Raw genomic sequence first — 70,847 nt, forward strand, 5'->3', positions numbered from 1 at the left:
TGGAACTCTGTTTAAGTGTTTGAATATGTATAGCCTTTTGTAAATATGTATTAGGCTGATGCAATACCCAGGTGGGCAGGGGGTAGTCTCTGCCCTCACCGATTCGGGTGGACTGGCACTGGCTCCATCCCCCTCTGATCTAGGGGGGCCAGTGCAGTCGCTGTTGTTACAGATGAGCAGTGTGGTGGTTGGCTCTCACAATTAAAGGATGAACAGTGTGTGTATGTTAAGATAAGTTTTGTGGATGTATAATGATGTTATTGTAATATATCCTCCCATAGTCCTCTTTCCCCTCCCCCTTGCATTGTTGTCACGACATGGCTCAGGCAGTCGGGGCATTTGGGGAGGGCCAGCTTGTTCCTACACCTGACCTCCAGTGCAGATGTAAGAAAGGAGTCTCCAGCAATGGACGGCAGAGAAGGAGTTCAGCGACAAGACTCTGGGAGTGTGATAATTGATAAAAAATTCGTGTTAATCAAAAAAGCATTGGGGTTTGTATAAACCAGTATACTAAGCTCTGAAGTGAAGCATGGACACTAGATAAAGGAAATTATATGATAAAATCATTCTGTTTAAAATCACCTTGTTATGTTATATTATGTTACATTATGTTATGTTTTCCAAATAAGTTGTATCGGCTAACAGCTTGCAAAATCAGACTTCCCAATAGCCCTTCCTGCCTTTGTCTGATCAATGCTGCTTATCTCAAGGACCAGACTTCCAGAACTTCTCTGGTGGTTATCTACAAAGATGTTTATTCAACCACCACTGCTTATGGCAACAAAAAACCAAAAATTATTGATTTCAATGAGAACACAGTATAAAAAGAGGCTGCAAACCAAGGTTGGGTGGAGCGTGGAGTGGGCGGTGACCCCTCGTGTTCCCCAGCGCGCTGCTTGCTCTTTCTATATCAAATAAAGCAATCTAAATTTTGCTGAAAATCGAGACTTTTGTCTCTCATTTATAACAATTTGGTGCCGATACCCGGGACGTCCTTGGAGCCCTGAGAGGCGCTGCGATTTCGGGGAGGCGCCCCACTGCTGTGGCCCCGGTTCGTCAGTGATTCTTGGGACCCATCGACGTCCCGCACCATAGAGACTGAGCAAGGAAAATCTCCCCGGAAGACCGCGGCAAAATCACCTGGAATTCTCGTGCACGAAGAGCCAGACAGGAGCATCGGACTGTGAGTATCTGTGTGGTTTGGTGGGGATGACTGTGTGCTTGCCTGAATGAGACGTGGCCTTTGCTGCGAAGCGAGAGTGGAGTCCTTCTATCCGCGTTTCCAGCATCCCGCGAGGGACCTGGCCGGTGACCGGACGAAGCGAGTGAGCACAAAGGGAGAGACTGCTTTTCTTGTCCTAGCCCAGGTAGAGGCTGGGTCCTTCCCATCCTAGTCCAGGCAAAGGCAGGACCCGGGAAGGGGGAAGGGGGAGGAAAAGAAAAGCAGATGGCAACACACCAGTCACGGAGGGAGAAGGGAAAAGCTGCTTTTCCCATCCCAGCCCAGGTAGAGGCGGGTTCCAGTCCATCCTGACCCAAGGAGAGGCAGCGGCTCGGGCGGAACACATCGGGGGGCACAAACACCTCAAGACAGTCCCTTGAGTGTGTTGATTTGAAAGTAAAACCAGTGAGAGACTCCAAGTCAGTAATACAATTTAATAGGAGAAAAGAGAAAAAAATAAAATACATGCAATAATATAAAAGAAACAACCACCAACACAGTCAGAAATACAACCTGACACCCTGTCAGTCAGGGTGTTGGTAGCAGTCCGTATAAATGGTGGCTGCAGTCCTCCTGGATGACAGATGTGGTTCTGTTGAAGCAGTGCTCCTGTAGAAGGTGCAGTTTTCCTCCGAAGATCCAGCAATGATGTGGAAAAAGGTCCGACTTTCCTCTGGGATCCAGTAGAAAGGTCTGCCCTCGGGTCCCAAACCCCAGTTTTTTATCTAGGTAGGAAAGGCTTGGCTCCTGCCCCTGGTTGGGGCATCTCCCAATGGGGTGATGTAATCTTATCAGTCACACAATAGGACTTAATGGCCCATTAACGGAATATATCTTCTGGAGGAAGGATGGGTTGTGAAAAGATAACGATGATCATCCCCCCATCTTATCAGATGGCACATCAGCAGAGGATATCTCCCACAGAGATAAGGATCACCACCCCTCCCACATTTTAACAGATGGTGATAGAATACACATTTTTGCATTGTACCCCAGGACATAATCCACCCCTTATTCTATTACCATCTACATCACACCCAAACCAATACCCTCTTACAGATATATAATACAAAATGAAACCTTACATACAGTTCTCACTAAAAATTAGGTCTCTTTGCGGTACACAACGGGTTTCCCCATCTTTCTGCATTACCCACCAGGTGCAACCAGGTCCTTGAGCAAAAACAATCCCACGGATTGGTTTGCCTTTGCCTGTGGTGGGATTAATCCAAACAGTCTTTCCTAAAATACCTTTCATGTGTACCACTGGGACCTTGTCCCCATCCACTGTGTGCAGGGGTTCAGAGTGGGCAGGACCGGCTCGATTGATGGACCCTCGGGTGTTAACCATCCAGGTGGCTTTGGCCAAGTTCATTTCCCAATTTCTGAAGGTTCCACCACCAAGTGCTTTCAAAGTAGTCTTAAGGAGTCCATTACACCGTTCAACTTTCCCGCCAGCTGGCGCATGGTAAGGAATATGATATATCCATTCAATGCCATGTTCTTTGGCCCACGTGTTGATAAGGCCGTTCTTGAAATGGGTTCCGTTGTCTGATTCAATTCTCTCAGGGGTACCATGCCTCCAAAGGACTTGTTTTTCTAGGCCCAAGATGGTGTTCCGGGCAGTGGCATGAGGCACAGGGTAGGTCTCTAACCATCCTGTGGTTGCTTCCACCATGGTCAGTACGTAGCGTTTGCCCTGGCGGGTTTGGGGAAGGGTGATGTAGTCAATTTGCCAGGCTTCCCCATACCTGTACTTTGACCATCGTCCACCGTACCACAGAGGCTTTACCCGCTTGGCCTGTTTGATTGCGGCACAGGTCTCGCAGTCGTGGATGACCTGTGAGATGCTGTCCATGGTAAGGTCCACCCCTCGGTCACGGGCCCATCGGTATGTCGCATCTCTCCCCTGATGACCAGAGGCATCATGGGCCCAACGAGCTAGGAATGATTCTCCCTTGTGCTGCCAGTCTAGATCCACCTGTGATACTTTCACTTTGGCAGCTCGGTCCACCTGCTCGTTGTTGTGATGTTCTTCATTAGCCCGGCTTGTGGGTACATGTGCATCCACGTGTCGAACCTTTATGGTCAATTTCTCTACTCGGGCAGCAATGTCCTGCCAAATCTCAGCTGCCCATATGGGTTTCCCTCTGCGTTGCCAGTTGGCCTTTTTCCAGCGATCCAGCCAGCCCCACAGAGCATTAGCTACCATCCATGAGTCAGTGTAGAGATAGAGCCTTGGCCACTTCTCTCGTTCAGCAATATCCAAAGCCAACTGGATAGCTTTTAGCTCTGCGACCTGACTCGATCCACCTTGTCCCTCGGTAGCTTGTGCAACTTGTCGTGTGGGGCTCCATACTGCAGCTTTCCATTTCTGGTTAGTGCCTACAATTCGGCAGGAACCATCAGTGAAGAGGGCATATCGTTTTTCAGTCTCTGGTAGCTCATTATATGGTGGGGCTTCCTCAGCACGTGCCACTTGCTCCTCTTCTTCTTCAGAAGACAATCCAAAAGTCTCACTTTCAGGCCAGTTTGTAATTATTTCCAGAATCCCAGGGCGATTTGGATTCCCAATATGGGCGCGCTGAGTGATGAGGGCAATCCACTTGCTCCATGTGGTGTCAGTGGCATGATGTGTGGAAGGCACCTTTCCCTTGAACATCCAGCCCAGCACTGGTAGTCGGGGTGCCAGGAGGAGTTGTGTTTCTGTGCCAATCACCTCTGAGGCAGCTTGAACTCCTTCATAGGCGGCCAAGATCTCCTTCTCTGTGGGAGTGTAGTTGGCTTCAGATCCTTTGTAGCTTCTGCTCCAGAATCCCAGTGGTCGACCCCGAGTCTCACCAGGCACCTTCTGCCACAGGCTCCAAGACAAACCATGGTTCCCGGCTGCAGAGTAGAGCACGTTCTTCACATCTGGTCCCGTCCTGACTGGGCCAAGGGCTACTGTATGAGCAATCTCTTGCTTGATCTGGGCGAAGGCTTGCTGCTGCTCAGGGCCCCAGTGGAAATCATTCTTCTTGCGGGTAACCAGGTAGAGAGGGCTCACAATCTGACTGTACTCAGGAATGTGCATTCTCCAAAAGCCTATGGCACCTAGGAAGCTTGTGTTTCCTTCTTGTTGGTAGGTGGAGACATAGCAGTGATCTTATTAATTACCTCTGTTGGGATCTGACGACGTCCATCTTGCCACTTGACTCCTAGAAACTGAATTTCCTGAGCTGGTCCCTTAACTTTACTTCGCTTAATGGCAAAACCAGCTTTCAGCAGAATCTGGATAATCTTCTCTCCTTTCTCGAAGACTTCCCCTGCTGTGCTGCCCCATACAATGATGTCATCGATATACTGTAGATGTTCGGGGGCCTCACCCTTCTCCAGTGCAGCCTGGATCAGCCCATGACAGATGGTGGGACTGTGCTTCCACCCCTGGGGCAGACGATTCCAGGTGTACTGCACACCCCTCCAGGTGAAAGCAAACTGAGGCCTGCATTCTGCTGCCAGAGGAATGGAGAAAAATGCATTGGCGATATCGATAGTGGTGTACCACTTTGCTGCCTTGGACTCCAGTTCGTACTGCAGTTCCAGCATGTCTGGCACAGCAGCGCTCAGCGGTGGAGTCACCTCATTCAATGCACGATAGTCTACAGTCAGTCTCCATTCTCCTTCAGATTTATGCACAGGCCAGATGGGGCTGTTGAAGGGTGAGTGGGTTTTGCTGACCACCCCTTGGCTCTCCAGTTTACGGATCATTTCATGGATGGGAATCACTGAGTCTCTGTCAGTACGGTATTGCCGGCGGTGTACTGTTGTTCTGGCAATTGGTACCTGTTGCCCTTCAACTCTCAGTAGTCCCACAGCAGAGGGGTCATCTGCAAGACCAGGCAAGGTGCTCAGTTTTCTAATGCCGTCTGTCTCTACAGCAGCTATCCCGAAAGCCCAGCGATATCCTTTTGGGTCTTTGAAGTATCCATTTCTAAGATAGTCTATGCCAAGGATGCATGGGGCCTCTGGGCCAGTCACGATGGGGTGTTTCTGCCACCTGTTCCCAGTTAAACTCACTTCGGCCTCCACTACAGTCAGCTGCTGGGATCCTCCTGTTACCCCAGAAATAGAGATGGATTCTTCTCCTACATACTTTGATGGCATCAGAGTACACTGGGCGCCGGTGTCAACCAAAGCCTTATGTTTTTGTGGGTCGGATGTGCCAGGCCATCGGATCCACACAGTCCAATAGATCCGATTATCCCTCTCCTCTACCTGGCTAGAGGCAGGGCTTCTCTATTCCTGATCCTGGTACACGTTGCTCTCTCCCTGTAAATAGGTTCTTGAGGTTCCTTCAAGAGGATCAGTCATATCATCATTCTGATACTGTCTGGAGTTCTGTACACGAGAGACTGGAGCAGCATTGACTCTAGATGAACTTCTTGGGGTAGGTGTCTCTCTTTTCAGCTCACGTACCCGGGCTGCTAAGGAGGAGGTGGGTTTTCCATCCCACTTCCTCATGTCTTCTCCATGCTCCTGAAGGAAAAACCAGAGGTTACCTCGTGGAGTGTGTCCTCTCTCCCTGCCTGAGGAACGCCGGCTCCTAATGGCAGAAACTCTTGTTGGTTCAGGAGAGATCTGGTAGTTGTTTTCCTTAAGTTCTTTTTTTAGTTTCTGATGGCCCTCTTCAATCAGGCTTCGGACTTGCTCCACCAGCCGTGTTTCCACGGATGAGACATGGGTACAAAATGGGGCTGTGACAGTGTCCTCATAAATTCTTAGTTTATTGGCCAAGACGCCTACCATGTCCTCACCTTCCCTCCACTGCAGCGTTGCCAGGTAACGGGAATACATCTCTGGTCCAAGTCGTGCAAATCTCAACCACATCTGTGACGTGCACCGGACACAGTCTGGGCTCTTAGGAAATCTCTCATCTTCTGAGAAAATGATCTCCAGCACAGCCAATTCCCTCAGGCATCATATACCTTGTTCTATTGTGCTCCATTTTCCTTGGTGCACCTGAAGATCTTCTTTACAAAGGTATCTGTCCTTCACACTTGTCAGCAGTCGCCGCCAGAGGCTGAGAGTTTCTTGGGTTCTCCCAATCCCCTGGTCAATGACCACATCCCGGGACAGAGATCCCAGTTGCCTGGCCTCACATCCATCCAGAATGGTGTCATTGGCTGCAGCGTCCCAGATGCGGAGCAGCCAGGTCAAGATGGACTCATTTGTCTGGCGGGTGAATTCCCACCGCAGGTCACGCAGCTCACCCAGGGATAGAGAGCGAGTGATGATTTCTGGCTCTGTCACTTCTGCTGGGTGCGAAGGTCCTGCCACGTCCTCGTCAGTCACTATGCGAACTGATTTGCTCTTTGATTTCTTCTTCTGAACGGGCGCAACTGCTACTGGTCTAGGCTGTTCTGGCTCAGTGATGGTTTGTGTGGAGATGCTGATGGTGCTTCTGTCTTTTTTCTCCTCTGTGGCAGACTGCATAGACACGGACACTGTTGCTTTGCTTTTGGCTTTTTCCTCCTTTGTGGCAGTCTGCATAGACACGGGCACTGTTGCTTTTTGTTTGGTTCTTCTCCTCTTTGTGACATTCTGTGCAGTCGTGGACGAAGTTGATTTGTTTCTTTTTTCCTCTTCCTCAAGAATACGCATCAATACGCCATGTAGTGTTCTGTTTCTAAGCATGTTGTAGGCTGTAAAGGCTGTGCAGAGGAGACAAAGCAGAACTAACAACAATATTATGCTGTCCTTAGCATCCAGCGGGAACTCAACATTTCCAAAAACTACTGTATCCGGCCGGAAAGATTGGAAAAAATCATCCTTTACCCCTCCCCCCAAGGGCTGGGTGTGATTGTTAAAACCCCAGATGTAGCAACCTAGACTAGGACAAGCAAACAAAGTCGAGTATATATTCCGGATTATGTTCATTGCCTCAGAGGTTATCATGCAGTAGACATAATAGGCCAGTAAAGCAATTTTTATACCATATCCTGGTCTACACAGGAGCATTACAGCTGGCAGATAGTTCCCCATGTGTGGAAAAATATAGAGAGCAAGATATAAAACCCATGTAAGCATGTTGAGAATCATGGTGAAAACAAAATTGTAATACTGACTTTCCTCAGTACCCTTCGTGCCCCATGTTGGGCGCCAATTAATGTGTTGGTTTGAAAGTAAAACCAGTGCGAGACTCCAAGTCAGTAATACAATTTAATAGGAGAAAAGAGAAAAAAAGATAAAATACATGCAATAATATAAAAGAAACAACCACCAACACAGTCAGAAATACAACCTGACACCCTGTCAGTCAGGGTGTTGGTAGCAGTCCGTATAAATGGTAGCTGCAGTCCTCCTGGATGACAGATGTGGTTCTGTTGAAGCAGTGCTCCTGTAGAAGGTGCAGTTTTCCTCCGAAGATCCAGCAATGATGTGGAAAAAGGTCCGACTTTCCTCTGGGATCCAGTAGAAAGGTCTGCCCTCGGGTCCCAAACCCCAGTTTTTTATCTAGGTAGGAAAGGCTTGGCTCCTGCCCCTGGTTGGGGCATCTCCCAATGGGGTGATGTAATCTTATCAGTCACACAATAGGACTTAATGGCCCATTAACGGAATATATCTTCTGGAGGAAGGATGGGTTGTGAAAAGATAACGATGATCATCCCCCCATCTTATCAGATGGCACATCAGCAGAGGATATCTCCCACAGAGATAAGGATCACCACCCCTCCCACATTTTAACAGATGGTGATAGAATACACATTTTTGCATTGTACCCCAGGACATGGTGACACCTGGCCACCATTGCCCGTGAGCACCGGGCCATGGCCCAGCACCTGCGTGACCATGCCCAGTGGGTGGCGAAGGCCAGGGCCAGTGCTGAGGCCACTGCGGCCACCAGCAAGGTCATCACAATGTCCAGGGGTGGCTGGACACGGTGACATGGCACCTGGGGTACTTGGTGAATGCTGTTAACCAGGACTTGGTGGTGACATGTAGGGGACACGGCGACAGGGGTTCCCCAGAGCTGGCCGGGCCCTCGGGGACATCGTGGTGGCCTTGGGGACATTGGTGGAGGGACACAAGGTGGTGATGCGAAAGCTGGAGGTGGCCGGGGATGCAGGCACAGGGTGGGGACATGGAAGTGGCACTGTCACCCCGAGGGACACTGGGAACCTTGGTGCCTTTGCCTTGGGGACATCGGGGCCACCCTGAGGTCGCCTGTCCTGTTTTGGGTCACTACGATGTCCCTGCAGTGTCCCCACGTGACCGCAGTTTGTCCCCCTGAATCGTTAAAAACCGGAATACTCACAGACAAAGGCGCTGTAACTAATTAAAGTTACAAAGTGGTGTGTTTATTCACCGGCACGGGAGTCACCTCCCAAAGGCGTGACCGCCCCGAACAAGGTTCTTTGCCCTCTATTTATTGCCCAAGATCTTACATACAATACATGTGCATAACCCCAGCACCTCCCATCCCCACCCCATATTAAAATGAGCCCATTCGTCCTTCACATGTTTGCAGTTCTTCTCTTGAATTGGGTCGGTGGTCTCGAAATGGGTCAGTGGTCTCAATGGATGAAGTCAGGAGAGTCTTCATCAGGTCTCAGTGACCCTCTGGAACAATCCAAGGCCTCGTGCTTTGTGATTAACGGTTTATTATTTTATGTTCTTCTATACATAAATTCATAATAGCAGATAATTATACCAATTAGCTCTTGCCTAAGCATCCAGTAATTGTTAACTTAGCATTTACCTACCCAACTTACATCTTGGTGATGGGAACTACTTTTATCCTTAGCAAAAATCTTAACTTTTTAAAATCATCATTCATCCCCCACTCCTTCTTCAAATTTAGTAAATTATTTTACTAATAACAATGCTTTGTTTACTTTTCATGCTCTAGCAGTTCTGGTAGGAAAAGCTTCTGGCCACCCTGTAAAGGCATCTGTTAATAACAACAGGTATCAGTACCCCCCTCTCCTGGGTAGTTCTGAAAAATCTATTTGCCATTGCTGCCCAGGTCTATAGAATTTTTCTAATTTGTGTAGGCTTTGGTTTGGGTTTATTTTTAGGATTACTTTGGAGGCAAGGCTACATTGGCGAGTCGCCTGAATTACTGCGCTTTGTAAGTTTCTGGCGATGATTCAATTTTTCAAATAATTGCACAGAGCATCAATTCCCCAATGTGTTTTCTCATGTTCCTTTTTCACTAATAACTATAACATGTAAGAGGGGATCACAAGCCTTCCTTTTCCTCTGGAATAGCCCACCCCTCCTGATTATAACTTTCATTTTTTTCCCTAATGAGCTTTTTGTCCCTTTTATTGTATCTTGGCTTACCTTCAATAGAGATATGCCCATCTGGAATTAAAGCTGCCTCAATTGTTTTAATAATTACCTCACCTTTAGCTGCTTCTCTTGCCTTTCTGTCCGCCAGCTCATTTCCTTCTTCCAGTTCAGAGCTCACTTTTTGGTGTGCCTTGATGTGCATTATAGCTACCTTTTCAGGTAACTGAACTACATCTCATAGTTTTAGTACTTCTTGTGTGTGTTTAATATTTTCCTTGTGAGTTCAGCAGTCCTCTTTCTTTCTAAATAGCTCCGTGTGCATGAACCACCCCAAATGCACACCTTGAGTCTGTATAAATGTTAATTTATTTTCCTTTCACCAGCTCTAAGGCCTGGGTTAAGGTGATTATTTCAGCTTTTTGTGCAGGTGTTTGTTGGCAATGTTCCAGACTCTATTACCTCCCTGTTTGTGGTAACTGCATACCCAGCGTGTCTTTTTCCACTGATGATGTAGCTGCTCCCATCAGTGAACCAGGTCTCAGCGTCCTCGAGAGGGGTGTCCTGCAGATCCGGGTGAGTGCAGTAGGTGTCTGCAATGGTCTCCAGGCAGTCATGGATCACTGGTTCTCCCATACTCCTGCTAAGGAAAGAAGCTGGGTTCACAAGGTTAGTTACCACAATTCCAATATCATCTTGTTCTACCAGTATGGCCTGGTACTTCAGGAATCTCTGTGGGGAAAGCCAATGCCTCCCTTTCACCTCCAGGACTGCAGACACTGTGTGGGATACTAACAAAGTCATCTTCTGGCCCAGGGTGAATTTGTGTGACTCTTGGGTGTTCAGTGCTACTGCAGCAACAGCTCTGAGGCACCCTGGCCACCCCTTGGCTGCCGTGTCCTGCTGTTTGCAGAGGTAGGAGACAGCCCTCCAGTACAGGCCCAGGTCCTGTGCTGGTATTCCCAGAGCAATCCCCTGCTTTTCATGAGAAAACAGAATGGTTTACTCACGTCTGGAAGTCCCAGGGCTGGAGCTGACATGAGTCCCTTTAGCTGGTCAGAGGCTCGTGATGCTTCTGTTGTCCCCTGAAGATCCCTGCTCCCTTCCCTGATTAAGGCACACAGGGATTTAACTAACAGTCCATAGTTATAAATCCACAGTCTGCACCACCCTGTCATGCCTAGAAAGGTTCTCAGTTCTTTCACTGTCTGGGGTTTCAGGGTTTGGCATATTGCTTCCTTATGGTCTTGCCCCAAGGCCCTTTTTCCTGCACTCACTTCATAGCCCAGGTAAATAAGTGTCTGCTTCACCATCTGGGCTTTCTTTTGGGATACCCAATACCCCTGCAGGCCCAAAAAGTTTAGGAGGCTTACTGTGCAATCCACACGTGCCTGCTGGGTCAGGGTGGCTATTGAGAGCTCATCCACGTACTGGATGACACATACATCCAGTATGCTTCACATACTGAAGCAGCTGTCCTTCTCCTGGTGGGGATTCCCAAGACTCCAAATCCATTGCCAGCTGCTCTCCAAATATGGTGGGGGAGTTCTTGAACCCCTGGGGTGGTACACACCATGTGAGCTGAGTTTTATGTCCAGTTTTGGAATTCTCCAATTCAAATGCAAAAATTTTCTGGCAGGCTTTGTGGAGAGGGAGGCAAAAGAAAGCATCCTTCAAATCTAAAAGGATAAACCAGGTTAGTTCAGGTGTTAAATGAGTTAACAAGGTGTAAGCGTAGGCAACCACTGGATATAAATCTTTTCTTATTAACAGCCCTTAAATCTTGTACTAACCTATATGATCCATCAGTCTTTTTCATGGGCAAAATAGGAGTATTAAAATCAGATTGACATCTTTTAATACTCTTATTTGCAAAAAGTTCTCAATGATTAGGCTGATCCCTTCTCTGTATTCCTTTTTCAAAGGACATTGTTTGACCCTTACTGATGGTTTTCCCTCTTTGAGCCTGATTTGCACTGGTAAAGCATTCTTTGCCCTCCCTGGTATTTTAGAGGCCCACACTCCAGGGAACACCTGATCCGTTATTTTCTTAATAAATTCCTTCTTCATTTTCAGCTTCAATTTCTCTGGTTACTAGCATTAAGTTTAACAACTCCATGTATTGTTGATCTTTTACCTCCAAACTAATTTTCCCATCTTTAAATATTTTTACTTCCAACTGCTCTAGCAGATCCCTGCCCTAAAGTGCAGATGGAGCTTTAGGCAAGTACAAAAATCAATGAATTCCCCCTCTAGGGTAGGGCCCTCTGGTCCCCTTCAATCCTCCTTTACCTGAGCCACCACCCCTTTTTCGGTCACCTTTTCTCTGTTTGTCACCCCTTCTTAGTTCTAGACACTGTTTTTTCCAGTGTCCAAATTTCTAGCAAAATGTTTTTTTCCTGGTCGAGGTGGTCCTTGTTTTGGGGCATCTTGCTCATGTTTCCCTTTTACATTTTCCTGTATTATTGATATTTATTTCTTCGTGCGTGGTTTACACCCCTGTTCCTGATTGCTGAAAACTCTCCACGCCTTGTCCAGCAAAGTCTCTAAGCCCCAGCTCGTTGGGCCCCGGATCTTCTGGAGCCTGATGTCACTTGTAGATTGCCCTAAAAACAAGTTTACCAACTGTTGTGTTCTGTCAGTGGATTCAGGATCCAGGGTGGTGTGTCAGTGCATTGCCTCTCACAACTGGTCTAGAAATTCAGAAGGGACCCTGTTTAATAGCATACAGGGCTGACCAGTTCATGGTTCTAGGAATTGCTCTCTCCAGCCCCTTCACTATCAATTCCTGGTATTTTGTTAGCTGTGCTGATTCCTCTGGCCTATTAGGGTTCCAGCCTGGATCCTGAAGGGGAAATAAATCCTTAACATCCTCCTGTGTTGTTCTGCAATCATCCTCGGCCAGATCTTTAGCCACCTTCAAAGCCAACTGCTTCTCTGAGTCTGTTAAAGAATCAAGCAGTAGCTGGAGGTCAGTCCAACCAGGCCTGTGCTGTCTAACCATAAACTTCATTCTCTTAGCACCACCCATTGGATCGCTCTGATAACTCTTAGCAATCTTTTCCCAGGAATCCAGATCCAATGCAGAAAAGGGAACTTTAACTGGCACTGTTGTTCCCTCAGAGGTTACTCTCTCCTTCAGAGGAGCCTCTCTAATTTGTTTTCAGGTCCTTGATGCTGTGGGACCCTGTGGGGAGGGCCCTTCCTCCTCACTGTCACTGGGGTGACGGTGGGTACAGTCAGGTTGGCTCTCATGCTTTGGGAGTTGGTGGGAAATCCTGCTTTAATTCCTGTTCTCCCGAGGGAAGGTGATGCAGGGGATGAAGTGGGGATAGAGGCTGGAGTTGATGGCTACTCTGAATCTACTTTCTCTATCACCCCTCCCCTTTCCTGCCTTTTAGAGGGTGTTTTAAGCAATTCTTCTGTTTCTTTTTCCTGAGCTTCCGTAGTATATTCCTTGTCAGGATGTGTGCATCTTTGATTTATTGAACACTTACTGCAACATCTCCTGGATTTTCCCCCGTTAGCTTTATTATCTTTTTCCAGAGGCAACACTGAAGGGTCAGATGGTGGCCTAATCCCACAATCCCTTTGCCACTTGTAGTGATTCCAAAGGGTGGAAAACTTCAGGATAATAACCTCCTGCAATTTTTGTTCACGCCTAAGTAAAAGCATTAGCTGTAACAAAGTTTCATAGTCAGGCATCCCGGCTGGTGGCCATTTCACCCCTCCTCAAGTCTATAAAGTGGCCACCACTGCGGGCACAGCTTAACAAACTCTCTCTTGGTTTCTGTACCACCATGGCCCACCAGCTCTTTCCAACGTGTCAAAATACATCCCAAGGGGCTGTCTTTAGGAATCTCTCTGCTCTCACTCGCCCCCATGCTCAGAGTTCCTCCTCTCTCAACGCCTTTTAATCTTGTCCCAACTCCGAAGCTTCACCTGGTGATAATCAGGTACAAAGGTACACTGAGCACACTCACCCCTAAGGATCTGTGCTGGTTTCTGTGGGGTTCCTGAAATCCCGTTTTCTAACAGCTCAAATATTCTATTGCTACCGTGTGCCTCCTGACCAGTGACCAATAAAATCCATATAACTATCTGGGTAGCCTTTTATTCCTTTCTGTGACAAAGATCGCAAATTCCATTTCTAGGTATCCTCCACTTGTATACTTGCCAGACCCACAGTTGTCGACAAATTACACAACGAAACACAACCCACGGGTTACAGTCACAGCTCCCCCTTGGACAGGGAAGTTCCTTTGGCCTGGGATCCCCCTCCCCGAACCTTCTATTCCTAGGCATATAATTTTACCAGCAGGAGAGAAAGGGAATAAATAAAAGCAACTGAAGGAAAAGGGTTAACAGTGAAAGCAGCGAACCAAATCACTTAAGCTCTGCAATTATATAATCTTTGACACAAGATGGCTGTGTTGCCTAAAGAATGAAACCTTTCCACACAAAATGGCGATATCTTTCTAAAATACTCACAATGCGTACTACACAACTAAAAAAAAAAAAGTTCCTTTTTATTCACCTCTAAAGGAATTAATGTATCACAACCAAACACTTCCAAACACTTCAATCACAACGCTTTTACAAAATGGCAAAATTCAAAACAAAAATTCGTTTTCTCCCCCTTCAAATTTCTGATCACAGTTCGCTGGCAAACCAAACCTCTCTCGTTGTACCTTGGGCTGAATATTCACAAAGCCACGCCGAAAATCCGGCAAACTTCGGCCAAGGCACAATTCCTCTGCGGGGGGAGGGTAGCTCTGAACTCACGTCGCTGCCTCTCCCCTCCGCACCTAGGGACCAACAACAATTGTCAGAATAGTGCCCCACACACTGGTGATTTTGAAGCCTCACAAACAACTAACTATATTTTCTCGCAGTTAAAACAGCCACAATTAAAACTTCGGGGTTGAACGGAAACCGAGAAATGTTGCTCAAAGCTGCAAACCCGCAGTACCGGGTACCGGGGTTACTCCCGACTGTGCTGGTATTTCAAACCGCACCCGCACTGCTCGCTTCCTTTAAACACAACACAAACAGCTTAAACACAAAACTGCCGCTCTCACCCGGTAATACACCGTTCACAATCTCACTGCTTGCACACACACAGCCAAAACTCACACACACCAGCCAAAACTCACACACACAGCCAAAACTCACACACACACAGCCAAAGCTCTCACACACAGCCAAAACTCACACACACACAGCCAAAGCTCACACGCATCAACCAAAGCTCACACACACAGCCAAAACTCACACACACAGCCAAAGCTCACACACACAGCCAAAGCTCACACACCACCCCAGCCCCCGCGATTCAAGTGTAATACAGGTGCTTTGGGTTCCTCCGCCCTCCCGGGTGTATCCCTTCTGCTAATCAGCCGCAAATCTCAAAATTCTTCCACAACCTACACATACATAAATTCAAAACACATACAATACTTTGCGAACATGCTCCCAAAACCACACAAACCAAAGTACATACAGCACACCGCTAACCCACAGTCTAAGCACACAAAACAAGTTCCATCCACACGCTCAAGAACACACGCACATCTGGAGCACACAGACTGTGATCACCATATTCTGCAACCCAAAAATGGAGTCACCCACACACCACCACTCGTGACGGATCCCTCAAGCTAAAAGCCCACCACGCTGCTTTTAAACCCCAGATAGAACTGGAGCCACCACAGCTCCCGTACCACAGCCCTGCCATGAACGCTGTTATTGCCCTGCCCCAGCTCTGCCCACGCTGCCGGGCGAGCTCCGCTCCCGGCGGCCGCCACCGGCCCCGCTTCGGGACAAGAGTTCCTGGGGCTGTTACTGATCTCACCCGGAACACAAACCACTGCCAAATTCCACGGAAACTTACAAACAAATCCACTTCAGGCTTTTTCACTGCGCGCCTGACGTCTCGCAGCATCTTATCAGTTTGCCTTTCTTAAAAGTGGTTATCTTTAATTTTTAACCATACCTTTTTTGTCCGTATCTCCGGCAGATCTCGTTCTTTCCCCCGGGGTGCCAGCGGGGAAAAGGAGCCCTCTTCCTAGGAAGATCCCAGGTGGGCGCCCAAGAGGGGTCCCGAACCTCGCTGGCCCTCGGCCAGAGAGAAGAGAGTCCTGCCGCGGTCACCAAATGATTTACCAAAATAAGAGTATTGGCCTATTACTGATACCCAACTGTGACGGACAAAAGACTCTTTAGCAATTTAAAGTTAGAAAGTGTATGTTTATTCAGTGCTGGGCAGCAGCCTGAGGTAACCCTCCAATACACACTGCAAAATTACAGGTGATCACAGAGTCGATTTATTGACAAAAGCTTCAAACAAATATATATTCATAATACCAGCCTCTCCCATCCCCCCCGCTTCTTGTGGTAATTAGCTTGAATGGCTATTAAGCATGCGTGGTTGGCTTCTTGAATTAAGTCTGGGGTCGTTTTTGTGGGGAGGGGTCTTAAAAAGAGGAAGAAAGGCGAGTCTTCCTCGCCCTGAACTCTCGACCCTTTCTATCGACGACAATACAAATGGCTTCTGGGAGAACTCAAATTTTCCCTCCCTTCATGACTTTGAATAAGTTTCTGCTTGCAATTGAAACTACTTACTAGTTTCATCTGTTCCCGTTGCAAGCACAGCTGAGCAAACATAAAATGACAGTCAATAAATTATTTAAGTTTCAGATAACCATCTGAAGGCCAGTTTCTTCTAACTCTTAATTATTTTCAGCAAGGCCTATGTTTATTCAGGGCCGTTTAATAAACTCTAGTAAATAACTAACTTTTAACTAATCCTAATTTCTCTAAGACTAAGTGTTTCACTTGGGTGACACATTGTAGTGTATGCACCCCATGCCGCAGCAGCTGTACACAAACTAAAGGGGGGACATTGGCTGGCCGGGAATAGGATGCTTAAATACCAATCGCTGTTATTAGAGCAGGATGGTGTTACCTTGGAAACAACTTCTGTTGTTAAGCCTGCCATGTTTCTGTCCTCCACCTTAACTGACGATGTGCCTGATCAGGACTGTTTGCAGACAATTGAAGAGGTCTATTCCAGCTGACCAGACCTGAAGGACGTGCCCCTGGAAAATCCAGATCAGGAGCTTTTTACAGATGGCAGCTAGCCCAGAGAGAACATGAAAACATTTCAACATTTTTGTGTTGAAAATCTTTTGAAACATCTAAAACAGGTAATAGGAAAAGGAATTACTGACATTGTACAATCAGTAGTGAGCAAATATGAAATCTGCTGTAGAAACAACCCTGATATGAGGAAAAGAGTTGTGTTAGGAGTAACAAAGGCCAGGGATCTTCCTGGAGATTACTGGCAAATAGATTTTGCAGCATTACCAGGCAAAGAGGGATACTGGTCCATACTGGTATTAGCTGACACTTTCAGTGGATGGCCGGAAGTTTTCCTCTGTTGCACTAACACAGCCAAGGAAGGAGTGAAAGTTTTGCTCAATTATGTAATTCTGAGGTTTGGGGTTCCCTTGGGGATGTCATCAGATAGGGAACAGCACTTTGTCACAACAGTGGTTAAAGAAGCGAGCCGGATTTTGGGAATTACTTGGGATCTGCACACACCTTACAGACCCCAAGCAAGTGGTGAAATTGAACGTATGCATGGGACCCTCAAAACACAAATTAGTAAACTTGGTCAGGAAACATCCATGACATTGGTTCAAGCCTTGCCTGAAGCTTTACTGAGTATCCACATCCAACCGAGGTGGAGGGATAACATCAGTCCCTATGAAATACTGTATGGCAGCCATATCAGATTCCACATGTTCCAGGTGAAATTCACATGAAGGGCAAACTTGATTCACAGAGATATCTAATGGCTTTGGCTCCACATTGCAGAAGCTCCAGAATTACATCCTGCTATCCAGACCCATAGGACTGGACACACCTGCACATCCCTTCCAGCCTGGAGATTGGGTCTGTGTGAAGTGGTGGGACAGTGATCATCTGCAAGCCAAGTGGAGAGGACCATTCCAAGTCCTGCTGACCACCTTCACTGCAGTCAAAGCTGCTGGCAAAGGATCCTGGATTCACTGCTCCAGAGTTAAGAAGGGTTCTGCTCCGGAAACTACTAAAAGAACAGAGATTGATGCAGATAAAAATATGTTTTCAATTATTCCTCTTTTATGCCCAAAGAAATGTTCATAACAATCATTATTCTTCTTTGCATGATAGCCAACTGTGCAAGACATTTCTACTGTTAGATATTTATCTATTATTAGATATTTATCTGCTGATAAATATTTCTTATTGTTAATTACTATATTTTAGATACTTATCCATTATTAAACACCTATTATTAGCAGATATTTAGAATAGAGACTTGACAAGGTAAAGGCCTTGTTAAGCTTTTAAAGGGGGGGAAAGATGCCTTAATTTTCAATTTTCATATTTTTCAGATTCTGTGCTGCCCTAGTGCGTGACTCTGAACTTCAAATAAAGTGTTAGCGAGTTCTCTTCACAGCTTAGACAAAACAATCTTTTTACAGTCTGAGAACCAAGGACACTGTTGCAGCTTCAGGCCCAAAAATTGTGAACAACAATGAATTGAGGAGAGCAATCTGGGTGAATGAGACTTCATAACCTGGAGCTCCAATTGAACAATTAACCCCAAGATGTAAATTGACCAAAACTGATAAAAGTGTGGAAATCTGTGACCGCTCGTCCATCTTGGGTAGAGCCACGGCCGGGCTCTTGTACTGCCCAAGGTGAATCCTTTGAAGGCCTTTTAGTAAAAACCTCCTTGACTCCTTTAACTCTGTCCAGCCTCTCTAGGCATCAGTTGGAGATTCCCCAGTGACCCTGGTGATCCGTGTTGGGAACACACCTGGCTGGGGGGCTCCACATCTTCCTGGCTCCCTGTGGACACCTGGATGAATGCAGGGGCAGGAACATCCATTGGGGCCCAAACTGACATTGGGAATTCCTTGGGGAGAGCAGATTTGTTGACTTTCAACCCAAAAAAATCTTCTGCATCCAGTCCTATCTTCTGGTGGCATCAAAGAATATTGAATGGTCTTGGAAGTCTTTTCCAACCTCAGTGATTCCATGGTTTTTATTTCCTATTGCCCAAGGGTGTCTTCTGCAGCCAAATACTGATGAACTGGAGCAAAGACCAAGATTTTGGAGACAGTGGGGTGGGAACCCCTCCAAAACAGGTTCTTCCCTCCCACCAAAGCACATGGATCCTCAGCTGGCATGGACAAGGAAATCCCTTTCTTTTGGCCTTGATTTGCTTTTCATTTTTCTTCATGGAGTAAAAATAAAAAAATAGAAGCTCTTCTTGGGATAAAAAACAAAGACATTGAACTGAGACATGGGTGGATGTAGTAATTATGTTGAGATAGACATGACTGGCATCATCAGCAGTCCTTTATTAAAAACTTTTCATGCCTTATTTCAATGGACTTCTCTATGGAAACTCTGACTCCTTCCCTCACAGGCAGCTCCACACAGCTCTGACTCCTCCTCTCTCTGCAAGTTTCCTTCTTCCTTCTACATCACTGGCTAAACCCCAGCCTGTCCCTTATCTGGCCACCTAACCCTGGCTGTCACAACAACTTCTTACCTTATCTGTCCCTTGCACAACCCCATGTCCCTTCTCTCCTCACAGCACAGCCAGCAGACTCCACCCCAAACTGCAGCAGATCCTCAGTCTCAAGCTCCAGCTGTGACTGTGACTAGTGGCCAGCTAGCCCACTCTTTTATAAAACACCCATCCTCATTGGGCAGGCAAGGCTGTTTGCACTCCTCAGTAATCAGTACAGGTGTAATTCATTGTGAAAGATTGCCTTCTAGCCTTTCAACCTATCTTCCCACAAATTCCCCCTTTTTTATTTAATTAAAATAAATTGACATGATGACACATTCACATATTTCATCTCAGACTAACAGTTATACAATTGTTTGGGCAACACATCACAATAAGGACATATACTTGAAATCTCAGTTCTCAAATATCACAAGTATGCTTAGCTTTACTTCATGATTGTTTCTTTCAGCAAGTTCTTATATAAGAAATAATTGTCTGCATGCTGTAGATTGATTAGACATTTACTTTTCCCCAGAGCCGAGAGTCTTATTACTTTTCTCCTCACATATAACCAATTTATTCCGTTTTCATTACCCAAAGTGAAACTTTACAGCAGCATAACAACAGCATACAATTCATTCTGATTGATTCTTCATTCTTTTCTCATTGATTGTTAGCTTTCTTTTTTAATTTACTTTGGTTTAGTTTGGCTTTTAGCAGTACAGAGCATCAACCTAAGGATTCTCTTAGCTCTGAAATGCCTTTGTGAATTAAGCTTGATACATTACCCAGATTCACACAGTACATACTATTAAAGCTCAAGAAGCAGAAAGCTGCAATTCATAAACACAATATATATATTTCAGCATCAAACAGACACATTGCATTCAACAGCAGAACCACCATCTCCAGCTTTTCCTGTGTCTTGTTCCTTTAATTACTTCACTTGTTCCTTCTTCAGCTTAGTTGCTTTTGTAAAGTTATTTTAACTAACTTCTGTGCAGGAGTAACATATTTGAACTTGACTCTTAATTCAGCTTTTTGGGGGACACAGAGGCAGCTCTAGCAGGCTCTGCTTCAGGGACAGGCACATTCTCAAGCTGAACTTCATTCTTCTCTTGCTCCCCATTAACTTCAATTTCTAGCTCTGATTCTTCTTCTACCTCCTGCTCTGTTTTCTATTCTTTTAGAGTCTCATAGAGCAATCTCCATGGGGCAGTCAAATTTGCAGCTGCCTTGTCCCCTTTGCATACTGCATCCCACGGTCTTTCCCCAACTTCTTTCCATACTCTAACACTAAAGGCAGTACTTTCATCAATCTTAATAACATATTTTTTTTTCCCCAAGTGTTTTTTTAATACACATAAAACAGTCTGTTGCCAGTGGCTCATCTGGATAAGCATCCCTTCAGGTGTCACAGTCAATCAGGTTCAGACCAGCGGCTTCCCCCACTGCTCTCAGCTTCCCTGGGCTCCGTCTCTGGCTGTACCTCACCCTATAGCCCAAGTCCAACCACGTTGGCATCACCATTATGTAGTAACTATGTTGAGACGGACTGGACTGATACCACCATCAATCCTTTATTAAAAACTTTACATGCCTTCTTTCTGTGGACTTCTCTCAGCCAACCCTAACTCCTTCCCTCAAAGGCAGCTCCACACAGCACTGACTCCTTTTCTCCTCTCTGCAAGTTTCCTTCTTCCTTCTACATCACTGGCTAAACCCCAGCCTGTCCCTTATCTGGCCACCTAACCCTGGCTGTCACAACAACTTCTTACCTTATCTGCCCCTTGCACAACCCCATGTCCCTTCTCTCCTCACAGCACAGCCAGCAGACTCCACCCCAAACTGCAGCAGATCCTCAGTCTCAAGCTCCAACTGTGACTGTGACTAGTGGCCAGCTAGCCCACTCTTTTATGAAACACCCATCCTCATTGGGCAGGCAAGGCTGTTTGTACCTCTCAGTAATCAGTACAGGTGTAATTCATTGGGAAAGATTGCTTTCTGCACTATCCTTTCAACTTATCTTCCCACACTTATTCTGTAAGGCTTTTCTTATTTCCTATAGTTATGGTCATCACCATCATCTCATGGTCATGGTCACCTCACAGTCACCTCATGGTCACAATTGTCTCACAGCCATGGTTGTGTCATGATCATCTCATGGTCTTGATCACCACATAGCCATGGTGTGTTGTGGTCATCTCGTGGTCACCTCTTGGTCAAGATGTGTCATGGTCACAGTCATGATCATCTCATGGCCTCCAGCATTTCATGGCCGTGGTGGTGTCATGGCAATCTCGTGGTCATCTCATTGTCACCATCATCTTGTGGTCATCTCATGGTCATGGACATCTCATGGTCATGGTCATTTCCTGATCACCATCATCTTATGCTTGTGGTCATCTCACTGTAATGGTCACCTCATGATCATGTCATGGTCACCTCATGGTCATCTCATGGCCACGATCACATCAGGGTCACCCCAAGGCCATGGCTGTGCCACAGCCAACCCATGGTCATCTTTTGGTCCAAATCATCTCTTGGTCAGGGTTGTGGTTGTGTCATGGTCATATCATGGCCATGGTCACTCTCATCCCATGGCCATCTTGTACTTGTGTCATGGCCATGGTCATGGCCAGGGAACCTCTCCAAGCCCCAGTTTTGGAACACTCAAGGACCATTGGGGGCAACAATGCCTGGCCTGACCCCTCTCCCATCCCACTGCCCTTCCAGGAGCCTGACATGGCCAAACCTGTCGGGGCTTGGCCTGCCCTGACCCTGGGCTGGTGTCAGTGAAATGGCTAAATAAATAATAAAGGGACTGGAATGACTAAAGGGCTAGAAACTGAAAGTGTAAGGAGAAATAAAAAGGGTGCACAAAGGCCCCTTTAGAAGACCCTAAAATGGGGTTGAGCAGACACTGATACAGACTATGAAGGAATGTTCTAGAAAGCTTCCAGCCAATCACAGACCCTTGTGCAGTCTCTATTTGCATGGTTATGCCCAGTAGTTCCCATAATCCTTTTCTTCTCCTCTACTGCTCGCCATAGTGTGACTGGATGTTGTCTGTCTTGGCTCCTCAGTGTCCAGGGTTGTTACCTGCTGTGGGGCCGGTTCCCAGCCTGTCCCTTCCATGATGGACTGCTACACAGACTCTCCTGGGGACACATGGGATATGGGGCATGGAGCAGGAAACAAAACCTGGGGGATGGAATTGGGTGTGGCTGAGAAGCCCTCATTTTGCTCCTGGTGTCCCCATCCCAGTCCTGGTGTCCCCATTTATGTGTCCGCATCCCAGTCCTGGTGTCCTCACACTGATCCTGGTGTCCCCATTCCCATGAATGTGTCCCCCACCCTAGTCCTGGTCTTCCCATCCTGCTCCTGGTGTCCCCGTCCCAATTCCTGCTGTCCCCATTCCCATTCCTGCTGTTCCCATCTCTGTCCCTTGCTGTCCCTATCCCATCCTGGTGTCTCAATCCCCGCGTCCCCATCCCTGTCCCCAGTGTCCTTATCCCTGTCCCCAGTGTCCCTATTCCCACTCCTGGCTCCCAGTGAGGAACTGTCGGCCACTGGAGGAGGGAACATGGATTTATTGCCCCAAGCAGGATTTATTGCCCAAAGTAGGATAATTTCACACCAGAACAAAAGCATTGGGAATATTTGTAATTCTTAGCTTTAAAACACTGGAAAATGGGAAATGTATCTGTTAGCAAAAGCTGTGGGTGGATGGGAACAGTGGGATGAGCTCTGCTGGCATCTCCTGGTTTCCTGGGAAGAGGGAAGGGGCCGGATCCAGCTCCATGGATCGCTCAGGCAATGATTTCTGTCGGGATGAGAGAGGGTCACGGTGTCACCCTCTCCATGTCCCCATCCCACAGGATGGACCTGGCTGGAGCCCATGGAGAGTGGGAGCTGTTTCGGAATCCCACCTCATCCCGCCCCAATCCTGCTCCATCCATCCCACGCGATCCCGTCCCATTCATTCTGCCCTAATCCCACTCTGGAATTCCACCCAATCCCTCTCCATCCATCCCACACCTACTCCATCCATCCATCCATCCATCCATCCATCCATCCATCCATCCATCCATCCATCCACCCCAACTCACCCTGCTCCATCCAACCTGCACCAATCCTGCCCCATCCATCCCACCTGATCCCAATCCAGAATCCAGCCCCGATTCCACTCCACAATTCCATCTGATCCTGCTCTGGACACCTGCATTGATCCAGAATCCCTCCCTGATCCCAATCTGTCCATTCTGCCCCGATTCTCCTCTGGAATCCCACCCTGATCCCATTGTGTACCTGCACTCAAGGCGTTGGTTCCCACGTCATTTCCTGCAGAAAGAGAAGATCCATGAGATTCCAGCACAGATCCAGTTAATCCACTGGGAATAACTCCAGGATCCATCCTGGGATCCAAACAGAGAGGATTCAGAGCTGGATCCACCACTGGTACTCACCGGCTGCCATGTTGCATCCATTCCTGTCCCTCCTCCCTGTGGAAAAACAGTGGGATCGGCGTTGGTGGCACAGGATTCCCAGAACAGTGCTGGGTGGATCCATGCCCCTTCCCGGCCCCCATCCCGTGTGTTACCGGATTGGCGCTTCCAGATGACAAATCCAATGAGGGCAATGAGGATGATGATGGCAGCGATGGACACAGCGACCACCACAGTGAGATTCCTGCCAGATGTTGGCTCTGAAAAATGTGGGATGGTGAGGAGGGGGAGGGGAATCCCCATTTGGGAATTCCAAATTCCCAATTCCCACATTCCACATTCCCAGCCTCACCCCAAGCGTAGATCCCAGGCTCCAACATTCCGGGATGCTCCACCCGGCACCGGTACTGCTCCCGCTCCTCCGGCCGCGCCTCGATCCTGGCCCAGGTGTGGAAGGTGCCGTCGCTGTTGGGAACGATCCCGCCCCACTCCGTCTCCTGATCCCAGATTTCATCCCCCTTCATCCAGTTGACTGCGATGGAGCTGGGGTAGAATCCGTACGCATGGCAGGACAAGATCAGCGTCCCGTGTTCCTCTTTTCCAGACACATGGACATCAGGGGGCTCTGGAATGGGATAACGGTGAGAGACATGCATGGAATTCGATTGAGTCCATGGGTGAGATCTGCCCCTGGAATTCCCACTGGAATTGGATGGGGGTGAGACCTGCCCATGGAATTTCCACTGGAATAGGATGGGGTGAGATCAGCCCGTGGAATTCCCACCGGAATTATTACGTTCCCAAGTCCTCCATTCCCAAATCCCACATGAATTCTGCTCCCACCTTTGCGGTCCAGCTCCTTCTGTCCATATTTGACGTATTTCTGGAGCCACTCTGGGCATTCATGCTCCAGGTAATTCGCCTGCCTCTCAACCTCGTTCGTTTCACTTTCCCAGTACCTCCTGCTGATCTCAGCAGCGCTGTCGGCCGCCACGAATCTCCTGGATCCCAGGTCAAAGGAAATGAGTTCCCGCCCATCGTAGCCATTCCGGAAGGACCCACGGACGCTCCCATCAGATAGGAGCTCACAGCCAAAAAGCCATTGTATGGTGTGGAGACCTGGGGGAATTGTACCCACAGAGTCCCAGTCCCACAGAGCCCCATTCCAGCCCTATGGAGCCCCAGAGTCTGATGGGGACCCACAGAGCCTCATCCCAGCCCCATGGATCCACATCCCAACCCATGGATCACAAGGTATCCCATTCCAGCCTAATGGATCCCCATCTCAGCCCCTTGGTGCCTTGTGAATCCACATCCAAGCCTCATAAATCCCATTCCAGCCCTATGGATCCCCATCATAGCCTCATGGAAACCCACCCCAGCCCCATGGATGCCACCCCAACCCCACAGATCCTATCCCAGCCCCACAGATCCCCCCCACTCACCCCTGCTCTGGTTGTACCGGTCCCGCAGTATATCCAGGTTCCTGGCATCCATGTTCTGGTTCCCCACGCAGATCTGGGTCTCCCTATCCCAATATCCCGGCCCGACTCTATCCTTTATCCACTGTGTCAGCGGCTCCATCCGGCCCCGCTCGCTGTCATAGCGCACGAAGGGGATCCCATCCAGGTATCCAATCATCATGAACTGAGGGATCCCAGGGCTGGGCTCTGACACCGCCACATCCAAGTAATACAGGGAGTGAAGAACTGGGGGGACACAGAGATTTGAGAGGATTGAGGGGGTCATGGATCAATGAAAGGGTAACTGGGAGAGACGGGAATGGGGTGCATGGGGTCCCAGTGTCCAGGAATGGTGGCTCAGGGGACTCCCACTATCAAGGAAAGGGGGATACAAAAACTGTGAGAGGTGGGATGGGAGTTCCAGGGGATTCCTGTGCCCTGGAAACGGGGCTCAGGAGTCCCCGGTGTTGAGGGAAAGGGGGGGTTTGGGAGCTGGGAAAGGCAGGAATGAGGGTCCAGGGGGTCCCTGGTTCAGGGGAATGGGGAATCTGGGGCTGGGAGAGGCGAGCGGATCTTGGAGGCGCAGCCTGGGAGACAGGAAAGACACTGAGGAAGTGCGGTGGGGGAGGGGACGGAAGGAAAGGCCGAATTCCAGGGAGTTCATCTGGATCTTATTGGATTCGCGCTGCGACCTCCCCTGAGACCCCTGGGGCGGCCGGGACCCTCTGGGACCCCGTTTCAAATAGCGGCGGGAGTGGAAAACGGGGGAGACACGAAAGTTGGGAGGTCCGAGGCAAAGGTGAAGGGCGAGACTGAGGTCTGGGAAAGGGGGATGCCCGAAAAGGAGGTGCAGGGTGTCCCAGGCCTTGAAATGGAGATTCAGGGGTGTCCCAGTGCCCAGGAATGGGGGTTCAGGGCGGTCCCGGTGCCTGATGAGGGGGTTCAGGGCGGTCCCGGTGCCGGGGAAGGGGGAGTCACAAAACCCAAAATGTGGCTATGGGAGGTTCCCGAGTCCAAGAATGAAGGTTTACGGTTTAGCCCGGAAATGGAAGTTCAGAGCGGTCGCGGTTTTAGGGGTCCCACTCACCTTTCGTCGCTCCCCCCGGGTCCCAGAGGAGCCCCAGGAGCCCCAAAAGCGGCCCCAGACCCAGCGCTGGAGCCATCGCGCTGCTCCGCTGCGGGCACGCCCGGCTCCCCCCGCCCGGCTCCCCCCGCCCAGCTCCCTCCGCCCGGCTTCGCCCCAGCACTGGCCCCGCCCCCAGGGCGGCCTCCGGCCCCGCCATTGGCGCCGCATGTTCCTGTCCGCCAATGGCAGCAGTATCTCTCAGTGACGTCATCAGTCGACGGGTAGATCCCGGTCTCGCAGGTTGTGGCGCAGAAGCGACAGAGACCGAGAGAGCGCGGTGGGGAGAGGGGTCGGCGGAATCCCAGAGAATTCCTCTCGATCCCCCGGCGGCCCTTTGAGAACTACCTGCAACTCCCTGAAACCCCCCTTAAGAAAGCTCTGGGAGTGGAGAACTGGAGGGACACGGAAATTTGAGAGATCCAGGGGTACAAAGGTGAAGGAAAAGGGAGGGTCCGGGGTCTGGGAAGGGCGAAATGCCCGAGAAGGAGGTGCAGGGGGTCCCAGTAGACGTGACGGGGATCCAGAAGGGGGTCCCAGTACCGAATAAGGGGGTGCAGGAGGTGTCCTCATGCCCAGTAATGGGGGTTCAGGGGGTCCCAGGATCAAGGAAAGGGGGTTGAGGGCAATGGGGGGTCCAGAGGGTCCCTGTGCCCAGGAAAGGGGGGGGAAGGGGTTGAGGAAAATAGAGAGTGGGGGCTGGGAAAGGCAGGAATGGGGGTCCAGGGGGTCCCGAGGACAAGGAAAAGGGGGACTGGGGTCTCCGAGAGGGAGAGGGTCGGGAAAGGGGTGCGGGGGGACATTGGTGCTGGATGAAGGGGTTCAGTTGGGTGCCGGTGCTGGATAAGGGGATACAGGGGGTTCTGGTGCGCGGGAATTGGGGGTTCAGGGGAGTTCCGGTCCTGAATATGGGGGTTCAGGGGGTCCCGGAACTGGGGAAGGTGGTCTCAGTTCCTCCGAAATGAAGATTCAGGGAAGTTCCCGTGCCCAGAAATGGGGTTTTCTAGGAGTTCCCATGCCGGTAACTCGGGGTTCAGGGGGTCCCGGTTCCCAGGAAATGGGGTTTCGGGGGTGGTTTCCGTGTACGAGAATGGGGCTTCAGGGGGTTCCACGTTCCAGGTAAGGGGGTTCAGGGTATTTTTCGACTGGGCAAGGGGGTACAGGGGGTCTCGGTGTCCCGAAATGAACGTTCAAGGGGGTCTCTGTGCCCAGGAAGGGGAGTTCGTCCGGAATTGGAAGTGCAGGGGGGTCCCTGTTCCCAGCAACGGGGGTTCAGGAGGGTCCCGGTGCAGGGGGCGGTCACCGGTCCCCGGGCGGATCCCGAAGCCGCAGCTCGGGAGACGCGAAAGTGATCGGGGAACGCGAGGAGGGGGAGGGGACAGAGGAAACCCTGGGAATTCCTCTGAATCCCCTCCGGGACCTCCCAGGACCCCCCGCAGGACGAGCAGAGGGTGGAGAACTGGGGTGGACGCAGAGACTGGGGGGTCTGGGGGCGTCCAAGAGTCAGGAGCAGAACTGGTAGATTCAGGAAGGTTCCAAGGTTCAAGGAAAGGACTGGGAGAGGCGGGATGGGGGCTCCAGCGGGTCACTGTGCCCAGGAAAGGGGTCCAGGGGTCCTCGGTTTTGAGAAAAGTGGATTTTGAGAGCTGGGAAAGGCAGGAATGGGGGTCCAGGGGGTCCCTGAGTCACGGGAAAGAGGGAGCTGGGGCTGGGAGAGGCGGGCGGATCCCGGGGACACAGGATGGGCGAAGGGAAATCGAGATGGGAGTAAAGGGGAATTCCAGGGAATTCATCTGTTCCCACTGGATCTCCTCTGAGATCCCCTGGGACCCCCCGGGACCCCGGGGGACCCTCTGAAACGCCCTTCCAGGAAGCGCCGGGAATGGAGAACTGGGGAGACGCAGAAATTTTGGAGATCTGGGAGTCCAAAAGCCGAGGAAGAGAGCGCATCTGGGGTCTGGGAAGGGCAGCATGGCCGGGAATGGGAGTGCAGGGGTGTCTCAGAGCACTGACGGGGGTGCGGGGGAATCCCAGTCTCGGATAAGGGGGTGCAGGGGAAAGGAGTACGGGGCTGTCCCCGTGCCAAAAATGGGGGTTCAGGGGTTCCCGTTGTGGTAATTGATAAAAGATTCGTGTTAATCACAAAAGTCTTGGGGTTCGTATAAACCAGAATACTAAGGTCTGAAGTGAAGCATGGACGCTAGATAAAGGAAAATATATGATTAAATCGTTCTGTTTTAAATCACCATGTTACGTTATGTTGTGTTGTGTTATGTTTCCCAGATAAGTTATATCTGCTGCCAGCTTGCAAAATCACACTTCCGGATAGCCCTTCCTGCCTTTGTTTGATCACTGCTGCCTATCTCAAGGACCAGACTTCCAGATTTCCCTGGTGGTTGTCTACAAAGACCAGATGTTTATCTGTGAGACTGACTATCACCCAGAGGCTTTGTGAGTTTGGATACAGATGTTTATTCGACCACCACTGCTTACTTGGCAAAATTATGACAGAAAAAAACCCAAAATTAATGATTATAATGAGAAACCATAGTATAAGAAGAGGCTGCAAACCAAGGTTGGATGGAGTGTGGAGTGGGCGGTGACCCCTCACGTTCCCCAGCGCTGCTTGATCTGTCTATATCAAATAAAGCAATCTAAATTTTGCTGAATATCGAGACTTTTGTCTCTCATTTATAACAATTGGGAGGTGAGAGGAGTGATGGGATCTGGGGAGATCCAGACCATTGCCAGATCGTGGTCAGCTCATGTTCATCACGTGGTCACTCATGGTCATCTTATGGTCATCTCCCAATCACCATCATCTCATGCTCATGGTCGCCTCATGGCCAGGATCATGTTATGGTCATGGGCATGCCGTGGTCATCTCTTGGTCACAATACCTCATGCCCATGGTCATCTCACAGTCATCATCATGTCATGGTCACAGTCATGGACATTTCTTGATCACCTCATGGCCATGGTTGTGTCATGGTCATCTCATGGTCACTACATGATCCTGGGCACCACATGGCTGTGTCATCATCATCTCATGGTCACAGTCCTCTCATAGTCATGGCCGTCTGGTCATCTCACAGTCACAGTCATGTCATCATCACAGTCATGGTCATTTATTTCCTGATATCCATCATCTCATCTTCATGGTCAACTCTCAGTAATGGTCACCTCATGGTCATGGTCATCTCATGGTCATGGTCATCTCCTTATCGCCATCATCTCATGGTCATGGTCATCCTGTGGCCACAATTATTTCATAGCAGTGGTCATATTGTGGTCACCTCATGGTCATCTCCTGATCTCCATCATCTCGTTCACAGTCATGGTTGCATCATGGTTATTTCTTGTTCTTGGTCATCTCCTGATCCCCATCATCTCATGTCCATTGTCGTCTCACTGTAATAGTCATCTCAGGGTGATGGTTGTGTCATGGTCATCTCATGGTCATGGTCATCTCATGGCCACAGTTCTGTCATGGTCATCTCATATCAGGGGTCGAGGGTGGTCCCCAACAATCCTTTTTAGGCTTTGCGGATATCAGGGCAGAAGTGGCAAAAATTAAAGAAGAACGGAACAACAACCACAACTCAGAAACATAAAAAAATTTATTAATAATGAAAGTAAATGTGGGATGAGGCCCAAAAATCCAAATACAACAACTGAGAGGACAAGGTCACTTTAGGAGCCTGGGGTTGAAGACAAAGATACAGGGAGGTCCAAGGTGTAAATATGGGGTAAGGGAGGGGGTAGAGTTGAGCTTAGGGTCCAATGGGGAAAGGGGAAAGTGGGGCAGAGGTGGAGTAAGGGCAGGTAGGATCCAATGGGGTAGGTTGGGTGGAACATTGCATCAGCTGAGGGCCAATGGGGATACAAGGAAGGGAGAACAGTCTGGAACTGGGAGAGGTGATAATTAACTGGGAAATGAGGGTTAGGAATATGCATGAGGTATTAACATAGGCAATCCCATAACTCTTCATAACATTCTTCTGAGGTCACCACAACTTAAACAAATGCCTCCCAAAGTTTAGGGTTGGGATATAATTTTTCTTTGGTGATGGTTGCCTGTCCTGGGATACTGGTCAGGCTGACTCCCACATCTCCCCCTTTCTGTTTAACTGTAAAAATAGAACTGAAAGATTTTTGTAAAACTCTGTAAAAACATCCTAACAGACAAGGAACAACTCACAGTATAATGACAACAATTATGAAGATAAGTAACCCCGTATTCATTATAGACAACACCTACCCCTTGATTTCCCAACTTTTAAAGAGTCCATCAAACCAGTCTTTGTCATCATAAATTCTTAACTTTTTGACTCCCATCTTTGAGGACTTGAATACTTTTGTGTATAGACTCACTATGGTCTGAAAGGTTCATGCAGCACATGCCTTCGAGGTCTTGGCATCCGTGTGCCAACAGCAAGAAATCTATGGCAGCTCTGTTTTGTAATGTTTTGTGTCTTAGGCTGTCAACATCTGTTAAAAGGTCATTTAGAGATAGAAGTAGCATTTGTTTATTTACATAACCAACATCCTAATTTTCCTAATTGCGTTATTGCTTGTGCAGCACCTACCCACGGTACAAAAGCAGAGGCAACAATCCTCTGTCCTCTATTCCAAAATTCTATTTCACTGGTACAGTCGAATTGGAACTGATGTGCAAAGCGGTTTATTTCCCTATTTTTGTCATTGCCAATTAGTGTTGTGACATTGGGAGTTAGTAAAGCAAGCCTACCAAGGCTACATGGGCTGCCTTTAATACGAGATGGAATGGCAGGCCATGCTCTGTCCCCACAAATAAGAAACGTGCCTGGTGGTAATTGCAAAGGGGCATCGATTTAGATGGATGTCATGAGGTATAATTGCACCATAGGCTCTCATTTTTATACCTTGGATGGTGGGGAGAAACATCCCACAGTGCTGGTTCATCTGGTTTTACAATTTGGGGCTTAGCACCATTAGATGTTACCAATTGAACTCTTTTTCTATAATGAAAGGTAAAGCAGTAATCCATTCGAGCTGAGCCAAACAGTTCCAATTCTTGAGCCTCTAATGGTGCATGTGGAAGGCTGCAAGGCCACAAGTCTCAAAAATCTACAGGATTGTATTTCAGCTTACCAATGGGACTGTTCCTTTGCATATTACAGATGGCCTTTTTATTTACTGGCCACTCATCTATTGCCAGACCTACCAGCCATGTTGAAGAGGGGTTATTTGGGGTGGGAACAGATAATCATAAAGTCTCCTGGTGTGTTATGTTCGCTAAAGACTTGCTGTTAGGAGTTGTGAGTACTGGAATTTTCTGGTGGGCAGTCCTTTAATGGCTGTAGGTAAGGTTTGATGGTTTTGGCTGGTATCCACCGAGGTCCTCTATCTGTGGAGACACAACTGTATCCCTTCCCCCAATTATTAATTGAAATGGTCCTAAAATTTGATTTGTTTCAGGCTCTTTTACTAACACTGGTGGTCATCAGCATCATCAGCTTGTGGATTTCTGTTACAGCACGAGGCCGGCTCATGCTCCAGTGCAAGTTTTTTTGATGGCAGCCTGGGGAAATTGCCTTTAAAAGAAAATTGTTTAGCCGGGGGTTCGTTTTGACCAGGAACTGCGTATCTCCCTTTTCTCTGTGGACAGTCTTTTCAGAAATGCAAAGCATGTGGGTTGGTACTGTGATTGTGGGCTTTAAAAGGAAACTGCACAGCCACCAGGGCTTTTGCAACTCCTTGCCCCATGACCGGGGCCTGTACCACTGCCACATTCATCCCGAGACGATTGCACGCCTCGATCATCTGGAGGATCATCAGTGGTGTTTCTCGTGGCAGGGCGTGCAACACCTTTGGACACTCAGAGTTACCATGAGCTACTGCCAATGTCTCTAACAGTTTGTTGCTGGTCCTATCATCAGGGATTTGTTTTTCCAATGCTTGTTTTAACTGGTCTATAAATTCCATGTATGTCTCTCCTGGCTCTTGCCTAATATTAGTATACTCTGAGTTAGGATTGCTGCCATCTGCTACATAGACCAATGCTTTTAACAAAAATTTTTAACTTCATTGAATACTTGCCTGGGGACTGCTGCTGCTTGCTCCTCAGGTTGGCTAAATTGTCCTTCCCCGGTTAGGTGGCCCATCATTTATGTTGTGTCATTCAAACATAACTGAAATTTAACCCAAACTTTACTGAAACAAGCCCACATTGGCTGCCTGTCACTGCAGTGTCACTGTTGATGTGTCCCTTGACCCAGTCAGCTCTCTGATCATGTGGTGTCCACGCATCTCCCCAGCCCATCACTGCCTCACACACGAGGTGACCACCACCCCACTCTCTGGCCATCTGACCCGCAGCTGAGCCCTTCCCAGAGTGCCTCTTGGTGGATGAAAGTGAACATAGTGAACAGGATTTAACAAAAATAGAAGAGGCCCTTATTCTCTAAGGCGTTCCTTATTTCCTACAGTTATGGTCATCACCATTACCTCATGGTCATGGTCACCTAATGGTCACCTCACAGTCACCTCATGGTCACAATCATCTCACAGCCATGGCTGTGTCATGATCATCTCATGGTCTTGATCAGCACACAGCCATGGTGTGTTGGGGTCATCTCATGGTCACCTCTAGGTCAAGATCCTGTTATGGTCATCTCACAGCCTTCAGTATTTCATGGCCATAGTGGTGTCAAGGTCATCTTGTGGTCATCTCATGGTCACAGCCATCTCATGGTCATGGTCATTTCCTGATCACCATCATCTTATGCTTGTGGTCATCTCACTGTAATGGTCATCTCATGATCATGTCATGGTCACCTCATGGTCATCTCATGGCCACGACCACATCAGGGTCACCTCAAAGCCATGGTTTTGCCATGGCCAACCCATGGTCATCTCTTGGTCCAAATCATGTCATGGTCAGGGTTGTGGTTGTGTCATGGTCACTCTCATCTCACGGCCATCTCGTGCCCATGTCATGGCCAGGGAACTTCTCCAAGATCCTGAGCCCCAATTTTGGGACACTCAAGGACCTTTGGGCACAATGAGGCCTGGCCTGACCCTTCCCCCCATCCCACTGCCCCTCCAGGAGCCCAACGTGGCCAAACCTTCCTGGGGACACCTCGGACATGGGACACAGAGTGGGAAATGAATCCTGAGGGATGGAGCTGGGTGTGGTCGGCAAGTCCCAATTCTAGTCCTGCTGACCCCATCCTGCTCCTGCTGTCCCCATTCCACTCCTGGTGTCCCCATTCCCATTCCTGCTGTTCCCATCTCTGCCCCTGCTGTCCTTATCCCACTCTGCAGTCCCCAACCCTGCCCCTAGTGTCCCCATCCTTATCCCCAGTGTCCCCATTCCTGGCTCCCAGAGAGGAACTGCCAGGCACTGGAGGAAGGAACCTGGATTTATTGCCCCAAGCAGGATTTATTGCCTCAAAGCAGGATAATTTCACACCAGAACTGAAGTATTGTGAATATTTGTGGTTCTTGGATTTAAAATACTGGAAAATCAGAAATGGATCCATTAGCAAAAGCTGTGAGTGTCTGGGAGCAGCAGGATGAGCTGTGCTGGCAGCTCTTGGTTTCCTGGGAAGAGGGAAGGGGCCAGATCCAGCTCCATGAATCACTCAGGCGGTGATTCCTGCTGGGATGAGAAAATCTTCCAGGTCACTGCTGGCTCTGCAGGAAAATCCAATGCAAACAGTCAAGTCAGGTGCCTGAAGGATTTTCTGACCTGTGCCACAACAGGTGCCTTCTGTGAGGTCAGTGTCCCGTGAGGAGGGAACATCTCCTGGAAATGTCACGGAATGTCAGTGGAGAATGGAGGCACTGGCAGCTCGTGGCAGCCCTGGAAGGGACTGTCACTGATCTGTGTCCTCGGGGTGACCCTGACAGGGGCCTCTGAGCTGGGACAGCAGTGCAGGACCCTGGGCTGGGAAGGTCAGCCCCAGCTCAGGGCCAGCGCTGGGAGCAGGGCAGGACAGGGCAGGGCCATCCCTGGGGCCAGGGGAGCTTCGGGAGCTGTGTCCCAGTGCCAGCCCGGTCTGGAGCCACAGCCCTGCTGGGCACAGAGCCCCTGGGAGCCGATGGCTGGGCCAGCTCAGCACAGCGGGCTTGGGCTGATCCAGCAGGACACGGTGGCCGTGGCTGTGCCAGGGGCTCTGCCCGGGGATCTTCCCCTGGGGGCCTGGAGCAGTCTGGGGCTGCAGGGACAGGAATGGGCTGGAGCCGGGCACTGCCACCACCCCAGCACTGCCACAAGGCCAGCCCCGGTGTCCCAGTGCCACCATTGCCCAGTGCTCCCCAGGGCACCTGCAGGGACTGGAGATCCCGGTCCCCCAGCTGCTGCCATGGCCCCTGACCCCGCTGTGCTCCCCCTGCCCCTTCTCCCTGATCCCGGGGTGCTGCTGCCCCAGGAAGAGGGGTCAGTGCACCCCAATGAGCCCAGGGGCTGCAGTGGGAACAGAGACAATCCTGCTCTGACACTCCAGGTTTGGGGCTGGGCTCAGCTCCGGGGTGTCCTGCAAGGAACGCTCTGGGAGGGGAGGGGTACCGGGAGATGGGGGGTGTGGGGCTGGGGGCTGTTGGAGGATGGATTGTGTTGGAGTGGGGGTGTCCCCACAGGGTCCCCAGCTGCCTTTGGATCCCTGCCTGCCCCCCTCGGACCCCGGGTGCCCGGTCCCCTCCAGGGGCAGCTGCCCCGTGCAGGAAGCTGCAGGGATGCGGGGAGCGGGGCTGGATCCGTGCCACAGGCGGGATGGACTCTGTGCCAGGGCTGGGCTTGTGGCCAGGGCTGGGGGCTGTGCCAAGCCGGGCTTTGGCCTGGGGGCTGTCAGGGAGGGCGCAGGGAGGAGTCCCGGCAGGGATAAAGGTGCTCCTGCCCTGCTGCAGCCTCAGCCAGCGCTGCCCAGGGCGAGAGGAAGATGAAGGTGGCTGTGCTCAGCGTGGCCCTGCTCTTCTCCATCCTGCTGTGCCTGCCGGCACAGAGCGAGGTGAGGCTCCAAAGCCACGGGCTGGGCTCAGGTCTGAGGGCTCTTCCCAATGCAGGGGCTCCGCCGGGCTCCCCGGCCCCGGACCGTGCCGCTTTCTCCTCGCCACCATTGCCTCTGTCCTTCCCCTTGCCGCAATTCAACTCCCGCTGCCAGAGCCCGGCTGAACCACGGATGCTCGGACCCGGCTCCTCCCTGCGAGGGCCCCAGAGCTTTCCTGTGCTGCTATCCCCAAATCCCGTCCTTTTGGGCCTCCCCATCCCATCCCATCCCATCCCATCCCATCCCATCCCATCCCATCCCATCCCATCCCATCCCATCCCATCCCATCCCATCCTCTTGATCCCCTCGGGCATCTCCCCAGCATCTCCTCTGTTGCCCACACAAGAACAAAGACCAGTCCCAAACTAGGCTGAAGTGGGACCAAGAGGTCCAAACTCATTTAAGTACAGACTAGGCTGAACTCGGCCAAACTGGGATGAACTGTTCCAGTCCCAAGCCAGGCTGAGCTGGCACAAACTGGGAAATGCCTCCCCCTCTGCCCCTGCTCCCCTCAAGCCCCCAGATGATTCCCAGAGTCTTCTCTCCATTCTTTGCCCTCAGTTCATTGCCTTTCACCCTGCAGTGATGTTCCCAAATCCCCTGGCACCCCCTGCTCAGAGCAGAGGACAGCCATGGGTGGGAGGTGGGGGGCTGGGGACTCCTGTGTCCCCCCAGCCCCTCAAGGGCCAATCCTGACCAACCTTTTGCTCTCCTTGCCCAGGCCACCTTTGATGGCAGTGGTGGAGCTCTATGTGCTGGGGTAAGTCCTGGAGCTGGGGGCACCAGTGTGGGAACTGGGGGGAAGTTTGGTCACCCCCAATCTTTACTAGGACTGGGGACACCCCAGTGACATCTCATGCTCTCTCCACAGCGAGTTGGTGGCATTGCTTTTGGCAAGGTGAGTACCCCGAGTTCTTTTGCTGAACCAGAGCCTCCCCTCTCATGGCCATGACCCTCCAGGCCATCCCAGTGCACCCCAGTGCGTGCCTGTACATCCCAGAGCTTCCCAAGGCTGCCCCTTCCCCAGGGTCCCCATTGTATTCCCACCCATCTCAGTGCACCCCAGGCACCCCAAAGATCCCCATGCCCAGTCCACTTCCTCTCCTCTTTCCCTCCACTCCCTTCCCTTTCTCATTCTCCATGACAGTATCCCCAAATCCCCCTCCTGGACTCCCAAAGCCCCTCCCAAACCCAACAATTTTGGTCCTCTGCCCCTGCTTTCCCCTGTCCCACCCACCTCCCACTTCAGCCCCCATGTCCCCCACTGGAATTCCTGCCTCCCCACCTGCATTCCCCCATTCCCATCCCTTCAACTCCCCCAGCTCCATCCCGAGGGGCCCCAAAGTTCCCCCAGTTCAGTGTCTTTGGGGCCCTCACATCCCACTCCATCCCCTCCTCCTTGGAGGGCCCAAGTTCCCCTCGCTCTCCTCGTCTCCATCCCCACCGTGGTCCCTGCAGGAACAGGGATCGGGTGAAACTGGCTGGAGTGGGACTGGGGGGAGCAGAAGGGATTTTCCCACTCAGACTGGGGGCAGCCACAGGGCGTGGGGACACCTGTGACCCGCTGAGTCCCACAGGGGCCATTCCAGACTAAACCTTTGCTCTCAATCTGCAGGTAGTCATAGGAGGAGCTGCAGGTGGATGCATTGTGGTAAGTCCTGGAATTGGGGCACCAGTGTGGGAACTGGGGGCCAGTTGGGTCCCCCCGTGCCTTGCTGGGACTGGGGACACCCCAGTGACCAGTGACATCTCCCCATCTCTCTGCAGAAGAAGAACGGCGTCCAACGAGTGAAGAGGTCTGAGGTGGGTACCCGCAGTTCTGCTGGGCCCAGAGCTTCCCCTGTCCTCGTCATCACCCCCCAGTGCACCCCGGAACACCTCACTGTGCCCCAGTACACCCCAGCATGCCCCAGTATCTCCCAACCAGCCCCAGTATCCCCCAGTGTGGCTCTAACCCCCCCTTTCTCCCCAGCCCCTCGTGGCTGAGCAGGTGGAGCTTCTGCGGGAGTGATGCCCGGCTGCCCCTCTGGATGCCCTGGTGAGAAATCTTGGGGGATTCCAGCCCCACAAAAGATCCTCGGGGGCCAGGGCAGATCCCTGAGCTCTCTGGGGTGGGCAGAGCTTGGGAAAGTCATAGGGACATGGAGGGGGCTGTCCCTGATCCATGTGCTGGGGTTCGGTGGACAGAGCTGTCCCCAAGGCTTTCCTTGCACTGGGGGGCTCTGGGGACACCCAGTGTCCCTGTGGGAGCAGCAAGGGCTCTGGGAGGTTTTGGGATATTCCAGGGTGAGAGGCTCTGGGAGCCCCATGGATGTCAGGAGCCAAGTCCAGTCCCAGGTGTATCCGGGGCTCCAAATCCCTTCTCCTGCTGCAGGTCCCTGCAAAGAGAGGGGTGGGAACAAGGTCCCTCCCGTGTCCCAGTGGACACGGGTGTCACGACTTGGGCTTTGCCTTTCAGGTCTGGAACTGGTGATGACACCCAGGGCCTGTCCCCCTCCAGCAGCATGAGGAGATGATCATCTCTGGATAATCCCCCTGATCCCCTGGGAGCCCTGGGAATGTCCCTGGAATAATCAATAAACCCCTTCAGCAAAACAACTCTGTGTATGCACGTGTGCCTGTTCTCATGTCCGTGTGTGTTCCCCTGTCCATGTGTGTGTTCCCACATCCATGTGTGTTCCATGTCTATGTGTATCCATGTGTGCTCCGTGTCCCTGTGTGCTCCCATATCTCTGTGTGTTCCCATGTCCCTGTGTGTTCGTATCTCCATGTGTGTTCCCATGTCCGTGTTCCGTGTCCCTGTGTGTTCTGTGGCCCTTGCTCAACCCTGCGAGTCTCCAGTCCCTCCCCCACCATGACCAGAGTGACTCCAGGGGCTCCCAGGGGTCTCTCTCTCCCCCCCACCACTGTGTGCCCTGGGCAGGGCAGGCTGGGACACCCTGGAATGTCCCCCTGGAGCTGGGAGGGACGAGGGGCACCCAGAGCAGCCTCTGGAGCCCCAGGGTTTGGGGCACAGAGGGAAACAGGTTCTGCCCAGGGCTCTGGGAGCCCCATCCCCAGGGAGCACAGGCTGGGCTCGGGGCAGGAGAGGATCATGGCCAGGAGCCTGGAGCCCTGGCTCCTCTGCTCCGTCTGGGAGTGACAGAGCTTCCCTGGCCAAGGATCAGCACTCGTGGCTTCATGGCTCTTGGCAATGAGGGGGTTAAGGTCACTTGAAGGATCTTGGGCTGTTCAGATCCCATCCTTGGGGTGCCTCTGCCCAAATTCAGGGGCAAATGGGACCAAAGTCAATAGTGTGGAATTTACTGAACAATAAAATGCCAGGGAGAGAAAGGAGGAAGGGCAGGAAGAGAGGGAGAAGGGAGGGAGAGAGATCAATCAGAAGGTCAGCACCACCCATGGATCCAGCAGTGTCCTGTTGGTCCTTCTTCCCCTGGAGCTTTTGGGTGGTGGGGGGTCCTGAGGTCATTCTGAGCTTCTCCCTGTTTATCCATTTTAGCAAACTCAGGAATCAGTGCTCATGGGCTACACCCCTCTCTAATGCCATTGGTTTAACAATTCCCTGGCCTTGGGTGCTGATTATTCCAGGCTCAGGCTGACTCTTCTGTTCAGCTGGAGGTTTCTGGGCTTGGTGGTGGCCATGGGTCAGTGGTCACCATCTGCCCCTCTGGAATTCCCTTTGACCCAGTCACAGCTGATTCCAGCACCAGTGCTGGGTTGGATTTCCTTGTCCACCACCAGGATCCATTCTGATCCCCCAGCTTTGTTTACCTCCCCCAAGGTCCAAGATGGCCTGAGGACAATTGTCCCACCTTGATCTTACCTTAGGGAGCTCCATTCTGTGCTCGTCTCTTGGCAAAATCCCCCTGTGGGGACAGTGTTTGGGATGGGCAACTGCTGCTCCTTAGTCCCAACACCAGTGGAGCCTCCCCAGCCCCCAGGAGTCCTGCCTGGGTGTCCCCAAGGTGTCCCCTAAGTGTTCCAGCCCAGTGACCCCCTGGTGACCCCCTCCAGCCCCACTTCATGCAGCTCCCAGAGCACAGCGAGGTCTTTGAGGCTCTGGACTGTGACATCTTTGAGGCTCCAGAGCCGATGGCGCTGCCAGTGCTGGTCCCCATCGAGATGTGAAATGCCCTCAATAAGGAGCAGGGGTGGCCTTCATCATCACCATCATCTTCATCACCACAACCACCCACATCATCAGCCTTATCCTCTGCAACATCATCATCTTCATCACCCACACCGCCATCATCATCTCCCAATACCATCAACCTCCATCATCATCACCACAACACCAACAGCACCATCTTCATCATCACCTTCATCTTCATCACCCACACCCTTGACACCATCACCTGACACTGCCCACACCATGTCCCCACAGCCCCCTGTCCCAGCATTCCCAATCCCCCTATTCCCATGGGCCCATGTCCCACCTGAACCCTGCCCTCTGCTCATGGGTCACCTCCATGGTCACCTTCATGGTCCAAGGTCACCTCCAGCTCTTCCCTGTCCCCACTCTCCCACTTCCTGTGTCCCTTCGACCATCTCCAGGTGCTCTTGACCATCTCCATGCCCCCACTACCATCTCCCTGTCCCCTCCTCATGTCCCACCACCACATCCTGTTCACCTTGAACATCTCCATATCCCCCCTCATGTCCTCCCCATGTCCCCACCACCTCTCCACATTTCACTGCTCATCTCCATCCCCAGTTCCATCTTCCTGTCTCCTCCAGCTCCTCCCTGTCCTCTCCACATGTGCCACCACCATGTCCAGGTCACCTCCATGATCTCCAGGTCTCCTTGACCTCCACCTCCTCCTGGCTACCATCCCCATCCCCATGACCCCACCACCATGTCCATGTCCTCTCCATGTCCCCAACTCCATGTCTGGGTCCTCTCTTGTCCCTGCCCCCACTGTCATCTCCATGTCCCCTCTGCTGTCCCCTCCACCATGGCTCTGCCACCTCGATCTCTTCCCTGTCTCCCCCTCGCAATGTCCCTCTGTTCCCCTCTTCCCCCATCTCCATCTTCTGCCCTCATCCCAACCTTGTCCAACCCCTCGGCCACAGCCCCGCCCAGAGGAACACCCCTGGTACTGTCACCACACCCCTGGCACTGCCACCCCACACCCCTGGAACTGTCACCACACCCCTGGCACTGTCACCATACCCGTGACACAGTCACCACCACATCCCTGGCAGTGCCACCACACCTCTGGCACTGTCACCATCACACCCCTGGCACTGTCACCACCCCCTCTCCCTCGCCCCCGCCTTGTTTTCCCTTTCACATCCCAGTGTTCCCTATCACAGCTATTGCGGGAACACCCCTGTCACTGTCACCTCCTGTCACCCCCATGTGTCCGTCACCCCCGATGCCTCTGTAGCCCCCCCCCCCCCCACGTGACACTGATGGGATGTGGCAGGGTCTGAATTAGGGGGGGCAGGTTGGGGGAATCACCTGATGTCATCTGGTGTCACCCCAAGTGTCCCCCCCGTCCGTGGGGCGCCACTCAAGTGTCCCCAATGCCCTCGCCACGCTCATTTACTGTCAATAAAGGGAATTTCCCCTCCCCCATCCCAAACCGCCTGCGGGTTTTTTGGGGGGTGGGGACCCCCAGGGCAGCCAATCACAGCCCAGGGTCGGGCATTGGGGCGAGGCGGGCCACGCCCCCCCAGGTAAGAACCCCCGAGCCCCAATTCGGGCTTCAGTCGCCTCCAACCCTGGACAGGTCAGTGGGGCGCCCCTCCCCCACCTGGGAGTCTCGGGAAGGGGAGGGGGGAGGGGTGGGTGATGTGGCCACTCCGGACCGGACTTTGGACCCCCCTGAGCTGGGGGGAAGGGGCAGGACGGGGGAGAGGGACCCACATTTTGGGTGCCCATGGAGGGGCGGGACCCACATTTGATCTCCTTCCTGGACTCCCAGATCCATCCCAGGACCCCAATAACTCCCCAAATCCCCCCAGCACCAAAAATCTTCCCCAAAATCCCCTTAGGACCACAATATCCCCTCCAAGACCCTCCTAGGACCCTCAGCCTCCCCCCAGGAGCCGCCCAAAATCCCCTTCCCAGGACGCAATAACCTCCCGACAAGCCCTTCCCAGGACCCCAATATCTCTTCAAGGACCCTCCTGGGACCCTCAACCCCTGCAGCAACCCCTCAAAATTCCCCAAATCCTGCAAAGACCAACCCAAATTTCCCCCTCAGTACTTCAATACCCTGAACTGGGGGAATCGTGTGTTGGGTAACTCTAAATTTTGGTGTTTGTCGTTGGGCGAACCCCAACTTTGGGGCCAGAAGACACCCTTGAATTGGGGGGCTCTGGGGAGAAGACACCGATTTGTGGGGATCAGTCAGTGGCAGGGACCCCAATTTTAATTCAAAGACAGGGGGAGGCCCCATTTTACCCTGCCCCATACTCTTCTGAGGGATTGGGTGTCACTCTGGGGTTCCCAAAGACCAACCCAAATTTCCCCCTCAAAACCCCCCAGACCCAAATATTTCCCTGAAAATCCTTCCCGGATCCCAGTATCCCCTCAAGGAGCCTCCTGCGACCCTCAACCCCCGCAGCATCCCCTCAAAATTCCCCTAAGGAATTGGTGTTTGCGAATTCCCAAGAACCCCCGTATTCCCCACACCCCTCAAAGACCAACACAAATTTCCCCCTCAACACCTCAAAACCCGTCCAGACCCAAATATCTCCCTGAAAATCCTTCCTGGATCCCAGTACCTTCTCAGGGACCCACCTAGGGCGCCAACAGCCCCTCCCCACGCCCCCAAATCCCTCCCCACGACCCCAAATCCCTCTCCATGACCCCAAATCCCTCCCCAAGATCCCAAATCCCTCCCCACGACCCCAAATCCCACTCCCGCAGCCCCCAAGCAGCGCCTCTGTCTCTCTGCCCAGGCTCCCCCGGACCATGTCCCGCTCGCCCCCGGCCCGCTCGCCGCCCCCCGCCCGGGGCTGGGCCCCCCCGCCCCCCCCGCACCGCCTGCGCTCCCTGGCGCGCTCCTGGCTGGACGAGGACGCGCCCTGGCCGGACGCGGCGGTGGCGACCGTGGGGGACAGCGCGACCCGAGCGCAGCTGCTCAGCAAGGCCGGGGGGCACTCGGGGGGTGTCCTGGCCGGGGCCCCCTTCGCCGAGGCCGTTTTCGGGGTGTCGGGGTGCCGGGTCACCTGGAGGGTGCCCGAGGGGGCGGCGCTGCCCCCCGGGCGGGTGTTGGTGGCCGAGGTGGAGGGTCCGGCCGCGGGGGTGCTGGCAGCGGAGAGGGTCGCCCTCAATATTTTGGGGCGCTGCAGCGGGGTGGCCTCGATGGCCGCGAGGGCTGTGGGGGTGGCCCGGGCCCAGGGCTGGGCGGGGGTCGTGGGGGGCACCCGAAAAACCACGCCCGGGTTCCGCTTGGCGGAGAAATACGCGCTGGGGGTGGGGGGCGCTGACCCCCACCGGGCAGGTTTGGGGGGACTCCTCCTCCTCAAGGACAATCACCGAGCGCTGGCGGCGGCAGCGGGGGGGCTCGAGCAGGTGGGGACGCCAAACTTGGGGGGACAATTGGGAGGGGGCTTGAATTGGGGGGTTCTGGGTGTGGGGGGACTCCAGAATTTGGGCGGTAATGGCGGCAGGATCCCTGGATTTTGGGGAAACTCGGAGACTGGAGGAGCAGCACCCCAGATTGGGGGGGAGATTGGAGGGGGACCCTTGAATTGGTGGGTTCTGGGTTGTAGCCGTGACATCCCCAATTCTGGGGGTGTGGGGAATATGAGGTCTGGAGGTAATGGGGGGGTTTGGTGGAGGGGGCTCGATTTTGGGGGAGTGATGGCTTGGGGTACCCCGAATTTCGAGGGTGGTGGGGAAGCAGCAATATTTAAAGGGGGTACCAATTTTGGGACAGACTCTTGGACTGGGGTATTGTGGGCGTGGACTGATGTGGGAGGACCCCTGAATTGGGGGGGATGGGTGCAGGGGTCCCAATTTGGGAGGGAAACTGGGGGGTCACCCCTGAATTGGGGGAAGATCATGCGTTGAGTAACTCTAAATTTTGATGTTTGTAGTTGGGAGAAGCCCAACTTTGGGGGCAGCAGACAACCTTGAATTGGGGGACTCTGGGGATTTGGGGATCAATGTGGGGGGAGGGCAGTGGGGGAACCCAATTTTAAGGGAATGACTGTGGGAAAGCCCCCATTTTACCCTGCCCCATACTGGGGCGTCACTCTGGGGTTCTCCCTGACCCCCCTCTTCCCCAGATGATTTTGGGGGTGCGCCGGGCCGGGGGCTTCACCCGCCGGTTGGGGGTCGAGTGCTCGAGTGCGGACGAGGCGCTGGCGGCTGCTGGGGCTGGGGCTGACATCGTCCTGCTGGACAACCTGAGCCCCCAGGTGAGCCCCCAAATCGGAGGGGGGCCAATAGTGGTGGGACCCCAAGTGTGGGCTGGACCCCAAAAATGGGGGTTTGGATTCTAAAAATGGGGATAAACCCCAAAAATGGGACACAGGGGACATCCCGGGGTAAGGCTACACCAGTAAAATGGGGATCTGCTGTAAATGTGGGCCACCCCAAAGATACGAGGGATAATCCCAATTTCGGGGGAGTCAGAGGATTGGATAATCCCAGTTTGTGAGGTTTTGGGTGAAGGGACCCTTAACTTGGGGAGTTTAGGTGGGGGGACTGTAATTTGGGGGTCAGGGGTGGGCAAATGCCTGGATTGGAGGTGTTGAATAGGAGGCCACAATTTTGGGTGGTTCTGGGTGGGGGGACAGCTATTTGGATTGGAGAGCCCAAACTTGGGGTTGTTCTGGAGGTCAGTGGTGGGTGGTACCCCCAGTTGGGCAGATGTTGGGTGGGAATCTATTTTTATTGAGTTTTTATTGGGTTTAATCAGGATAACCCTTGATTTGGAGGGGTTGGGGGTGGACACCCCAATTTTGGAGCTCAGTGGGTGGAATAATCCCTGAATTGGGGATTTCTTGTGGGAGAGGTCCCAAATTGGGCAGATTTGGGCCCAAATTTCGGGGGGGGATTCTGCACTATGTAGCATCCAGTATACATCCATATGTGCAGTGTACCCCCAAATTTTGGGGAGGGGGTGCTCCCTGCTAACAGGGTGTCCCCCCAGGAGCTGCACTCGGCTGCGGCGCAGGTCAAGGCTGCACATCCCGGAGTGACGGTGGAGGCCAGCGGGGGCATCGTTTTGGAGACCCTCCCCCAGTTTTTGGGGCCCCACATCGACGTGGTGTCCATGGGGTGTCTGACCCACAGTGCCCCCGCCCTGGACTTTGCGCTGCGGGTGCTGGAACCCTAAAATCCATCCCCCTGACCCTGAAAACCCAGCCTAGGACCCCCAAAATCCATCCTAGGACCCTAAAAACCTACTCTGGAACCCCAAAACCCAACCTGAGATGCCCAAATCCATCCTGTGGAGGGTGAAACTCACTGTGAAACTCCAAAATCCACCCTGGGAATCCTCAAACCCCAAAGGCCTTCCACTAAGGGGTCTGTGAAATCTGGCGCTGGGACCCACGAAATCCATCTTGCACCCCAAAATCTATCTTGGAACTGCCTAAATCAACTCTGGGACCCCAAAATTCCACACTGAAGCCCTCCAGAACCCACGCTCGGACCCCCAAATCCCCCCTGAGACCCCACAAAGCCCACCCTGAGGATCCCAAATCTCCATCCTGGGCTACTCCCACTCACCTCCGCCCTCTAAGGTGGACCCAAAATTCCACCCTGAGGTCTCCCCATCCCCCTTTCATCTTTGTACCTCCAAATAAAGCCCTACCTCACCTCCCCCACTTGTCCCCCCAGTTTTTTCAGGGGTCCAAACTCCAGGTGGGGGGAGGGTCCAGACCCACTTTGCAGATTCCAGACCCCAGTTTGAGAGGCCCAGGTCCCAGGGTGGAGAGCTGAGACCTCAGTGTGAGGATCCCAGATCACGCTGGAGGGCTGCAGACCCCAGTTTGGGGGTACCAGATCTCAGTTTAAGAATCCCAGACCCAGTTTAAAAAACCCAGATTACAGTTTGAGGGTCCCTGACCCCAGTTTAGGAGTCCAGGACCTGAACCCCCAATGTGAGGGACCCAAACCCCAGTTTAGGGGTATCAGATCTCAGTGTGAGAGTCCCAGACCCACCAGCAGCACACCTGGCAGCACCATAACACTGGGAATTAGGATCAGAGAAGAAGTCCTGCTGTAAATCACAAAATCAGGGTCTAATTCCTGGCCTGATCCCACCCACCCCATCACACCTGTGTGCCCACCTGCCCACAGGTACCTTTGGGATGTCTTAAAAGAAATTTGAAAAGCAATTACTTAAAACTTAAAAAACCTAACTTTATTTACAAAACTATCGTTGGCTTGCCAGCCATAATCCTTAGGACAAAGTGATCTCCAGGCTCAAGGACGCCTGTGTGACCCTTCAGACTTAAAGTGCTGCCCCAGTCTGGGGCTGGGGTTGGATCCAGCCACACCCAGAGCCTTCTCTGAGAAGAACCCTGGGAAGTCAAGGAGTCCTTTCTGCACCTTGTGAATCAGCAGGAGGGTGTCCCTGATCAGTCGAGCCTGAATGTCCCACTCTGGGCACAACAGGCCCCCAGCTCAGCAGTGCCAGCACCACAGAGCTCGCAGGGACTGTCCCGGTGTCCGCTGCTCCTTCGGCTCCTCAGGATCGAGCTGCTCTGAGCTGCCAGACAACGCGTGAGTTCACACCCATCTTTCTGCAAGGCCTGAAGTTCTGTGACCAAAACAGAGCCGAGATGAGTTCCCGTGTTTGTAGAGACCCCCCACTCTCCCAGCCCTCACTCCCCACTCCCCACTGAAATCCAGAGCAGGCAGCTCCTCGCTCTGGTCCTGGGGATGTCACACGATGGTCCCTGGGCACAGAGCTCTGTCAGCCCCTGCTGTTCCCCAGCACGATCCCAAACAACCAGGGACCACCAGCAGCCTGGATGTGGCACTGGGCAGGGGCTGGGGGGGACAGGGGCTGCCCAAAGAGGGACCCCGGGCTGGGGCTCATGAACCTGATGGTCCAGTCTTGCACACATTGCTGAGGGTCCCTCAGGTACTGCAGGCTCTGATGAAGGTGCTGCTCAGCCCTGCTGCTGTCCTTTTCCATCTGGAGGGACCATAAAGATGTGGCATTGTCACACATCTTCCAGGTGGCTGGAGCAGCCCCTCCTGGCAGCAGCCCCATTACCAAGAGCCCTCCTCCCTCCCACTGGGTGCAGGAAGGGGAGATGGGACTGGAGGAGACCCCTGGGGCTCTGTTCTTGAGCCAGGAACAAGGATGCAGCTCCAGGCTGTGGGGTCTCTTCCCCAGGCCCAGCTGCAGAGCCCACGGCCCAGCACAGTCCCTGGGGCACATCCTCACCAAGCAGTCAGCCATCCTCCAGCTCTGCCCTGTCTTCACCACGTGCTTCAGCTCCTTCCACTTGAGGAGCTCTGCGATAGCAAGGACGGCATTCCTGGAGGCCTGTGGAACAGCAGGAACTGGGAGATGGCTCCAGGGCCTGGGAAAGTTGACCTGGGTTGACTCTGCCTTTAGGGAGCTGCCAAAACATCCGGGAATGGCCCCCAGGTACAGGGATTGAGGCCCAAATGCCTGCTCTCCAACACCTTTTGGGACACACCTGTCCACACCTCGGTGTCCTGGCCTGGTGCTGAGCCCTGCTGGAGTGGGCAGGGCAGGTGCTGGCAATGCCAACTTGGCTCTGCAGGGACCCTTCCCTGGGCTGTGCTTGGGGAATGCTGCCCAAGGCCTGGAGCCCCAGGGGGGCTCAGCCACCCCTCTCCGTGTCAGTGCTCAGCCTTGGCAGCAGTGCCTGGCCCACCCTGGGGGCCTCGTCATTCATGGGGAGGATGAGCAGGGCCAGGACACTGCACGCAGTTCTTCATCCACTTCTTCTCCTTCCCCAGCCCTGCCCTCAGCAGCCTCTGAAGGAGCGCATGCAGCGCTCCCACACCCAGCTTTCCTCCTGGAAGGAACGAGGAAAGGTGAGCTTCAGGAGCAGCAGCTCCCTGCCCATAGTGATGTGAAAAACGAGGTTCACTTTCCTGGTAAATTTTAAAAGGTTTAATAAAAAGTAAACAGATAAGAGACTAAGACAGTAAAGCAAAGGGTTAATGTGGCTGGGTGCTGGGCATTCAGCCAAGGGCACACACTCAGAAAACACTTCCTTAAATGCATCAACGTGTTGCACATTTATAGACCTTCATTATTCAAAATCATCAACCCCAACCTGCAAATCAACTTTTTTTGTAGCCATCCTGTCCTACTCCCCATCAATAAATTCCTTCCCTGGAGTTCTGGTTATCTTCATCCAGATAGGATAATCTAATGTCTTGGTTTAATTTGAATTTTTGAATTTTCTGGCCAACGCACCAAATAATATTATAGTCTTGAGTTGCCAATTTAAATATACTCATTTTCTGTTGTGAGACAGAACCAGGAGCAAAAGAACAAGTCAGGCCTAAAACTTAAAAGGGTATAAAAAACTTTATTAACTACATAAATAAAAAGAAAGAAAAGCAAATTCAGAATAAGATCTTCAGACCACTCTTTCCTCCTGTTTGGGGTTGAATTGTTCCCGTTTCTCTCTGAGGAATTTTTCCCATTGTTATGTTAAGTATTTGTGGCTACACCTTAGTAGCAATAGTTTTCTCTTGCAGGGGGGTGGGGGGATGGGGGGAGACCGGAAAAAGAAAAGGTGGGAGAGGGGTCTGGGGGGGGACTCTGCTCTCTCACTTGGCCCGTGGAGTGAGAGGAGGATGCCCCGTGCTCGGATCTGGCATCTCCCCTGCCATCCCAGCACTGAGATCCACGCTCCCTGCCTTTGGACATCGCTCTGCTGCTCTCCCACCTCACCCTGCTACCTCCGGACACTCTGCTGAGCACCACGACCGACACCGTGAGGGGGAGTCACTCCCCCATCCCTCTCACCCCTGGGCTGCTGCCGCCATCACTCCAGCCCCTCTTCAACTGCGTGGGACCTGCCCTGCCCCCAGCACCGGTAACTGAGCACAGGGAGAGAGGGCTTTGGCCAAAGGGACTGGAACTGAGTTACACTGTTCCGTTCTGTTGTCAGTTTTTATAGCTGTTGTTTCTGCTATTTTGCCTTGTTAGATCTCAGTAAAGAACTGTTATTCCTATCCCCATATCTTCTGCCTGACAGGCTCTGATTTGAACCTAAAATAATTGGAAAGGAGGGGGTTGCACTCTGCATCTCAGGAAAGGGGTTCTTGCCTTTCCTTAGAAAAAACCTGTCTTTCAAAGCAAGACAAGATGACATTGGCCCAATGTCAGACACCCACCAGAGCCACTCTGACCCTGCCCCTCCAGCTGCAAGGGAAGAGAACGTTTAACCAGGAGCTCCAGGATCAGATTAAGACAAGACAAGCAAACACACCAAACAGCAAAACGGGCGTCACAGACACAGCCTGGGCACAGCAAGGGAATTTAATACCAACCAAATCATAGCAACAGAAGGAAAAGAGAGACAAATCTCTCCAAGCACTTCCCCCCACCCAATGGGGATCACCAATTCACCAGGGCTCTGCCCAACGGGGGTCATTGGGGATCATCCAACACCAATCCTCCCATGGGGGATGGAGCTGGAGCAGAGCACGAAGCTCTTCCCAGACTCGGGGCAATCACAGGGCTTCCCTTAGTGGTGACTCCGTTGGTGTCGGGTCAAGTGAGAGCTCTGTGAGAAGCTCTTCCCACACTCAGGACACTCGTAGGGCCTCTCCCCAGTGTGGATGCGCCGGTGGACAGTGAGGTTGCCATTTTGCTTGAAGCCCTTCCCGCAGTCGGGGCAGCGGAAGAGCCTCTCCTCTGTGTGAATCCGCTCATGTAGGAGGAGATTGGAGCTGGTCTGAAACCTCTTCCCACACTTGGGACACTTGTAGGGCCTCTCCCCAGTGTGGATCCTCTGGTGTTGGATCAGCTTGGAGCTCCGGCTGAAACTCTTCCCACATTCCCCACACTTGTACGGCCGTTCCCCAGTGTGGATCCTTTGGTGTTCGATCAGCCTGCACCTGTAGCTGAAACCTTTCCCACATTCCAAGCACTTGTGGGGCTTCTCCCCTCCAGGAGGCTCCTCCACCAGCTCTGAGCTCTGCCTGGATCTCCGGCCGCCTTCCCGGCTCAGGGAGGGTCTTTCCTCCTCGCAGCTCACTGGGCTGGGTTTGCAGCCCCTCCTCGTGAGAGATCTCTGGGGCTTCTCTGCCTCCTCCATCTGCGCACACCTGAGGAATGAAAATTCCTGGTTTAGGGGGAAATAACAAGAAAAGAGCATCATAAACTGGGTGTTCCTCCTTGCCCAAGTTCATCTCTGGAAGTCATTAAGCATCTTGTGTCTCTAATAACCTCCCAAACACCAAGATTCCTACCCAAAATCCGCAAAACATTAAGACACAGATCAAAACCTCCCCAAATATCAAGATTCAGCCAAATTCCCCTCCAAAATTATGCTGGGTTGAAAGCAAAACTAGTGAGAGACTCCAAGTCAAAAATACAATTTTTTTGGAAAAAAGATTGGAGAAATAAAATACATGCAATAGTACAAAAGGAAACAACTGACAGAATCAGAATACAACCTGACACCCCGCTAGTTAGGGTGGTGGTAGCAGTCCAGATGAAGTGGTCTTGTTGTAGTAGTGATGCTGTAGAAAGGTCTGGTAGCTCTTGTCCTCTGGAAACCAGTGGGTAAGGGCTGCCTTGGTGTTCCAAATCTCAGATTTTATCTAGGTAGGAAAGGCTTGGCTCCTCCCCCTGGCTGGAGCATCTCCCAATGGGATGATGGAATTTTATCAGTCATGCAGTGGCACTCAATGGCCCATTAACAGAAGATATCTTCCTGGAGGAAGGATGGGTTGTGGAAAAGATAAAGAACACTGCCCCACCTGGTTTTAACAGATGGCCCATTAGCAGAGGATATCTCCCACAGAGATAAGGATCCCTGCTCCACCTGTTTTTTTCCACCACTCTTTGTTCTTTTGTTTCTTCCCGGGACCTCTGACTGGTTACTTCATGTTTGCTGCTGATTTCCTCTCCCTTTTGAAGATGAAAATGGTAAAAGTGTCTTTTCCTGCCTTGCTGGATATTGTGAAGAGGAACAGTCATCTACTGCAAGTGGAAGTGTCACAGGTGGAGCAGAGTTCTGTGAGTGCTGTATCAAACCAGACCTCGTCAGACCTGCCAGAACAACTGGTCCATGCTGCCCTTCACTGCTCTGCCTGTTCCCCACTGTTTCATGCCAGAGTAATTTAACTGCTGTTAATTGGGTGTGTGTTTCACTCGAGCCAGTCCAGCAGAACCAGCAGAAAGCAGCCCCAGAATGAATGGGGCTCTGCAGAGGAGCCCCAGACTATTCATCAGCCTGCCCGCAGAACTGGCTCCAACTCTGAACCCTTGTGACCACACTCTGAAGAAGACACACTTCTGATATTTCTGAGGCACTTATGACTGAGGCACTGCACGTGCTTGTGCAGGTAACAATCCCAAAGTTCTTTCTGTCAGGAGAATTAATCCACAAACACCACAGGTTTATGTCCAAAAAGGAGACAGAGGAGTCCTTTTTGCTTTATTCAAATAAAGGGAGAGGCCATGGGACTCCCTTGGGATCTCTCAAATTTTTGGAGGATGCAGCCTCCTTTTTATCCTATTTTCCCGGCCGCATTTCCCTCTCTCTTTCCCCTTTGGCTGAGGTACTTGAGAGGCACAGACTTCCCGGAACGCCTGATACCTGAAATTCCCCTCTAATGTATAACCCTTCCTTTTAATTTTTAATTCTTACAGAATTCATAGTTTCCCCCCGTTGCTTCTTTCATCTTTCGATATCCAATTTCATTTATCAGCAGCCCTACAGTTTGTTTGGAAAGGCAAATATCTCTTTCCATTCATCAATCAGTGGAATCCATCCCATTGTTTCTTTTATCTCTCAGTGCTAGCCTTATCTACAGGCAGATCCAGAGCTCATTTGTAAAGACTAATTCAACATTCCTCTCAATCCCTCCTCTTTTATTTTTTAATAATTGTCTTTACAAACTTTAGCTCTCATTGACTTAATTTCTTGTTCCTGAGTCTTTTTTGGTTTTGTAATTATTTGGAGTGACATCAATTTCTGTCCTTTTGTAACCATCTCTGGATCAGTGGGCGTGGCTCTTACCAGCATCCCTTTGATCACATGTTGAATAAGTTGTACTAAGCAAGGGAACATGCCTGGCAACAAGATTAGAGTTGCTACAGCACATAAGAGGAAAAAAGCAATTGTTTAATTTATAGTTCACCAGGTAGCCAAGAAAACATGTCCCATTCCCATCCTTTTCATCTTTGGACTGGCACATGAGCTAATTTTTTTTATTCATTTTGCTATTTGTTTCACCACTTTTCCATTGTCATCTCTTTGCCTATTTAGGCAATAAGTGTCTTTTTCAGAAGAATGAATCCGCCATGGACTTCCTTCTTCATCCCAAAATCCTGTTCCATTACAGACTTTACTCAGGGTGCTAATCTACTATTGAGGTTTTACTGGGCTGGCCACCCATGGCCCGTTTTCAGATTCTCCTGGACCTCCACAGACCCAACAATTGCTAAGGTTAAAGGTTTTTGCTACTTCTTCTCCTAAGGTCAAAAAATTATTTTCCCATTCTTGGCCCCAACCTAACTGATAATATAAAGGGAACATTATTAAGAGAAACATTCTGATTGTGTAATCTAATTTCCTAACTTAATTTTTACTTTCACGTTGTCTTCCACACCACCTGTGGCGAGTGAAGGCACAGAAAGAGCTTAACATAAAGAAAACAATGACAGCAAGGGTTGGCCCCCAGTGCCTGGAGATCTGAGAGGAGGGATGCCCACACAGACTATTTCAGCAGGCACTCTGTGGGTGGGCACACGAGGCTTCCCCCGATGTCGACGCCCTGGCTGCTGCTCCAGTCCCCTCCTGCCGAGTGTCAGTCGCGGCTTCCCGTCCTTCTCCTCCAGCTGAGATGCCCAAATCTCTGGGGCTGCAGAGACCTTGGCCCGAGTGTGATGGGTCCAGCCGTGTTCAGCTGTCTTGACGGCTGTTTCTGTGGTCAGCAACACCTGGAAAGGTCCACGCCACTTCGCCACCAGTGGTGCTTCTTTCCACTCCTTAACCAGGACCCAGTGTCCCGGTTGGATGTTGTGAACAGCAAAGTCCAAAGGCAGGGTCTGTGCCAGCTGAGCTTCCTGTCGAAGAGATTTCACAAGAGACAGTATCCGAGCCACATATTGTTTCAAATACACATCACTTATCTTTATCCCCCCACTAGGCTGAGAATTACAAGGGTAAGGAATTCCAAACATCAATTCAAAGGGAGATAACTGAATATCTCCCCTGGGTCTGGCTCTTATCCTTGCTAAAGCCAGGGGCAGGAGCCGTACCCATGGCATTTTAGTTTCTATCACCAGCTTTAGGAGATGTTTCTTTATTTCTCCATTCATCCTCTCAACCTGGCCTGAACTTTGTGGGTGCCAGGGGGTATGGAGGTTCCACTGTATCCCTAAAGCAGTCATAACTCCTTGAAGAATTTTTCCTGTAAAATGAGTTCCCCTATCTGAATCTATTGCTTCCACCATCCCATATCTTGGAATTATTTGTTCCAAAAATATTTTAACAACTGATCCTGTAGTTGCTGACACAGTTGGAAATGCTTCTGGCCACCCGGTTAATTGACATACTATTACCAGAAGATATTTAAATCTTGCCACTCGAGGCATTTCAGTAAAATCCACCTGGCATCTCTGGAAGGGACGTACTGCCCAACGCCTCCCTCCCCTGGCCAGTTTCTTTGTAACTTTGTTGTTGGTTTTAGCACAAGTCAAACAACCTTCAATAGCTCGCTTTGCCAGGCTAAAGAGACCAACAGCAGCGTTCATTTTGAGGAAGGCTTCTGCCAGTCCTCGGGAGTCCCAATGACTCCCTTCATGAAGTTCTTTTAACAATTGTAAGGCTCGAGCTTTTGGTATCCACTGCTTACCATCCTTTGTAAACCAATTATTTTCTCTTTTCTCTGCCCCACTCTTTTTAATTATCTCAAGTTCCTCTGGTGGAAAAGAGAGTTTCTCTGGCAGCGGTGCAGTTACTGGGAGCATAGGCAGGATCTTAGAGACTTCTGGCAACAATGCAGCTTTGCGAGCTTCTTCATCAGCCAGTCGGTTTCCTATTGCCTCCTCCGACCATCCTGCCTGATGCCCCTTAATGTGGATTATCGCCACCTTTTTTGGTAAATTCACTGCCTCCAATAGGCGAGAGATTAAGTTCTCGTGAGCTAATGTCTTTCCTCTGCAGCTTAATAAACCTCTTTCTTTCCATAGTTTTCCAAATGCATGTATTACCCCATATGCATATTTAGAATCAGTAAATATATTTACTGTCTTGTCCTGGTATAATTCACAGGCTCTCACAAGCCCGTACAGCTCTGCTGTCTGAGCTGACCAGGTGTGTGGTAACCTCCCCCCTTCCTTTAATTGCTTCCCATTCACGATAGAGTATCCTGTAAATCGTTTCCCTTCTACCACCTTGGAGGACCCATCAATGAACACATTCTCTCCCTCAGGCCAGGGAATATCCCGTAGATCTTCCCTAGCCCTTGTCTGGACGTCTATAACCTGGATACAATCATGGATTTTTTCCTGGCCCCCCTTTTCTCCAGGGCCATTTAAATAAGAGGCTGGATTAAAAATTTCCCCAACTTTAAATTCTAAATCCTCCTGTTCCATTAAACAAGATTCATACTGTAATAATCGAGTACTCGTCATCCACTTAGAGGCTCTCTCAGTTAACAAAGCTTTAATCTGATGTGGGACTTTAACAATGAGATCCCCTCCCCTTGTCAGCTTTCGGGCCTCAGCCACCATCAGAGCTGTGGCTGCACAGTTCTGCAGACAATGGGGCCGCCTCTGGCCACCGGCTCTAACAACTTAGAAAAACAGGCACCAGGCCTCCGTGTTCCCCCATGCTCTTGCACCAAAATTCCTTTAGCATGACCCTGTTTGACATCCACATATAGTTGAATTTTTTTTTTTTCTGCATCTGGAAGAGCTAAGACTGGGGCATTAACCAATTTGTCCCTGGGGCTGCCCATACTTCCTAATTTATTTTAGCATAAGCTTTTTCAGACATTTTACACAAAGATATCACAGTTTCGGACTCCGTGTCACTTTTTTACAATGCTAATTTACATTCCCATTCTAGCCATCAAATCTCTTCCCAGTAAATTACAATCACAATTAGGAACAAACAAGAATTCATGCAGTTCAAATCTGTCCCCCACATCTATTAACAGCGGTTGAATAAAATGCACTCGCTCATCCTTCCCACTTACTCCTTGAATAACCAAGGATCTTTTTGACAATTTCCCCCCTTAGCTATAAAACTTAAAGTGGACAGAGAGGTCCCTGTGTCTACCAGAAAACACACCTCCTCTCGATCCGGACCCACCTTAAAAGTTATCAAGGGCTCCTGAGTGGTGGGTCCTTGGTATAATAGGAGCCCCTGACACCCCTAACAATCCATTTCCATTATTCTCTGGACTTCCTCCTCCTGAGGGTCCAGTTGTTTCTGCGGACACTCGTTTTTCCAATGCCCTTCTGCCCTGCAGACAGCACACTGGTTCTTCCCCAGCCGCTGTTTGGGTCGGCTGTCCCCTGCCGAGGAGGGAATCCCTCTGCCCCTTCCTTATGGCCGACCCCGTCCCCTCTGTCCCTGGGGACCCCTTGGACCCTGTGGTTTATTCCTCTGGGGCTGCACAAACTCTGCCATCATCTTTGCTTTAGCTTCTGCCTTTTCCTCATCCCTTCTTACATATATCTGCTGTGGTTTTTTAACCAATTCCTCTAGAGGCTTATTTTGCCACTCTTCATCTTTCTGTACTCCTTTCCTTATATCAGGCCAGGCCTTAGTAACAAATTGCACCTCAAGCAATGTGTTGAAGGCTGGCCCTTCAGGATCCATTCCCCCCGTGCTTCCTCAAGGCATCCCTAGTCTTCTCCAACCAATGAGGGCTTTCCTGTTTCTCCTGTTCCAACGACAGAGCCTTAGCTATGTTGTTAGTTCTGGGAGCCGCAGACTTGATTGCCCTGATCAAATAAGCACGGCAATCACGGTGAGCCAGACTGGCCTGGTTATTTGGGTCCCACTGGGGGTCTGCCTGGGGGATGGCATCACCCACTGTAGGTGCATTGGGTCCAGCCCCCCCTGCTGCTTTTGGATGTTCATCCTCCCACAGCTGCCGAGCTTTCTGCAAAATCATTCGTTTCTCTGATGACCCAAACAAAATTCCCAAAAGAAAATCCCAATCTTTCCATGTATAATCCGCATTTCCCAAATATTCCTCTATCTTTTCCCCCACCCCATGGGATCATCCAAATATGGGGGTAATTCTTTTTTTAACCCTCTTATACCCTGGGTAGTGAGTGGTACAATTACAAACCCAAATCCTCCCCCTTGACCCCCCAAAGGAACTTGACAGAGTGGCATCTGGTGTACCCCTGTCTCTTGGGGGGCTTCTGATGCCCTAAACTGAGTTCCTCTTCTAGTTCTGGGGGGTGATACAACATGCTGCTCCCTTCCCCCTACACCATTATCCCTCTCAGGTCGGGCTGTAGGAATAACATTTCCCTGATCCCCTTGCTCTGAAAGTTGAGGATACAGATGACCTGGGTCAGCTGGCAACACTGGAGGACAAGACGGGGGAAGGTGCTGAAAAACATCCCAATCCTCACCACTTTCCTCTTCTTCCTCTTTTTCCTCCTCTCCTTTTTTTCTTAACATATAAATTTCTCTTGTTTCCTGTCTGACCCATATTAATCCACATTCCCTTTCAATCCATCCTTTCCAATTCTCCTCTAGATACCTCCACAATTTCGACATAAATGAATTTTATCTGTTCCATAAGGTAGCCATATAAGTCCCCTTGCCAGCTTATACTCTGGCCACACAAAATAACAATATTTTACCATAATTTCCATAGTTACTTCTGGGTGAATATACAATCTGTCCCAAGACCTCAGCATTCACCCCAAGGGACTCTCCGGGGGTATTATGGGATCGTCATCCCTTTTGCCAGGGGCCCTTCCCAGCTTCACCCTTCCAACCCTCTCTGGGTGCCCCGTTTTACCTGTGCTACCCTCCATGGGTGCCCTCCCAGGTTTGCTCCCCGAAGATCCCATTTTACTCACCGGTGAGATTTTCAGTGGTCCTTCCCTGCGGACTCTTCACGGACCCCCCTGGTCCGCCACTCGTCTGTCTCCTGGACAGTCTCGGGAACCCAATGGATCGCCCGGTACCGGCCGGCACCAAGGGGAGCTGATCACCCAAACTGGGTGAGGCGCCTTCAGCTCCACTCGCTGCCCCGGACAGTGGAAAGATCCCAGACGAGCCCCCAAAATTGTCAGGAAAATTAATCCACAAACACCAGAGGTTTATGTCCAAAAAGGAGACAGAGGAGTCCTTTTTCCTTTATTCGAATAAAGGGAGAGGCCATGGGACATTCCCCTGGCATCTCTCAAATTTTTGGAGGACGCAGCCTCCTTTTTATCCTATTTTCCCGGCCGCATTTCCCTCTCTCTTTCCCCATTGGCTGAGGTACTTGAGAGGCACAGACTTCCCAGAACGCCTGATACCTGAAATTCCCCTCTAATGTATAACCCTCCCTTTTAATTTTTAATTCTTACAGAATTCATAGTTTTCCTCCTGTTGCTTCTTTCATCTTTCGATATCCAATTTCATTTATCAGCAGCCCTACAATTTGTTTGTAAAGGCAAATATCTTTTTCCATTCATCAATCATCCCATTGTTTCTTTTATCTCTCAGTGCTAGCCTTATCCACCAGCCGATACACAGCTCATTTGTAAAGACAAATTCGACATTCCTCTCAGACTCATCCCAAGGCCAGTAAACATAGTCGGACTTAGTTTCTCTCTTAGTCTATTGTATTATACAATATTGTATCATCTTAAATTCTTTGGTGTTGGAGTCATATTTTCAACGGGCTAGTTTTCTTCCCAGGGGGCTATTTAAGAGTATATCTGTTGATATCTTCTCATTTCTTCTCCCCCTCGGGGATTCCTTCCTTAGGAAGTCCCATTCCACTTAGTCCCATTCTTCCCGCCAGTCACTGGATCTCACAACAGAAGCCGCCTTCCTGACAGACAATTACAGGTCCTCGCAAGAAATCCTGCCTTCCCAATCCGCTAGAAGGAAAAAGAAGGGAAAAGAAAGGAAGGAAAAAGAAAGAAAGGAGAAGGAAAAAAAAAAAGACTTTACGTTCGTCTCGGAAAGTAAAATCAATTTGCCTATGATGCAGGGACCCCCATAGCACCGGGTGGGTTCCGCCGTTCCTCTCCTCCTCGGCCGGCGGGTATTCCCGGGGAACCGGCACAGCCCGGCACCCTCCCCCTTCCCGCTGCCTTTTGGCTTCTTAGCGTGGGGCAGCTGCCCCAAAGCCCCTCCCCGCCGTGGGCTCTTGTGGCCCCGTGTTGTTTTTTCCTGCCGGCGGATCCCGCAGGGAACCCGGCCCGGTTCGGTGCCCCCCGGGTCAGCCCCGCTCTTGAGCGGCGCCGCCGCCCCCCAGCCCGGTGCTCCGCGGCTCCGCCCGCTCCGATCCCCGCTCGGCGCGGCGGCGGCTTTATGCCGGGGGGCCCGGAGAAGGGCCTGACTCGAGGCCTTGGGCAGCGCCGAGAGCAACTTGGACTGGCTTGGCGAGCTCCGCGCTTTGTGAGAGCCCTCCCGCACAGCCGGGCTGGTTCTCCACCCTCGGCCGCGCTGTCCGCGCCACCTCTGGGCTGGCGAACGCCGGGAGTTGCTGGGCTGGGTTTGATGGCCCCGCTCAGCGCTTTCGGCCGCTGCTCACGCCGCACCCTCGCGATTTTCGCTGGCAATCAATGCAGATTGGCCAGGAAAGTCCAGAAAGCAAAAATAGACACCAAGGGCATTCCAGAAGGGGTTTCCTGCAGCCAGACACACAGCAGCAATTTCCAGGAGCTGTCACTTGCTAGTCCACAGCTTTAAGGATGCTGTGGCAGTGCCACAGGAGAAGACCCTTGGGTGTTGTGCTGAACAGGTTCCTCCAGAAGAAAAGGTGATGTTCCTATGTGCAGGGAACTCTGTGGTATCAGCAGTGGAGGAGCAGGGTGAGGAAGATCTCCAGCCTTGGGATATTTCTGCAAGAGCCTTCACCCCTGCCAGAGCCTGGGTGAGAGCAGCCAGAGTGCAGAGGGAGGCAGCCCTTTGGACAGGCGTCCCTGCTCCCTCAGAGCCACGGCTATGAGACAAACAGCCTCATCCCTGAGGATGCAGATGGGCAGGAAAAGCCTGGAAGTAAAAAGGGGAGCCCAGACTTCTCCAAGAAGCTGTTCCCAGAGACAAGTGTCCCAGCAGGAAGTGTCCTGGAGCCACTTGTGTTGAGCCTACAGTCAGTTCCAGAACGCTGTCCCTGTTCCAGTGGGGAACCCCCCACGCTTTGCAGCGGGAAAGATTCACATGAAACCAAGGAGGTTTTTCCACCTGCAGGAAGCTCCCCCACTCTACTGGTCAGATGGCCTCGGAGTACCAGGAATGTGTTTACAGATTAAGATCTGATCTTCTTCGGAGCATTAGTGTTAAATACATTAGGATTTTCTCGGAGACCTGTCAGAATGTTCCCACTGTTTTGGATTTGACTGGACTTCATTTCTTCCCAGAAAGTGGCACAGGGATGGGATTGGATGCAGGATGGGAATGCTGTGTGTGACAGGGAGAGAATTTGGTTGTGGCTAAGCAAGGCTTGCCCTCCTCAAGGACTCTGCAGGGTCCTAGAAGCCACTCAATATCCCATGCTCTGCCATCGAGGAGGTGACAAAGAGCCTGGAGGGAGCCTGTCCAGGACAGCCAAAGGGACTGGACAGAGGGATATTGTCGGTGCTGGGAGCACCTGGATGTGGGACCAGCCAGCTCCTGCTGCCTTTTGGTGGTGCCTGAGCAGGGCTGTGACGATGCCAGGACATCCTACAGGGACATCTCCCCTGTCCGTCTGGGCGTGCGCTCGGTCCCAAAGCTCACCCTGATCCTGATCTCAATCTCACTCCATGTTGAGACACACTCACTCTCCTGGATTTAATCTCATCCCAGTGCCAGACTCGTGCAGCCCCAGAGCCAATCTCAAGGCCAGGCCTAAGGCAAATGGCACATTTAGCCTTAACCCCAATTCCAGCTCTAATCTAAAACCCAGTTCTAACTGCAAAGCCCAGCCACAATTCCAGACCCTACCAAATGCTCAGCCCTAAACCAAATGCCACGTTTAGCCCTATGCCCAAAGCCAGCCCCAATTGCAACTCTAAGCCCAACTCCAATGGCAGTCTCAAGCCCTAAGTGCAGCTTTGAGTGCCAGCCCACACTCCAATGCCAGCTTTAGCTTGAATTCCCAAGCTCAGCCCCAATTCCTGCCCTAAGGCCAACACCATTCTTAGTCCTAAGCCAAATGGCAGCCCCAGTCACACTCCCTAGCCCAAGCCCGGCTCTGAACTCAAGATCACTGTGATAAATATATTACACTGTCGGCTTTAGCAATTGTTAGAGTGAATACTACGTGTTTCGTAAGGTTGACTTCTGTAAAAGAAGTTTTCCTAAAGTTTAGAGATCTTTTAATGCGAATGGTGTTTTGTGAATGTTGGTGAAGAGTTGTTGTAATGTTAACATTTAATCAGTGAAGGAATTCACACCTGTTGAATGTATTGAAAAGTAACAAATGATGAGGACTGGAAAAACTGCACATGCTTGAAAAAGGTAGGACAGGGGAGAAACTCAGTTTAAGTGTTTGAATATGTAAAGCCTTTTGTAAATATGTATTAGGCTGATGCAATACCCAGGTGGGCAGGGGGTAGTCTCTGCCCTCACCGATTCGGGTGGACTGGCTCTGGCTCCATCCCCCTCTGATCTAGGGGGGCCAGTGCAGTCGCTGTTGTTACAGATGAGCAATGTGGTGGTTGGCTCTCACAATTAAAGGATGAACAGTGTGTGTATGTTAAGATAAGTTTTGTGGATGTATAATGATGTTATTGTAATATATCCTCCCATAGTCCTCTTTCCCCTCCCCCTTGCATTGTTGTCACGACATGGCTCAGGCAGTCGGGGCATTTGGGGAGGGCCGGCTTGTTCCTACACCTGACCTCCAGTGCAGATGTAAGAAAGGAGTCTCCAGCAATGGACGGCAGAGAAGGAGTTCAGCGACAAGACTTTGGGAGGGCCCAGGGGCATAAAAGGCAGAACATCCATTCTATAGAGGAGCACGTGGGGGTTTAGTCCCAGAGCTGATATTTCTCCTAATTCAGTCTTTTGCTGTATTTTTCTAAGGTTTAAGAAATTGCTGAAATTTTAAAAGAGCAAGCGCCGTTTCTCACACCCTGCACTGCCGGGGTAGGAGGGGCAGAGGGAAGGAGGGAGGCGTGTGGAAAGCTGGTTTGAAGGGTCTTCATTTACTTCTCATTATGCTGCTCTGAGTTTTTGGAGTTTTCTGCCAGAAATCTCTCCCGTCCACTCATCCCCTGGGGTTTGTGGCAGTTTTCCCATTTCGGGGGAAATCAAAGCCATGCACTGATTCTTCTAATTAGGGGGTAGGAGAAGTGACGCTCCAGGGCTTCCCACTGAGCCTGAGGCAGCGAACACGCAGGGCTGGGAAAGGCGTGCCGGGAGCTGCGGAGAACTTTGTTTGTGTTTCCAGGCCAATGGCGGCTCGGGCCCGGGCCCGTTCCAGGGCTGTTCCTCATCTCCGCCTTTGCCCTCCCACAGCCCGGGGGGCCCTGAGAGCGCGGGCCGAGGCTGGGCCGTGTGCAGAGCCCGGCCCTCGCTGCCATTGGCTGATTGTGCCAATGTCACTCCTGGTTGTCGCGCGCTGATTGGGCAGAGCAGCAAAGGCGCCATTGGGGCAGCGTCTGTGCGGGCCCGGCAGCGGCGGCAGCGGCCGGAGCCCGGGGAGCCGCGGCGGAGCTCGGAGGCGGCCCCAGCGCAGGTGGGAGCCGCGCTCGGTTGTGCGGGGGCTCGGGGCTCGCTGCGGGCCGAGGGGGCGGCAGGGGGCTCTGGCGGGTTGGTTGTGCCGGTGCCGGCCCGTGTTGGCGCTGGGCTGAGGGCGCTGCGGGAGCGGCTGCCCGCGGTCTCCTTCCCGCTGGGGCCTCGGCAGGAGCCGGTGCCGGAGCAGCGCTGGCTCGTCCCGGTTGCTGTGGGTGGCACAGAGGTGTCTGCCCTGTGCCCGGGGCTGTGCGGGAAAATTCCCGTGGCCAGAGGTTTGTGTGCCCGCAGGAGACAGAGGAGTCCTGTAAAAGTGACTTTATTGATGAACAAAGAGAGAGGCCATGCGGCATTTGCCATGCGGTCTCTAAAACGCCGCCTCCTTTTTCATCCTCATTTTCCCGTCTGCATCTCCCTCTCCCTTTCTCCACTGGCTGAGATACTTGGAAGGTTCAGAATTCCCAATCCGCCTACTGCATGTCCCTCTTAATATGCACCCCTACTACGATATTAATCTTACTGCTTTCAATCCTTCCTTTTCTCATTTTCTCAAGAATTGCCTTTACAAACTTTTAATTTCCATTGACTCAATTTCTTTTCCTGTATCCTCTTTGGCGCAAGGTGTCGTGCATGGTAAAAAGCTGAGAGTTGCTGCAGCACGTCAGAGGAGGAGCAGCATTCGTTTAAGCCGTGGTCTGCCAGAAAACCACGAAAACGTGTCCCATTCCCATCCTTTCTCCGGAATACGAGATATTTTCATATTTCCTTTGTTCTCTGTTTCACCACTTTTCGGTTATCATCTGTTTGCAAAGCGCCGTTTGCGTCATTTAATTTTCCACAAACTCCTCCTTCTTCTGTAAGTAGATAATCTGATCCCATCCCATGGTGAAATGTCTCGTTCCTCATTTCGCGGCTTGGTCAGCAGGAAGGTCAGGAGCTGGAGCTGTCTCCTTGGTTATTATTTCAGGGATACTTTTAAACCTAATTATGCCACTCAAATTATGGATGGATTTTCTGTGTCCTGATATGAATTCTTTAGGGATCCCAGGGGCTGGTCCATGGTGTTGTAGCATTTGTTCTGGTGGCCGTTCACCTTTTTCTCTTTTTTGGGTGCTCCCTCCTGCCTCGGCTGCATCAATTGACCACTTTTATCTTATGAAATGATAAAATGTTTGGATTCCCAACTGATTTCTCTGGACTAGCAAAAACACCTCAGTGCTCTGGGGAGAGGGATGATTCCCCCCCCACACACTTTTTTTTTTTTTATGAAATTTGCTCAACATTCTCCGTTTGCTGTTTCCCTTTGCAGCTTAACCAATTTCTGTTGCAGTCAGATATCCTCACTATGGGCTCTGCCTTTAGTTGTGCAAATTCCATCTGTGCAAGCAGGCAGAGCTGGGGGTGAGGGGCAGATGGACTCAGGGAAATTCCTCCCCCTGGCAAGAAGGCCCTTGGGCATTGTCCACACTTTTCCAGAGCAATGTTAATTTGCATTTCTAAAACTCCTCTCCTGTCTGCCTGGAACTAGGATTTTCTTCCAGGGCAGCCTTTAGGTGATTCACACGTCCACCCTCACAATCTGCTTTATTTTTCTTTATTATTTTTTTTAACGATTTTTTATTAACAGTTTATGCGTTAAAGCCTCACCATTAATACTCTTCTCGGTTTGCAAAATGCAACTTAAAGATGAGCTTCTAGAGATCCATTCCGATATTCTCCCGTCATTAAGAGCCACCACAAATATATAGAAAAATATTCCAATGCAATCAAGTCTTTTCTGCCTCTTCTCCTAGGAGTAAAAATTGCTTGTCACACCCCTGGCCCAAACCTAACTGACAATCTAAAAGTAGGATTAATGTGAAAAATTTTTCTCATGGTGTAATCTTGTCACTGAAACTGCAGGGCCAATAAAAATCTCTCCAACAATATCTTTAGTGTTAGAGAGTTAAGGCATTACTTGATCCTGGTCAGGATGTGCAACAGAAGTAATTTCATCCACACATAGCCCGGGTGTGCAGAGAAAATCATTCCATGACATGTGAGTTTTACTAGATTTTCCCTTAACTTTTTACAGTCCGAACCCATTGAAATCCATTGGTTTAGTGTTCATTGCTTTAAAGTTGTGTAGTTCTTAGTGTTTGGTTTCCTATTGCACACGGATTTCTCCTCTTGTGATGTTAATTAGATCCACATTCCTGGATTTCATTTTCAGTCTTTTCCAGACCAGGTGTCTCCATCTGGGCCAGGGGCAGTGTCTGGGGTGGGTGTTCCTTGATGTTTGCTGGTGTTTTGTTCATGTTTTGTTGAATGTTGTTCTCTTTGTGGATATGTTTTGGGCTATTCCCAGTCTGTTGAGATGTTAAACTCATCTCTCTTGAGTGGTGCCACATCTCTTAAAAAAAACCTTTTAAAATTTCTTTCCTGAGAGAAAGGCAAACTGAGCCTGACTAGTAAAATGGAATATAAAAAAAATTTAAATTTGGTATACTTTCCAACAGTGGAATCGCAGGCAGCCCAGTGTGTGAGTGTAATTGAGAGGCAGAGTCCTGGGTGGATGCTGTGAACAGCAAAGTGCCAAGGCAGGCTCTGTGCCAGCCCAGCTTCCTGGGGGAGAGATTTCACAAGAGACAGGATTCTGGCCACAGACTGCTTGAAATATACATCCCTTATCTCCAGCCCGCACTAGGGGGAGAATTCCCAGGGTAAGGAATTGCAAAGATCAATTCCAAGGCAGATAATTGAATATCTGCCCTGGCTCTGGCCAAAGGTTATAATGGCCGGATGCTTGGCCTTCAGCCAAGGGCACACACTGACTCAGAAAACACTTCCTAAATGCAGCAACATGTTGCATACTCATAGACCTTCACGCATTATTCTGAATCATTCTCCCTGATACCGAAATAATGAGAAAAAGGACTATTGTAGATATAGTAGTAGTCATGCTAAGGCTTAGAAAACTGCAGTTCTCGGACAGGCCCTGGGAACCAGCCCTGGGAATGAGCTGGGGACTGTGGAAACAATAATTAAAGATAATTAAAGAATTTAGTGGAGCATATAAGAACATCTAGAAACTTTCAGGATAAGGCTAAAGTATAATAATAAATAAAGAGTTCTGGTGATGGGAAAACATGCAAGGGGGAAATAAAGGGGTGTAGCCTATAGTTTTGAATAGACAAGCATGCAAAATTTATAACTTTTAGGAATGATATCTACAAGATTTATGTATCTGTATTGTCTTAAAGAATGTGTACCTCTGCACGTGGACTACTTTGTAAAAAGGTATAAAAAACTTGACGAAAAAGGGAACTGTGGGACCCTGACTTTGGACGCGAGTCCGCAGGTTCCCCGGGCCCTGAATAAAGCACCGCATAAACTGACACTCTGTTAGTTTGTGTTCTGTTTGGGGCATTGGGCAACATCGCCAGACCTGTAAATCGTTATTTTTTCCTTCCTGGGATTCTGCTGTCCCATAATCCAGGAATGTGAAGAATTTCCTGATTATCTTTTTTACCATTCTCTGAGTTAGTTACATGAAGAAAAGTTTTTTACATCAAAATGTTGTAATTACAAAAAATATATTTACCACAACTATTTCTAAGTTCTGTTAATCGCAGAGCTAAAATAAACTATGTTCATACAGCAAAGTTTTCCAAGAGATAGCATTCATTTTAATATTTGCAAAAAGACAATAATATAATATGTACTTATAACACACGTAGAATCCCAATTTCTTTCCTGAGTCTGGAATAGTCATAGCTGTGGCACCAATCATTTTGTTAGTTTTCATTTTCTCAGCTTTTGTTCCCTTTCTTCTGTCCATACCCCAACCTTGAGGCTATTGGGGTTTAGAAAGTGATACAATGTTATGGGTAGAACAGAGAACTCTCAATTCAGGTCCTGCAGTTTCCTATTAATGCTCAGAATTCTTGCACCTCCTTTTCAGTCCTGGATGACTTCTGAGACTCCCCTGACCCCCTCTAGTTCAAGATACCACAAACCTTCAGACAAAATATCTCACAAATATTTAACTCTTTTCTCTAGCATTTGGTCTTTTTTTTTTTTCAAATACTGAAAGATTATTTTTAGGCTGAACATTCAGCCATTTCACAGAGGCTTCTTCTACCACTTCTTGTCCTCCTGATTGCAGCAAGTCATCCACATCCTGCATTAACCCAATTCCCTGGGGGTGGGGTAAATTCCTGTGATATTTTCTGCAAGGTTTGCCCCAATAAGGCTGGTGCTTCCGTGCATCCCTGCAGAAGGACCGTCCATGTCTTTTCCATTTTCCCTGGAAAAACAGTGACGCCATGGGCACAGGAGCTGTAGAAATTCTGCATTGGCCTTTGCCTTCCCCTTGGCCTTTTCCTCCTCCCTTCTTGCATTCCCTTGCTGTGCCTTTGTGACCAAGTGCTCCAGGGGCTTCTTCTGCCCCTCCTGCAGCCCCCTCAGTGCCTGGGGGTGCTCATCCTCTGACAGCTGCTGAGCTTTCTGCTAAATCATTCCTTTCTGCACTGACCCAAGGAAAATGCTAAAAAGCTAATCTGGATGCTTGCACGTCCAATCCCCATTTCCCAGCTGTTCCTTCGTGCTGCTCCTTGTGCTGTGGCTGCCGTGGCCAGCCCGTATCCCAGAGCCGGTGCCTGTCCTGCCGCAGTGTCCAAACGCGGCCCCCCCGGCGGGCAGGGCCGGCAGCTCCACGGGGCCGGGCAGCGGCCGGGGCGTCCCGCAGCCTCCTGGGGGCCGGGGGCCACTGCCGGGCCTGCAATTGCCGGGGGGTGCTGGGCTCAGGCAGCGCCCGGCGCTGAGCCCCGGCTGCCCCACAGCCCCGGCCCGGCCCCGCAGCTCCCCACAGGCCCCCAGCCCGTGCTCCCGGTGCCGCCCCTCTGCGCCCGCTCCTGCCGCTGCCCAGCACAGAGAAACCCCCTGCAATCCTGACCTCCTTGTGTGCCTGTCCTGGCAACCGGGGATACAAAGGATCTGCAGCAGCTGCCACCTTTAGAGGATAAAATCCTGCTGAAAAACATCCCCATCCTCAGTATTTTTCTCTTCCTCCTCTTTTCCATCATTCCTTTTCTTCCCACGTAGATTGCTCCTGCTGCTTCTTGACTGAACCATATTCCTGCACGCTGCCCTTTTCACAATCCTTTCCCAGCACACCAACAGCATCCATCCCTTGTTGTATCAATCTGTTCTGGACTTTCCTTATTGCCCCCCTGAGTGTCCATGTCCTTGATTACCTCTGGGAGAATGTGCAAACTCCCTCAAGATGCTCCCAAGGGACCCTACAGAGATATTTTGGGATCATCATCCCTTTGGCCAGGAGCCCTTCCTGGCTTTCCCTTTCTACCCTCCATGGGTGCCCTGCCATGTTTAGTCCCCGAAGATCCCACTGTAGTCACTGCTGAGATTTTCAGTGCTCTCTGGCTGCCGACTCTTCCCAGCCCCCCTGATCTGTCACTCGTCTGTCTCCTGGCCCCAGCGCCCCCCTGGATGGGAATTTGGGGAGGTGGGAGGGGGGGAGCGCCAAGGCCGGGCCCCCCCGCGCTGTGGTGGCGGCAGCGGCTGCAGTGGGGAGCGAGTGCGGGCGGGAGCGGCCGAGAGCCCAGCGCTGCCCCAGCCCGAGCTGCCCCAGCTCCATCGCTGCCCCTGCGCTGGGATGCTGTGGGTTTGGGGGGAAGAGGGAGCCGGCAGTGGGTGCTGGGCCTGGGGGCAGCAGGAGAAGGGAAGGAGAAGCAGGGCTGGAGAACAAAATGGTCAAATACTGCACATGGGAGGAGCAGGTGGGATTGTGCAGGAGAAGGAGGAATAGTAGGAGGAAGAGGAGTGTGAGGAAGAGCAGGGACACCAGAGGAGGAGTAGAAATGGGAAGCAGCACAATGTTCCACTCCTCCCTGTATCTGCAGCCTCTACCCCAGCCCCAGGAGCCTTGCTCCCACCACGTGCAGCAGGTGACTGAAGAGGACCATCCATGATTTTCACAGGGGTGTATCTTGGTGTTTGTGAGCTTTATTGGGCTAAATGTTGGTGCTTTGATTTTTTTGCTGGGGCTGAATCTTTATATTTTGGAAGGGATTTGGGCTGAAACTTGCTCTTTGGGGAGATTTTGATCTGTGTCTTGATGTTTGGATAATTTTTGTGCTGAATCGTTGTGTTTTGGAGGTTCTTATAGACACAAGATGCCCAATGACTTCCTGAGTTGCACTTTGGAAGGAGGAACCCTCAGCCCAAGGTGCTCTCTTGTGTTTTCCTCCAAACCAGGATTTGTCATTCCCAAGGCATTGGCAGATGGAGGACGAGGAAAAGCCCCGGAGATCCCTCTCGAGAAGGAGCTGCAAACCCAGCCGAGGGAGCTGCGAGGAGGAAAGACCCTCCCTGAGCCGGGAAGGCGGCCGGAGATCCAGGCAGAACTCAGAGCTGGTGGAGAACCCTCCTGGAGGGGAGAAGCCCCACAAGTGTTTGGAATGTGGGAAGGGTTTCAGCTACAGCTCCCACCTGATCCAACACCAGAGGATCCACACAGGGGAGAAGCCCTATCAGTGTGGGAAATGCAGGAAGAGCTTTAGGAGTATTTCTTATCTGATGCAGCACCAGGTGATCCACACAGGGGAACGGCCCTACACCTGCTTGGAATGTCGGGAGAGCTTTGGGTGGAGCTCTGCCCTGAGACAACACCAGCGCATCCACACTGGGGAGAGGCCCTACGAGTGTCCCAAGTGTGGGAAGAGGTTTCTGACCAGCTCCAGTCTCCTCAAACATGAGCGAATTCACACAGAGGAGAGGCCCTTCCGCTGCGCCGACTGCGGGAAGGGATTCAAGGATAACTCCCACCTCATCAGGCACCGGCGCATCCACACTGGGGAGAGGCCCTACGAGTGTCCTGAGTGTGGGAAGAGCTTCGCCAGGAGCTCTCACTTGACTAAACACCAACGGAGTCACCACTAAGGGAAGCCCTGTGAGTGCCCCGAGTGTGGGAAGAGCTTCGTGCTCTGCTCCAGCTCCATTTCCCATGGGAGGATCGGTGTTGGATGATCCTCAGTGACCCCCGTTGGGCAGAGCCCTGGTGATCCGTGGTCCTGGTGATCTCCGTGTGGTGGGGGAAAGGTGTTGGAGAGATTTCTCTCTCTTTTCCTTGTGCTGCTGTGATTTGGTTGGTAATAAATTCCCTCGCTGTGCCCAGGCTGGCTCTGTTGTTCCCGTGCCGGTGCTCGGCGCGGGATCTCTCCTGTTCCGTCTCAACGCCCGGGCCTGTTCTCAGCCAATCAGAGAATGCGATGAAGAAGATTCAGCCAATCAGAGAGTGCAGCTGTGATGACTCACCGGTTGCCGGGCAGACCCGCAGCACCCAGTGTTCCCCACCTGGACCCCACCCTATCCCCCAGTCACGATCCCCCCGCGGGGTTCCCTCGAGTCCCTCCCCCGTCCCACCCCACAATAAACGGGAACAGCCGCGTGTGGGCAGAGTGACAACGGGGCTGGAGAGGACACAAGATCTCCCCCAAAATCAGCACGGGGACGAAGCAGGGGGTCCTGGCTGGGCCTGAGGCCACGGGGAAGGGCTGCAGCCACTGCTGGTTCAGGAGCTCTGTGGGCCGAGAAAAGGGGGTAGCACCTGACTGGGGGCCCGAGGGGGTGCACACACGCTCCAAGGGAGGGGGCACACGACCCGTGGGACCCCCTCTCACCTTCTTGCACAGGTAGAAGCCGAGTCCCAGTGCCAGGAAAAAAAGCCCAGCATGAAGCCCCTGATCCCCATCAGCATTTTGCGGCGGGCAGTGTCTGGCAGCATCTCTGGGGGTCCACAAGGGTTAGGATCTCACAAAACCTCTCACAGACACCCCAAGCCCCTCCAAGCACCCTCTCAATTGTCCCGAGCCCACCCAGGACCCCTTAAAACCTCCTCCCCATCTCTTCCCAACCTCCCCAGCACTCACCAAAGCCCCTCCTATCCCTCTCAGGATCCCATAACCTCCTCTCACTTTCTTCCCACTGCCCCCGGACCCTTTCCCAGTCCCACCAGGACTCACAAAGACCTGTCCCAGTCTCTTCCCAGCACAACCAACCTCATTCCAACCCCTGCTTTCCAATCCCTGATCTTTTTCCAACCCCTCCAGACTCACTCAAACCCCTCCTAGTTACACCCAGCACCCCCAAACTCCCTCCCAGTTACTCCCAGCACACCCCAATCCCCCTCCCATCTCCCCCAGTGCCTCCCCTACTACCCCTGCACTTTGGGGTCCGGGACGTGCCCCAGTGCCGGCTCAGGGGGTGCTGCACCTGGAGCTGGAGCTGGCCCCGTATCGGGGGGGTCCAGCAGCACCAGGAGCTGGTAGAAATCCAGTCCCCACTGGGGACCAGGTCGGTGGCCACCACGTGGCCCGAGAGCTCCTGGTGGCCCTGGAACCAGCTCAGCTGGATGTCGGCAGGGTAGAAATCCATCATGGAGGAGAGCAGGCAGCTGGGTCTGGGCTGTGAGCTCAAGGGCAAGAGTGAGATGGGCACTGGGAGAGAGTGGGGACACACTGGGATCAGCTGGGGGGACCTGGGAGAGAGGGGAGAGGGCTGGTGTGGAACTGAGAGGGATTGAGAATGAAATTGGAGAGAGTGGAGGAACACTGGGACAGAGTGGAGTGGATTGGGGCAATGGGAGAAAGAGTGGAGGTTTCGGATTGTACTGAAAAGCTTTTGGAAAGGACTGGGAGGGCACTGGGAGAGAGCAGAGAGATTTGGGGGAGCACTGGGATGCACTTGGAGAGAGGGTGGAGGTCTGGGAGTGGACTGGGAATGCAATGGCTGTGGATTCAGAGGAATTGGGAGGGACTGTGAGGACACTGGAAGAGATGGGGTGGACTGGGAGAGCCATCAGATTCACTTGGGGTGTGGGGGCAGGAGACCACAGGGATGGGTATCTTAGTTTGAGAGACAGTTTTAAAGAGGACAGTAGTTTTGTCTCCTCTATAGGGTTCCAATAATACCTTTCCACCAATAGGTAATAATTAGTAGATGAAAGTGGAAAAAACCTCCAACAGTTACTAACAAACAGTAAGTCCACAAGGCAAACGGGTAAAAAAGTAAATGATTTCTAAATATTAAATTGTCAGACCTTACCCCACGCACATACCTGGGACAAAAGACCCAAAATTCCCCGCTCACCACACTCGGTACAGGTTGCGCCGACTTCTTCCCCAGGGGAAAAACCAACCAGGGGCTGTCCCGAAGGAGAGGAAAGCCCGGGGCTCGCCTGCCCTTGAACTCCTCCCCAGCCGGGCTCCGCGGGCACGGTCCCGGCAGGCGAAGCAGCGGGGCTGAAGCCTCGGGCTGTTTTCTCTCCCGGCTCGGCCCGGCTCGCAGCGGCTTTGGGCTGCAGCGGCGCCGCTCCGCTCCTGCCGGCGCGGAGCCCCCGGGCTGCGACACAGCAGCTGCTCAGTTCGCCTCCAGGCACGGCAAGGCTGCCCCTGCAGCCTCTCCGAGCCGAGAAAAACCAAAAATTCCATTGTTTGTCTGTGCCAAAACCGCTTCTCAGGCAAACAGAAACCCACGGTGCACAGAGGGAGCCGCGGAAAACCCGAGCAGCGAGGCTTCAAAACGCCCGCGGAATGAACAAGGAGCCTCTCCCCGCCCCGGCCCCGCACACATCCCCTCCCGGGCTGCCGGGGTTTAGATACAATAACCATTCTTTGGGCACAAAGCAGAGGATCATGGAATTA

General features: G+C 51.4%; 1 protein-coding gene and 2 long non-coding RNA genes across 3 annotated transcripts; 1 reads left to right on the forward strand and 2 right to left on the reverse strand.

The window, feature by feature from the left end:
- Positions 1–8,684: 8,684 nt before the first annotated feature.
- Positions 8,685–15,444, reverse strand: LOC148217899 (uncharacterized). Its single transcript, XR_015800692.1, has 4 exons — positions 15,387–15,444; positions 14,185–14,301; positions 10,504–11,172; positions 8,685–10,136 (listed from the first exon to the last, which is right to left on the reverse strand). It is a non-coding gene; the product is annotated as an uncharacterized LOC148217899 (long non-coding RNA).
- Positions 15,445–22,640: 7,196 nt separating this feature from the next.
- LOC148217900 (class I histocompatibility antigen, F10 alpha chain-like) lies at positions 22,641–26,196 on the reverse strand. Its single transcript, XM_088158442.1, has 8 exons — positions 26,066–26,196; positions 24,961–25,224; positions 24,359–24,634; positions 23,868–24,140; positions 23,671–23,775; positions 23,537–23,572; positions 23,379–23,411; positions 22,641–22,893 (listed from the first exon to the last, which is right to left on the reverse strand). The coding sequence occupies exons 1-8, from the start codon at positions 26,139–26,141 to the stop codon at positions 22,880–22,882; spliced, it is 1,077 nt and encodes a 358-aa protein (XP_088014568.1). The 5' UTR covers positions 26,142–26,196; the 3' UTR covers positions 22,641–22,879.
- Positions 26,197–26,330: 134 nt separating this feature from the next.
- Positions 26,331–28,770, forward strand: LOC148217901 (uncharacterized). Its single transcript, XR_015800667.1, has 2 exons — positions 26,331–26,537; positions 28,385–28,770. It is a non-coding gene; the product is annotated as an uncharacterized LOC148217901 (long non-coding RNA).
- The last annotated feature ends 42,077 nt before the right edge of the window (positions 28,771–70,847 follow it).

Source organism: Sturnus vulgaris, unplaced genomic scaffold (genome assembly GCF_052056855.1).
Source record: "Sturnus vulgaris isolate bStuVul1 unplaced genomic scaffold, bStuVul1.hap1 Scaffold_198, whole genome shotgun sequence".
NCBI lineage: Eukaryota > Metazoa > Chordata > Aves > Passeriformes > Sturnidae > Sturnus > Sturnus vulgaris.

Bases quoted from the DNA above. Each gene is read 5' to 3' on its own strand.
- LOC148217900 (XM_088158442.1), bottom strand. From the start codon at position 26,141: ATGGCTCCAGCGCTGGGTCTGGGGCCGCTTTTGGGGCTCCTGGGGCTC. The intron at 23,573-23,670 runs GTAACACACGGG...GTTTTTCCACAG, and splicing joins CATCTGGAAGCGCCAATCCG to GGAGGAGGGACAGGAATGGA. The intron at 23,412-23,536 runs GTGAGTACCAGT...CTCTTTCTGCAG, and splicing joins TGGATGCAACATGGCAGCCG to GAAATGACGTGGGAACCAAC.